Source organism: Rhodamnia argentea, chromosome 8, assembly GCF_020921035.1.
Source record: "Rhodamnia argentea isolate NSW1041297 chromosome 8, ASM2092103v1, whole genome shotgun sequence".
Classification (NCBI taxonomy): domain Eukaryota; kingdom Viridiplantae; phylum Streptophyta; class Magnoliopsida; order Myrtales; family Myrtaceae; genus Rhodamnia; species Rhodamnia argentea.
Genome location: NC_063157.1, coordinates 29753077 through 29825165, shown reverse-complemented (window position 1 = coordinate 29825165; position 72089 = coordinate 29753077). Strand labels below are relative to the sequence as shown.

Here is a 72089-nt window from a genome sequence, read left to right as displayed (position 1 = left end):
TTAGCATACAATGATTGTTTCCTCGGGGTCATGCTTCTCGTGACTCCTTAAACGAGTCCGATCATCGTCTCTAAAGACGGTAACAATTAATTTAATTATTCTTTGGATACACAATCCGACTATTGTTAACTCTTGCTACCAGGTGTCGATTCGTTTAAATTGTCATTCGTACCATCCACTTGAGAGCTTATACTTTGGCTTTCTGTCTTTATAGATTTCCAGTTAGACCATGCCGCATTTTATTCATTTTTGTCACTCTTTCCTCAGGAAGCATCGTTGCCTCAATCTCTTGGTTCCACAACCAGCTAATGCGATCTTATCCCCATTTCATTCATTTAACTGAACATCGACATTTCCTGGAATTCAACATTGTCTACAAGACAGCTCCTTAGAATAATTTTACGGAAATCATTTGAGTTCTGCGTCTTCTTTCTCGCTCTAGATGTTCAATCTTAATGCCATGACAATTAGAACTTTCTCTTCCTTCCACATTAGGGTCTCTTACCCTATGAAGGAAACAATACACTTCAGTGGCATTTTTTTCTACTTCGAATCCATTTTGTCCTTGGAGTCCACGCCAAAAGCGGTGTTCTTACTCCAAGATTCAAATGCCCCCATACTTGACATTATTTTCTAGTAACCCAGTCATCTTTAGTGACAAGGTTCAAAGGAGTCGAGGTTTTTCCTCGGTCTCCGCACATCCACACCTTGTATATCTTAATTGATTAAATCAATTCACCTTGCGGTTACAATCCCAGTACCCCTTTTTGCTTACTCCTCCATCCATAAGCACTGTGGGTAATCGGGATTATCAAGTCCATTTCCTTTCCTTTCCATTAACGACCATCTCATGATCCAATCGCCCTTTAAAAACGACGCCCTATCCTTTAGGATGATAATTCGCAATACCACTTCTAGTGGTCCCGATTCAACCTCACTCAATCGCATATAAATCAATAAAGTCGGACTATTGACATAACTTTTTCCATAATTTTTCCCCGTGACAGGGAAGAAACGTCAATCTTTCATTACGGGCTATATGCCAAGGTAATAGCCATTCCTCCCCGGCATATTTTGTGCTCCATAAGTGAAATTCCCTTACTCGCAATCCATGAACGAAAATTCTCTTGCTTATTCCTCTTCCGATCATCCACTTCATTCATGATGACCCATTATCATTCCTCAGAATTAGGGTAACAACTAGTCATAAGACTTTCGAATTTCAATCCCCTCACGAACTTCACGTTTCATTCAAAGGGTCCTTGACCACCCTTAGTACACGTAGACAGCTTCGAGAACTTTGTCTCGTATTGGTGGATCGCCTTCGAATCTTTGCAAAGCTATTAAAGTTCAGACAATCCTTGTTCTCGAGTAACCTTAGAAAGGTACTTTCTATTGGACAACTTGGCGAAGACAATCCAGGCATATATCATGCCTTCAAGGAAAAACCCTTCCTTTAGCGATCTTTCACTAATCATCGACGGCCTCTTAAGGCTAGTAACTGCCAGGGTCACTTTCTTTCTTTAGCGCACCCAAAACTTCTAAGGTTTTCTCACGAAACCCTCAATCCGGAGGGAGGCAATTTCAAATTCACTTTCTCTATCGAACCTTAGTTGACCTTAGTCTTATGGTCCACCTCACAAGCTATTCAAAGCCCTTGTGGTTCTTCCCACACCTTCAATTTAGAAATGAGTAACTCATAGTCACCTTTCTCGTGACTTCCATCACTTAACTCATCAGCACTAATATCTGTCACCATAGTGACTTAGGCACAATAGCAGCTCCTCCTCAAGTTTGTCCACTCATTAATTTTTCTCATTTCCATTTAGAATTCTCGCGATCCCTTATTCCACTTGGGTCTCGCATAATTAACAAATCGAGCCATATTCTCCTCCAGTACTTATACTCCAATCGCTCATCTCTACTCAATTCTTGGATCTTCTCATATCTTGCATATACGAGCCAAGTGCTCCTCTAGCAACCGTACTTTGGTCGATCAACCTTATTAGGTTCTCATATCACTTGAGCCACTATGATTCCCTTCAGGAATCAAAAGCTTGAGTCATCTACTCAAGCCTAGCAATTTCAGGCTGCTCATCTCATCATTCATCACCAGTAAGCAACCATTTAGTGGTTCTCAAACAACTCTCAGCTAGTTGTCCATTATCCAAGGTTTCCAAATCATCCTTAAGCAACAATCACACATTAAGCAAGCCTCAACGATGAAACTTCTCAATTAACAACCTATTACTATGCAAACCTTAACTAGGCCAAAACGCAACTAGGTCATCACCAAGCAAATACTCAAAGTGCCATTTCAATCGTTCATGCTACAAATCTAGAGGTATCTACCACTCTAGCATAATCACAATAGGCTATCTCAATCTCAACAGGCATCAGATCATTGGAGTATAAACTCCTCACACTGTCTAATCTCTCGGTTAGACCTTAACCATAACAATCACACGATACCAATTACAAAATATGCCCAATAGGCCAATTGCAAACATCACTTTTCCTTTCAAACGGCATCCACTGCTAAGCATGAAGCTTTCAACCATGCCAATCACAAGCGTCATTACAAATGTCATGCCACTGCAAAATTCAATATGAGGATCAACTCCGTACACTACATCTCTTAACCAAAATCAGACTCAACCCGATACCTAGACTCTCACTTTCAAATTATGACTTGGGTCATTCCTGCCTCCTTGCTATCTTAGAAGCCCGCCAGGAGCCGCTCTTTGTTCGGACCTCTTTGTCCCGGCGATCACTCCCCGCCCTCATCAGACCCGGTCGTTGCGGGTTGTCCTAAGCCATATTTCTACGGAGAGAGTCCCATTCCACATGACCTATATCATGCTTCATTATGGTTTATAGGTATCCCGTCACTTGTCCCATACCAAGCGACCGTTTATTAAGTCCAATCGTGATAAGCTCATGCATGCACATTCATCAACTTTCATTTTTATGCCACAAACACCTGCACTGCATGATTGTCCTCGTTACTCGACGTATCATAGTCGCTCCCAGATCAATTCTTATCCACAAAAGATCTCTAATTCCACCAATGACTGTCACGTCTCATAGATCAATTGCCTATGTTCTAGCATATTCTTCAAGTTGAGTCATTGACAAACCATAATCATAGTCATATAATCCAACCGACCCTTCACTCAAAAGCAATCCTCTATTAGCCTCAACCATATGTACAACCTCAAAATCCATACTTATGGCTCCTCAATTTCCTGTTTGCTCACTTATAAACCTCAATAATATCATCACCCAAGTTTACCAATAAAACAAAACGATACTAGAACCATTAGAATACAATACAAGTTTAAGCCTATAATCCTCAAGATTCAGAAATCAATGCCTTATCCTAAGGGTCCCAGTATCTAATCGTCCCCAAGTTATCACTCCTTATTACTCCAAGTCTCAATCTCATTCGATCGAGCAGACCTTGCTCTAATACCACTCCAAACGGGGATGTCACGACCCGAACCCTGCGAGCTCGTCGACATCCCACCTGGCCACGCTTATGTACAGTTCTCCAGGATCCAAAGGCCAACAAATTCATGCGGAAGCAAAAACAAATCCCCGTACAGAAACAATTAACATCACGATGACTTGGGACGGTAAAAACATACTTATATACATATCCACACGTTCTATACAATTTTCCAAACCTACGGCTTCGGAGGCCACTGTACAATCCTATGACCACTAGAACAAAAAAGATTACGTGATCGAAACCTACTATACATCCAAAATAAAACAGCCAGCAAAAGTCAAGAGGCCAACTACCCTAGGCCTCGTCCTCGCTATCCGGTACTATATCATCTCTCGCCTCCAACTCATCCTCGTCAAGCTCGGGTGGCTGTTCCGCATCCGATGGCTCTACAACCTCCCCATCTTCTCCCGGTACCATGACCTCGGGGAATACCGAACCTTTGAGGCGGGTCATTCATACTTGAGGCAAAAGGTCCGAAAGACAACGAACCCACGACGGGGTGAGATAAAATCTCAGTAGGAAAATCTCTAACCCTAGATCAAGTCGCTAGTGCCTCCAAACACAAACTAGGCGAGCAACAATTTCCAACAACTCTTTCTTGCGCTACCCAAAAACTCCCCAATTAAATTCCAGAAAATTCCACTCTTTCTCCAAAAATTCTCATACCTTCCCAAATATTCTACGTTACTCCCCTCTCGGCGTTTCACGCCTCGGTCTGACAATAAAATATTCTACGTGCTCCAGGGCACGTTTTTAACACATCGGGCCATAATATAAATATCCACATTACTCCGAAAATTTCTACGTTACTCTGAGAAATATTCCACGTCACTCCAGAATATTCCACGTCACTTCAAAATATTCCACGTTACTCCAGAATATTCCACGTTACTCCAAAAATATTCCACGTTCCTCCAGAATATTCCACGTTACTCCAAAAAATATTCCACGTTCCTCCGTAGAATATTCCACGTTACTCCACCGCCATCGAATAAGTTCATGAAATTGAGCCTCGGACCTTTATGGAACATGGCTCTATATATATATCGGGGTCTCGGACACATAGGAATACGACCCACGGATCTCGGTCTCGGACACATAGGAACACGACCGGATCAAGTCTCGGACAATTAGTCGAACACGACTCACTTTGGTCTCGGACGACTTAATTGAATACGACTTTCTTACTTTCTCGGTCTCGGACAATCAGACGAATACGGCTCACTTTGACCTCCGACGACTTGATTGAATACGACCATCATACTTTCTCGGTCTCGGACAATCAGACGAATACGGCTCACTTTGGTCTCGGACGACTTGATTGAATACGACCTTCTTATTTCCTCGGTCTCAGACAATCGACGAATACGGCTCACTTTGGCCTCGAGCGACTTGATTGAATACGACCCTTCTCATTTTCTCGAATATATCGGGACCACGTGATTCACTCACGTTAGAGAATTAATAATTCGGGATCACCCGATTAATTCACACTAATCCAAATATTAATTCAGACTACCCGATCAATTAATACTACCATAGTATCCAATCCACGTCATGCGACCATATTACGCTAACGTAGCAATATATAAATCACGCGCCACTAAAATTATACTAACGTGGAAATTTATCACGGCCGAACAATAATAATTTTCTAACATATAATTAATTCACGACCACAGTACTATACTATAATAATGTCACATTTAATTAGCACCGTGGTATAACGACTTTATGTCACATAAAAATAAACCTAGTTAATATTTAAACTAACCATGGTTCAAAAACTAACTAGAGTCAAATACTAACCTAACCATGATTAATAAATAGCATAAAGCAACCATAGTTGAACAAAAAGTAACTAGGGTTGGTAGAGTAACCATGGTCAAACTTTGACCAAACAAATATCCTCTTGAAATTACTATTCATTGTAAGAACAAGCATATCTCACCTCCATTTCTGCAATTTTCGTCCAGCAGCTATACCACCCTCAAATTCACCAATTTCTTCATCAAAACTTCACAATTTCATAGTCTTTTAGCAGCCTAGTCACCTACTATAGGTTTAGAAACAATCCTACCTCAAAAACTCGCAAAAACGTCCGTTGAACGGTTGAGGAAAAGCCCGAACTAATCGGCGATTCCGGCGATCCTTGCACGGCCGGCGACTCGGCGACGATCTAGCGACTCCAAGCGCTCCAAAGCGATACCAAAGAATGCTTGAAGAATTTTCGGCAATGGAGGGTGAGAGAGAGGGTGTTCGGCCAAGTGAGGGAAAGGGAGAGGGAGAGTGAGGTAGAGAGCAAGTGAGCTAGAGAGAGAGAGAGAGAGTTCTTGGATAATGAAGAAGAAGAGGCCAATATAATAATTAATATAGGTTAATAATAATTAATTATGCCCACAAAATCAAGAGAAAAAAAAATAAAATAATTATCTCCCCTCATTGACTAGTCAATCTCGGCCAAAAGGGGAAATGGCCAAAATACCCTTCGTTCCAAGTGAAAAATAGGGTATTTTTCGAGGGCAAATGGGTCCTTTCCCATACCCAGTCCAAATCTACTTTTCCCGAACCTCTTTGGGGCGAACCGCGAAGGAATTTCACATAAGATGAGGAAACGTCCAAAATTTTTATTTATTGAAACCCCCCGAAGGTTCGACGTCAAATTACGAAGCTCGATTCGTGACCAATCTCGATCAATAGAATTTTCAGCGTATCTCAAACTAACGGGCGGCTTTTAGGAGTTACGCGTATCGACCCGTGATTAAAATCACGTTTAAGAATTACTCGAGCCATGGCGACCTTGATTGTCATTCAATTGCGAGGGTCAATCACTAGTCCCGATGGACACGATCGTTAGAAAATAATTTAGGGACGTTCGGAACCCATACGAGGTCAAACGGAATCACCCGTGATCCAAGCGTAGGGTATTATCCAAATCGTTCCTTAATCATTCTAGGATCGGCCTATATTGGTCCAGAATATTCCCTCGACAATTTTCATGGCCAAAGAGTCAATCCAGGATTAAGTTCTTAGGTCCACGTACTTGATTTTCCTAGCTAGCCATTCCCATTTGGTTAGTCCGCTCGAGAGGGATCAACTCCGAGTGAGATTAAACTGAAATACATCAATGAGACCTTTCATTTATTCAAAGCTTCGAAAGTGGGTCGGAATTCGGGATGTCACAATATTGGTCTCATATTGTGGTGAAATGTCTCCTGTTCTAATGCGTGGTCATACTCCCAAAGGAGGTGATTGTGTATTGATTGTGAAGGAGTACATGTACAGCATATGGTTGGGGAGTGACTAATCCTAGTGGTTCATACACCCAAAGGTGATGATTCTCGAAGGTTGAAATATATTCCGATGACCGCTATTATGTGGAGAGTTTACAACTGCATGTTATATATTCTACCCAAAGGCGATTGTATGATGGTGCATGTAACTCTCCGGATATGTACTTTCAAGGTTTTCAAGTTACACGGTAATCACTAGATGCTAATTATATACATTGCTTATTTTTTAGTCACCTTCTATGTGATCGGCAACTCCATTACAATTGAAGTTCTTAATGATTCAAATTTTAAGAAATGGAGAGAGGATGAAACTTAGTCTATCAATGATTTGATAGCCAAGGTGGTAGCAAAGAAAGAAAAGCTGAAAAAGGATGGAGGGCACTTTGCCCCGGTTACCTCCATTTTTGGCACTAAGAAAGTAAGGGATTTAAACTTCATACTCGTTGAGGAACTTATGTAACCACTAGTCCTTCCGATAATTCAAGTCATAAGAAAGCATCTTTCAAGAAGGATGGTAACCGCTGCTTCTTTTGTAAGAAAAGAGGTCACATAAAGAAGGACTGGGTCAAATATAATAATTAGTTGTCTAAACGTGAACATGCATGTTCTTTGGCATTTATTTATGAATCTAACTTATCAGAAACTCCATCTAGCTTATGATAGCTAGATAGCGATGCAACTAATTATGTTGCGTTCACCATACAAGGGTTTATAAATCGAAGGAAGCTAAATCATGATAAATCAAAGCTGTAGTGGGAGATAACAATAAAGTCGACGTTGAGTTTGTGGGAGATGCCATTTTGATTTTAGAATTTGGTTTTAATTTGATGTTAAGAAACACTTTTTATGTACATTCTTTTAGATGAAATTTTGTTTTCATACCATGTCTGGACATGCGTGGTTACTATTTTGAAATAAAGAAGAGTGTGATTTTTATTTTTTTTAATTCAAATAAGATTGGGTGCTGCAATAAGTCCAATAGATCGTACGGATTGTGTTTAACTCCCAACGATATATACGTCATTTATACAGCTGAAAAGACTATCTCCAAAAGAACTCTACTTAAGAAACAGTTTTATGTATTATGGCAAAAACATTTTGGTCACATTTCTGGGGAAATAGTGGAAAGGCTAATAAAGGCCGATAAAATAAAGAACAAATTTGCAGTCCGTACTTCCGACCGGTTGGAGGTCATTTACACCGATATCAGTGGGCCCTATACTGCAACCTTGTATAGAAATTTTTATGTTATCGCTTTTATGGATGACTATTCCCGATATGGTTATCTGTTCTTGATTAAAGAGAAGTCTGAGTCTCCCGACATGTTCAAGATATTTCAGACTCAAGTGGAGAAACAACTGGGAAAAGTCATAAAGGTTGTCAGATCGGACCGATATAGTGAGTATTTTGGCGGACATGGCGATGCTGGACGGTTTAAAGGGCTAATTACTAAATACTTAGATGATTCCGGAATAGTAGCTCAATTTACTATGTCTAGGAGTCCCGAACAGAATTGTGTAGTCAAAAGGTGTAATTGCACCCTCATGGATATAATGAGGAGTATGATTCGTAGAATCAACTTACCTATTTTTCTATGAGGTGAGGCATTGAAAATAATGATTTATGTTTTGAATCGGGTTCCTACCAAAACTATTTCATTAACTCCTTTTGAGTTATGAACTGGACGTAAACCTAGCTTAAATGATGTGAAAGTTTGGAGTTGTCCCGCAGAAATGAAGTTATATGATCCAACATTAAGTAAGTTAGACTCTAGAACCACTCGGTGTTACTTCGCATCTTGTCCGGATCATTCGAAGGGATATCGATTTTTTAACCATAATGGAGGCATAAGAATTGCTGAATCACATACAGTGAAGTTTTTGAAATTTGATATGGCAAAAAAGGATGGCTGCTCAAAGACTAAAGAAGATAACAATACGGTGGGGATTACTAAATCATTTTCTCTACCAATATAGACGATTATGGAACCTCCCATTCTACGTATTAAGCCTAGTGGGCTTCAAGATCCCATTGTTGAGACAATTCATGATGAAGTTACTCAAGCCCCACAATTACAAGATTAAGCTGAAGTTGCTCCACTTAGGAGGTTTATTAGGCAGAGATGATAAGCTATTTTACCGAACTATGTAGTATATCTAGGGGAACAGGACTACGATATCGCTTGTGTGGTTGATCCAGTTATTTATACAAATGTCATTTCTTGTCCTCAATCGGATCTGTGGTTAGATGCGATAAAAAATGAGATGCAGTCTATGTGACATAATGGTGTTTAGAAGCTTGTTGAATTCCCTAGAGGTCACAATGTCTAATAAGATAAGATATAAGGATTCTTAGAGTGTGCGTGGTAACACTCCTGGGAGTGAATTTCTGCTCTAAAAGTGCTTCTAGAGCAGAAATCCATTTGGTAACATAACTTTTAAAGTAGAAATCCGTTTGGCAAAATTTTTTACTTTTGAAAGAAATTTCTACTTCTGAAGTGAATTTTCACTTATGAAGTTGTTTTTTTTTTTTTCCAATTTGAGAATTTAAAAAAAATATCTTCTTAACTCAAGAAGTACTTCTCGCTTAACCAAGAAAAAAAAACTCAAGAAGTACTTCTTGCCCCGCCCTATTTTAATTACGGTTTCAACTTCTTTTCAATCGCGCCCGCTTACGCCACTGTCAACCTCAGCCGCCACCCACCACCGCCCGTCGCTGCCCGCAACCACCGCTACCCCCCACCGACCACCGTCGGCCGCCGTCCATCACCGCCCGCGACTACCACCAACTGCCGACTATCGCCCGCCATTACTTGCTACGGCTACCCCCTGTCGCCAACCACCGCTACCCACTGCCGCCAACCACCGGCGACCACCACTGCTCCCTAACGGCAACTATTGACCATTACCCACCCGCTGCCCTAATCTACCACAAACCTCTGTTGGCCGTCGTTGTCGTCGCCCGCGCTAACCACCACCGTTGCCCTCCGTCAAGTCGTCGTCTTCAGCCACTAGAGTAGAAGATAATTAATAATTTCTTTTTATTTTTAAAATGTAAATAATATCTTTAATAATAAATTTTTTTAAAATAAATTTAAAAAGTTCAAAAATGAAGTACAAATTTTTCGACAGCCAATAATAATTTTTCAGAGAAGATTTTGTGATAATAATGTTTTAGAAATAGAAATTTTCAACCGTTACCAAATGAATTTCTTTGATCCGAAATAAACATTTGGAGCAGTAGTAGAAAAATTAACTTCTGATCAGAAATTAATTTCCGAAGCAAAAATGTTATCATGCATGCCCTTAACTAATCCAATATGAGCTGGCTAATGTGGTCGAGTTTGACCCAGCCCGTGATGAGAGGGGCCTGCTAAAAACTCTATAAATAGCGCTCCAGCCCTTCCTCTAGCTCTAATGATTAGTAAATCACTTCACATAAGGATTTGAGAGAAAGTAAGGGGCAACTTATCAAGCCGATCATATGGAGGGTAATAGAGGAGAATATCTTGTGTTCGAACCATCTTGATTTCGCTTGAAGTAACATGGAATCGAAATCAAGTGCACAAACTCTTTTCTTTCTCCATACATCATTCTATTTCTATCGTTGATGATTCAGAGATTGCCATCATAATGTTTTTAGTGGCTTACAAAGGAGTCTTCGACGACCTAGATGCCAATGCTATGGCGAAGAATCAATTGTAGGTGGAGTTGCGAAGCTTGATCAGGTCATTGAAGCGGAGAGATCGGACGTCACAATGCGATTGCAAGGCATGAATGCCAACAAGTTGATAGAAGATAGAGACGGAGGTGGAGGTGGAGGTGGAGGTGGAGAGGAGAGGCTCACATAGATGAACAAAGCTTTGGCGTTGGCGAATGGGAGTGAAAGTTTCAATGGTTTCCATTCTTTATCGCCTAACGGCCTTCACAATATCACTGTTCTCGTTCTCCATGAATCTGGAATATTTACAAAATTTTTTGTTTTGTTTTATGCGCCTCTCCTTTTTTTTTTCTTGATTTCTCAAGCAATGGATCAAATCCTCAACAAAATTTCAAGTGAGGGCACGAAGTGCTCTCATTTTCTCAAATAAATGCTTGAAATAAACTTTATTTCAAAAAATGACCTGAAGTGCCCTCTTTATTTCAAAGAAGGGCCCGATCGAAGGGCATTCTTGTCTTTTATAGTTTTAAATTTTTTCCTTTGCTTTCTTTCTTTTTTTTCCTTTCTTTTTCCCTTTTTCTTTTTCCTTTTCCTTTTTCTTTCCCTTCCCCAGCCCCACACCACGATGGGGCAGGGGTGTGCGCATTTACCTTCCCCATCTCTTGGAACACCCCATTGTTGATCATCAAGTAGTTTCTGAGGGTTGCGTAGTTGCCTCCCAGCACTTCCATCGGCGTCCGCATGTACGTGCCTAGGCCCGGGCCGATGCCACAAGTGCCTTAGCTTCTCCCTTTATGGTGTAGAACTCTACATTGGCGAGCCGCCGCCTTACGTAGAAGCCGGTCTTGACCGTGGCCTTCTGGGCCTCCCCCTCCTTATCCTTCTAGTACAACACCGCCTCCGCCACTTTTTGCTTCCTATAGAGCTCCCAGTTTGCTTTACAATTTTTCCATAAGAAGTTAGTCATCTTCTCCAAGTTGCAAATGTATGGTGCTTGTTTGTCTTCTCCAAGATGATAATGCAGACGCGCTGATAGTTTGCAAGATAGTTGTTGGTCAAGCTCCGACGTTGCAAATCCCCACTAGAAAATTCCTTAAAATGACCCCACCATTACAAATTGGATTCACGGTATAGCCTTGCCGAGGTTACACGACCCCGGGGGTTGCCTTACCTAGAGTCGGGCGACCCCGGCACGTGCAATCCTAAGGGTTACCTCACCCGTGCAAAACCATAAAATATACCTTGGTTTCGTAATCCACGCTGGCTTTACCCAGTAACTCGGCCTTGGGCTTCTTTCCATGGCAGCGCGTTTATTCTCTCAACCTCCCTTAGTGTCACCGACTTAGCAACATCCACCTGCGTGGCCGAGGCCTCTTTGGTCCAACCTGCCTTCTTCTTCGAGAGCTCGGCGTTGGCCTCCGCCAGCTCGGCTTCCCTCTTATTGTCGTACACCTTCACCTATGTCCTCATCCTAATCTCCTCCTCCTTCCCCTCCTTTGCCTCTGCGTCGATCTTCGCCGGGTTCCGCAACATCCGCCTTCACCTGAGCTTAGCCCCAACCTCGGCCTTCATCTTGGCCTCCAACACGTCTACTTTCACTTGGTTCGCTGCCTCCATCTACATCTTCTAGCCCAAGTAGGAAAAATACTCGTGCCCCGGCCAGCTCTCGCCTGACACCGGCCCAACGACGGCATGGGCAGCCCTCGCCCGAGGCGGGTGTTGGGTGGGAAAAGGGAAAGAAAAAGAAAATTAAAAAAAAATGGGAAAAGGGAAAGAAAAAAGAAAAAAATTAAAATAGTAAAAGACGAAAATGCACTTCAATCGGGCTCTTCTTTGGAATAAAAAGGGCCCTTCAGGATTATTTTTTTTTAAACAAGGTCCACTTCAGGTCCTTATTGAGAAAACGAGAGCACTTCGTGCTCTTATTTGAAATTTTCCCTCGGATCCTCCGTATTTCGGATCCAAGTCATATTTTTGATTTGCAAACCTTCCTTCCTAAATTTTGACCCAACATATGATGTGTATCTAAATGTTTAAACAATTATTTGTAAATTTTTAATTTAATTATTAAATTTAAAAATGTACGTCGTCCTTTTGTTGATTTAATTTAACAAAATTTGCTAATGTAACTTCTAATCTCTTAAGTAGGACTTTCAATATGTTATGTTTGCACGATGGACACCAAAAAACAAAGTTATAAGTGAATTATCATCATCTCAAAATAGGATAAAAGAATCCACGTTATCAAATAATAATGTACATGTTGACGCTCCAATTTTATTTTATTTTTCCGATAGTTGATAGATAAAAAGATAGACATGTAACTCTTTTTGTTTTTTCTGACCCCAAAAAACAAGTATTGTTTTTAAAAGTCTCATCAAATAACTTCTAATTTGACGTTCAAGTAAACATAATGACTACATTAAACATTTCTCAATAATTCAATGATCAGATTAAGTAAATTATAACTTTAAGAACGATATTGCATATCAAATTAAAAATTTCAAAAACCCCCATTTTCTGTCTTTTTTCTCCTAAACGAGTGTTTTAACATTGCAACTAAGCATCAAAGCAATAATAGTTTTACACTTGTCTTCACTATTACATAACACAAGTATAGAGTCTCTTGCTTTGAAAATATTTCAGTCACTTCTTCTACTTTCTAAAATGTTCTCAGCTAGTTACTTTACGAATATGACATCGAGGACAATAGCGTGAATTGGTAATTTCATCTTATCTCTCACTTATTTTGATTTTAAAATGTGAATCTTACCCAATAAACCGTCTTAACTCTTGAAAAATTTATCAATTTCCACACACATATATATATATATATATATGTGCAATTTCTTTGTCTACTATGTCAATTTTTTCTTTCTATTAACTAATAATACAAATAATTCATCGTAAAGAGATTTTATAATAAAAAAACTACAAAATGCAAATTTATCATGGACAAGAATTATTTGTGCATTTTTACTAAGTAAATATAAGAGAAAACACATCCAAGGGCCTGTTTGACAACGATTCCGATTTTGTTCCCAGAAACAGAAAAGATGATAAATCTGTTTGATAATGTAAATGATTCTGATGCTCAAATTATTTGATTCTTATCTCGGAAATAGATTTGGAGCAGAAACAAGAATAAAAAAAATTGATTTTTTGTTTGAGAATCACTTTTGAGAAACAAAACCAACAAAGTGAGAAGGCTCGGGAAGACTCTCACTTTGTTGTCGCGACCAAAAAGAAAAAAAGAATGAAGACTCGGGGAAGAATTCTCGATCCATCAGCTCCCCTTGCTTGTCCGTCGCTCGATCAACCAACTCCCACCACTGCCGTCTGCTGCCCACGTCGCACAACTTCGGTGAGTTTCGTTTCATCATTCGGTTCCCATGTCACCTTATCGTCTCTTTCCCATGGATCTCGCTTGAGGTGGCCCTCGCTAATTTGGGCGAGGGCCGGCCTCATTGGTCTCAAGCAAGGGTTGCCCTCATTGATATGGGGGAAGGCCGCCCCGGTCGGCCTCGGGTGAGGAAAAACATCCTACGAGGAGGAAGGTCGTTGATGCCCAAACCGTCGAGAAGGTCGAGCCTCCAAGTATCACTCCGAGTGGGAAAACGATGACGAATGGCAAGATAGATCTCAATATCACCATTTATTCACCCAGTGTCCCTTGAGAAGGAATAGGATAGCCGGATTCACCACATTCCATCCATCATATAGGAAGCCCAACCTATTCGAGTTGCTGGCCACGAAGGAGTGATAGTTGCAAGTTAAGAGACTATAGTGATGGTATTGAAACTCTTTCTCGGTGCTTCAAGTCAAATTGTGGCAAAAATTTAAGTGCAAATTGCTTATTGAGTTTATGTTCTTTCTTAAGGATCTTGCATATATATATATATATATATATATATATATATCCAGGCTTCGCCGAAATAAACAAACTAATTATTGGTTATTGTCGCAACTTGTCTTAACTCTTTCCCGAGGTCCAACAGGTTTAGAGGTATTATCATAGGTCAATGGTGTAGACTCTCTCAAGTCCTACCTCGCATAACATTGGATTTCTTTGTACCGATTAGCAAACTAAAATGCTACTAGGAGTTGCCACTAGCCTATTGGGGTCGGCTAGAAACCAATCGAGATACGAAAGTGTTATCTCGATTCATACGCAACCGTAGTTTCTAGGTTCGAGGACTTATTTACGCTAACTAGATAATTAGCGCCATTTCGTTACCTAACCGGTCAATATTCCCCGAGGTGACAACACATTTTGCATATCATGTTAAGCTTACCAGGCATCTAACCAACACTAAATGATCATGCATAATATTTTTATATTATTTCGTGCAATTACTTATTTATTCTTAACCTAGCAATATAGGAAGAGCGATGAACATGCAATTTTTCAAAAGACAGCGTTGTAATAAACACTCAATCATGTAAATATGCCAAATAAAGAAGTCAATGACCACATGCAAACCAAATCTATGATTGCAATATTTAAACGAACAACTATGACACGAAGGTCAAAGTACATCAGTCTCAGATTGGACTGGACATCGATCTTCGATCAACGCCAATCGAAGGCCTAGAACTCACATGAGGGGTAAAATGGTCAAGAAAACCATTTTTGTAATTTTTTGAAATTTTTTATTTTTTTGGAAATTTTTTTTTATTAATTAAAGGGAACCGGGTCCGGGTTGGGGTCAGGTCGTTGGACTTGATCCGACCCCCGGCCCGGTTTGTGCAAAGGGAGGTCACGTATCTTGACCGGAATGGGTCTAACTCTTCCTCCAGCCCAGCTCCCAACACCCAAGCCGATACAGCCCAACAGCTCCTCTCTTCATTCTCAAAACAACCCATCCTATCAGCCCAAAAATCTTTCTTCGCTCTTAATTCGGGCCTAACCTTAGCCATGTAAACCGAACATGCCCAAATAACAAGAGAAAATATTAGGTAGATTAGATTTGCCAACTAGATGGTGCATTAAACCATTGAGAGGTCGACACGTGGCTTGTCGGGCCCCACCAGTCAAATTTTGAAAAAAGCACAGATCCAACCATCTCCGTTATCTCTCTCCTCTCCTCCGTTATCCTCTGGTCAAATTTTTAAAAAAGAGAGCAGCAAGTCTCATTAACTCTCTCTCTCTCTCCAAGTGAGGTCGACGAACGCTTACTCTCCCCAAGTTCACTCTCTGTCTTCTTTGACCGGATCTCGACTCCACCACGAGACCAGGTCGGTCCCTCGACCGAAACCACGCCATAGCCGCTGCCGCCGCCGCTTCCACCTCCGCCATCCCGGAGCCCCTCCGTGTCACCTTCTCTCTCTCTCTCTCTCTCTGAGTCCGCGGCTTGCTCTGTTCTCTCCAAGTTCACTTTCTCTCCCTCGACCAAAACTACGCCGCCCCTGGGTCGTCGCCTCCCCGACCCCCATTAGTGGCTTCGGTTTGTCCTTTGCGTTCGACGACCTCGGGTAAGGGTTTTCAACCCAAAAACTGAACTCCTCTTTGCAATTCCTCGACCAAAACCACGCCTCTACCATCGTCGCAGCCGTTTCCACCTCCGCCAACCCGAAGCCCCTCTGTATCGCCTCCTCTTTCTCTCTCTGAGTCCACGTCTTGCTCTGTTCTCTCCAAGTTCACTTTCTCTCCCTCGACCAAAACCATGCCGTCCTTGTGCCGTCGCCTCCCCGACCCCCATTGGCGGCTCTGATTTGTCCTTTGTGTCCGACGGCCTCAAGTTAGTGTTTCCCCTCTTTGAAATCCAAAAGCTAAAGCTTTGCTTTGATCGAGGGTTTTGCAGAGTGTGGTAATTTGAACAATGCTAAACCGTTGTATAGTGAAATAGGATAGAGTAATTTCAAGCTGTGCGAACATATTATCAATATCCATTGGTTCGTCAATTAGGCATTGCAACTTGTTGTTGATGGGCTGGTGAAGGAGTGAAGGATTGACGAAGTGCAAGAGCTTGTGCAGCTTAGGAAGGTAAATAACATCATTTTTTCCCTTCACTTTAATTTGAAAGAAAAATATGAGATTGTAGAGCATACTTTCATTTTTTATTTTCCCTCATTTTGAGGATCATCTCTCATTTTCTGGATTTGGTCCCGTACCTCTATCTCATTTTGTATTGTAACATCATAGTCTTGCTCGGCTTCATCCTCAAGCTCTCCGCTCTCTTCTTGGTAAGGGTTTTCAACCCAAAACCTGAACTCCTCTTTGTAGTCCCACGACCAAAACCACGCCTCTGCCATCTCGTAGCCCCCCGCTGCCTCCTCATCTCTCTCCGAGTTCACGGCTTGCTCTACTCTCGTCCATTAAAGCTCTATCTTTGTGGAAATTGTGGGTGCTCTCTTTTCCAAGTGTCTTCCATTCAATTGATTCCACATCGGCTATTTTCTTTTTCAACTCATAAGTAGGAATTCTTGGTTAGTCACTTCAATTTGCTTGTTAGGACTTCTTGGATCGTGTGTTTGTAGACTTTGCTTGTGGTAGGTCGATGGTAATCCGAGCATCTTTGATGCTTCTTGGGACTTCAATTCTAGGAGGGAAGTAGTCGATAGGCTCTTGTTGCAGCAATTTCGAGCTCTGTATATAGTTATTTTGATGGAAATTTGCTAGATTTTTATTATTGCTGAGAAGCCAATCTTGAAAAATATACCCGAGGAACGAACTCACTTCATAGTTTGAGTGGGCACAATTTGCGTGTCTTCCCCCATTTCGAGCTATAATTTTGTGGAAGGATTGGTTTTGGGCATTTGCTATCAAGTTTCCTGCCCTCTCTTCACCTCCGCTTGAGGTCTAATTCCACGTGTTGCATCCGTTTTACAATATTTTCCGTCTCTGGTGAAAAGGCTATATAAGATTTGGGATATTTTTTAGATTATACTCCCACGCTACTTTGGAATTTCTTCAACTTGTCATAATTTTTGCGTCCTTTTTTTTTTTTTTGTCTTTTTCATTGCTGTGATGTTTCTCATTTGGTTTATACACAATAGTTTTGATTTGTTTATTTCCAATGTAGAGTTTTTTCGTCACCTAGTCCTTGCTTGTCTTATATGCGGTTCATTTCTCATGAAATGGAAAATATTACATATTGATAACTTATCTTGTTTGAGTACTCTTGGTTAAAGGAGGATGTAGGTCATTTTTGTCACTGATATTAGGTAGAGTACATCAAAATCATGAAGTTTCTTCCGACGTTTGCATGTATTCTTTGCATTGTTGTTGCACATGACTCATGATGGTGTCGGTTCATGCTGCTTCCTCAATGTGCTCCCCGACCGAGAATTTGCTTGTAGCATCCTATAATAAGCTGCAGTTGACTAACATTGAAGATATGTGACAAAAACATTTGTCCAACCATCAGCAATTAGTTATTCGATGCGAGAATTTGGAATGAATCTAACTAAAGTCAAGCGCCAAGTGGGCAAATATGAAGTGTGATGGACCATTAGCAAGGGAACATTTGCAAAAGTCAAATTTACAATAAACTCTGAGACAGGGGAATTGGTGGCTCTTGAGATCCTAGACGAGGAGAATGTTCTAAAACGCAAAATGGCTGAACGAGTTTCTTTCTATTGTCCGTCATGGTTATTCAATTGCCTCGTGCGCGTCTTATTCTTTTATTAGATGAGAGTGGATTTCTTATGTGGTAAGAGACAACTTTGGTTCGAGTGCATTGTCCCAACAAGTGTGGGTAATTACGTGCCTTCAATCTCTATTTGAACATGCTTTATTTTCATTAATGCTCTTATTTTAATCAATTACTAGTGTAAGATGATTGGTATCAAATGGATCTACTTGCATCTATGGATATCAATGTCATGATCAACTTGCACTTTATAGTCACAGTCACAACTCCTCGGATTGATATGGCTTGCCACGGCACTAACCAAGTCCGGCAAGTGGTCTTCACAACATATGTCTTAAATTGCACTTAGCGGAAAGTTGTCCGTCAAGTTATGCCACATCTTCTCAAATTGTCCTGAATTGGAAAATTAGCTTATCCAAATGCTTCTTAGTATGAAGATTTTGCCTAGACATGCCTCTATCCTTTTGGAGTTCTCATGGTGTCACTTATTGTTGTGAGACCATTTCCTGTCTTCGATCCGTTACTTGATATGAAAATATAGTTTAGACAATGTCTAATCAACCCAAGCACTCATCTCACATCTTTTTTTCCATCTCTTCTTTGACCACTCTGTGTGCAAGCTGGCTATGCATTTCCTTGCTATGTCGTGGAGTAATTTGTCCCTTTGATTGATTTGGCAGGATGATGGTTTTCTTCATACTACATTTGGAACTCTATTATGTTGCTCCCGAGGTTTGTATGTTCTTCGATTCTTGTTACCTTGATGACACTTTGAATAACTCTATGTTTATTGCTTTGGCTTGTAACCTGAATTTATCAACTCTCTTGTCTCTTCTTGTCTAGGTCCTTTACGATAGAGGCAATGATGGGAAACGACAGATCCGTGGTCTTGTGGAGTAATACTCCTCGTATTGCTTGCGGGTTCCTTGCCTTTTGATGATTCCAATCTTATGAACCTGGATAAAAAGGTCAGCATTTTTTTTAATTTCATTAAGTGTACTTCGAGTATTTTCTTCATGACAATCTAAGCTAAAAAAAAAAAAAAATCTAAACGATGTGCCTTATTCTATCAAAAAGGTTCCGCTTGCAATACAAGAAGACGACATGAGAATGAAGAACACCGATGGGAAGGCAGAGGGACCGAGGAATAAGCTCAAGGATTGACGCATTATATGCACCATTTTAATGTCTTACTAATTAGAGGTGCTCTTTTTGTTTGTCTATTATTTGTTATTTTACTAGGTCTAGTATTCTTCAAAAAGTAGATGGCTAGAACTTTACTGTTATGTTCCCACAGCTTTACCAAGAGAGAGTTGCAATGATCATTTCTTTGTAACAAACCGTTTTTTTGTAACATTCAATTTTTTTTTTCCTGCAGATCCTGTACTCTATTTAGTTCTCAGGCTAACATTACTCGAAAACTCAAAGACATCTAACGTGACAAGGCATTTTGTTTTGTTTTTTGTTTTGTTTTTTTTGTCATTTTCATGTACTTATCTATTTAGTTCTCAAGCTAACATTCAGGAAAGAAAAAAAAGAAAAGAAAAGAAAAGTTTTACGGAAAAAAGTTTCCTCAAGCAATTAAATGAGATAAAGTGATAACCAAACAGTCAAATATTTAAAACAGCTATTTGCCGGAAAAAAATAAACACATGCGCCAATCAAAATGGATTGCGAACTTGGATAATCGAACATGAAGCATGGTAAGATACATGATGAATGTGGACCAAAATGGACATTGGTCGCCCTCCTATGCGAAATAACGACTACGAAAAGAAAAAAAAGATTAAAACGCAAATGATTGTTCCGTTTTTCCGAAATCTTTGCTCTTTTTTTTTCTTTTTATAAAAAAAATGCATTATTACTTCTACATTATTTTTCTTAGTGGAATAGGAACATAAAACGAAGGTCGGTTATGAATCATAAAGAAATGTTAGATTACACAAAGTGGATTACCCTTTTTTGTGCTTTTCTTCTTCACGTTGTTTTGGTTTTTTTTTTTTTAAATTACAAAAAAGAAGGGGTTTCTAATTCTAGTTATTTTTTCTAAAAAATTTTGGGGCTCTATATATATACATATATATATAGGGATTGAAAATAAAATAAAAATCAAAACCTCATAATCAGACGTAAATCCCCTCAAAACAACACTGGATTACTATCAAAGGAGGGTCCTTTTTTTTAGGCATTTCCTAAAACACTCATGTTACAGTGAATCAATTAAAACCGACTCATGGAGTGTTTTCATGACCGCATATTTTGAATCTCGAGAACCGCAAACAGCAAACTTGTTCCTATCATATATTGTGTGAATATTATCTTCTGCCGTATCCAAAATTCTCTTCTACGGATGTTATCTCATGGTATAGATAATATTCTCTCCCGCAGATATTATTTCTTAGTGTAGATATTATCTCCAGGTGTAGATATTATCTCCTACGACATCCTTTCATCCAATGGAATTCCACGGCTCGGATTACATTGAGCCAATTGTTAATGAAAGTCATATTTTTCAGAGAAATTTTGAGCTAATTGGTGTTACTCTGTGCACAAGACAATCACGTCACTTTGTAGAGGAAACTAAACCATTTCGAGGCTTTCAATCAAAAGCAAAAAAAATGGCTTGCATTAATCGATCACATGAACAAATAACATTGTATTTTCTAGCCAAACCAAGGGTTTGCCTCTAATCAATTGGACAGTTCAAAGGAGATGGGAATGTGTAGTCGGATTGCGGTCATTCCCCCAGAAATGTAGCTTGAAACTCATTACAAACAAAAAAGATGCAACCAAAAAACGAAACAACAAAAATACAAACTCTTTAAACCTCCGAACAAGGGAAAGAAAAGATCTTAGGGTCTAGCTTCAAGGTCTACTCCCTAGGCTTCCATCTAGTCGGGCAAAGCTCATTGGGATCCTACACATACCGCAAGGCCTGCAGAAACAAAATTTCACAGAGGTGAAGATGATATATTTTGATCCAATTATGTAAGAGTGCCCCTTATTGCATATCATAATGAAGTTGAACTCAGCAGGGTGTAGAGGCACAAAAGATACAACAATCCTTCAAACTATTATCTGCAGTTGTTAGTTGACAAACAACCATAATATATAAAAGACAACGCTCGATTTATATAGTAGCCTTCCTTGCCTTCCCCAATATGCTCCATAAGTTACTAAAGCGGTTAGAACATCGTCCGTGGCATAATCGAACATAGGAAGCTAGTATTACAGAGGAAAACTTTAGAGTGAACACCAAAAGACAACAAAAAGCAGGTAACAATCCCCATTCTCATGCAAAAACTGTCTTCATCCTAAACATCATATGAAAACCCCCGCAAATTTGCCTTTTAAGAAATAATTAGGCTGCGTTTGGTTGTCGGGATTTCTGGTTATGATAGGATTGGATAGGATAGGATAAGAAATCTAGGGATTTGGCCATATCCTATCCATTGTTTGGTGAACTACGGATTTAAAGTCGGATATTCTCATATCCTATCCTATCCCGCATTTGGTAGAAACCGTATATCAATATAAAGGACATATATTCTCCTACGTGATGCTCATGAAATATTCCGATCTTTTTACTATAAAAATAACGTTCTCATACACAAAAAAACTTGAAAATATACACATTTTATTAGATTTTCAAACCTCTTTGCAAAAATAAATAAATAAAATGAAAATATAAACAAATGAGACAAGAAAGTTGTCATCATTCTAAAAGTTAGCTTTTATACGACGGATAAGAGAAATCCTATCCGACCTTATCCTACCCCCTCCTCTCGGATTTTTTTATCCGAGTTATATCCCCTCTATATCCGACATTATACTATCCGAGACACCTATCAAACACGGGATATGATAAAACATATCCTATCCCGAGTTTTATACAGACGACCAAACGAAGTCTTAGTGTTATCTATCAAATCTTCCCATGCTTATACATGCTTAAGTTAAAAACCAAATTTAGGTAGCAGGAAGACTCCCTCCAACAAACTAAACTAATTTTTATGGAGGTCGTGCTTCTAAAGCTGCATCAAATGCAAGTTAGTATCTACAAATATTAAACTCAATTATAGAATACTAACAAGTTTTCATCCGAGCAATTAGTTTTTGAAATTTTAAACTAACTTCACATGTTGAGAGCAATAGTAAAGCCACTCCAAGCCCTTGATGAGTGCACACATTCATCTAAACAAGGGATTCAATGCTTTTGGTAGGGTGGGGGAGGGAGAGACCTCGGTTTTTCTTTAAAGTGGTATGCACATTCCCGACTATTTAGGCTGCGACTGTGCATTGTCTATGCCTTCGTAATTGTTTGATTCATTCATCCCAAGATGCTAAGAGTTTGATGACCCCTATACAAAGGAATAACAAATTTGCTCATATTTTAATAATCAACATGCCTAAATAAATATGTCTCAAACAATCTCACATCAATAAAAGGCAAGTTGTACATGACTCAAAATGGTTCCATGAGATCTATTATGGTACTCCAACATCTATCCAAAAGAAACCATTAACAATAAATATTACCATAGTAACAAGAAGATGAGACAACATTGGGTCCGAAATGATTTTCATAATAAGCACTCGACTCGTGAACGGGGAAAATCCATTCATAATCCTTGGTGGCATGACGTATGGTGATTGCATCTGCAGTTGTAAAGAGGCACAATTAGTTGAAGAACATTCAGAAAAAATGATTGATTACCGGTTAATGCTTTCCTTGCGTCGATAGAAGCAATGTCGACGAAACATAAGTTAACACACCAAACTATTAAATACCTGGCTAGGGAATGGGCAAAATCCATTCAAAATCCCCGACGGCATGAAGTATGGTGGTTGCATCTATATAAAAGATACCACATTAGTAACATGTAAATACCCATTAAGGACTAAGAGGGATATACCTAATTATGAAAATTTAGATTTACTGTAGGACCACCAATATTGCTTGGATAAAAAGCACTTTGAATCTGACTTGAATTATTCAAATAATCCGGGAAATGGCTTTCATCATGCGTCGGTTGGACAACCAACTCAACATTACAAAATAATAAATATGATAATTGGCATCATGTAGCATAACTGAGAAATTTAACTATTCATATTAACTAGAACAATGTCACTTACCTCAATTTTCTATACGCATTGGGGCTGTTCCCTTAGATTTTTTCTTTGTTTTCTCACTTGAGCTTTTAAGCCTTCCATAAGTTGCTCCCTTTCCTCTCCTCCGAAGGGGGTCCAACACCAAAATGTCACACAAGGATGCCTCATTATCATCATCGTCATCACTAGCATCAGCATTCACAACCACACATGATTTGTAAGATGAAATTTCAACCTTCATTTTTCCCAAGTTCTTCCTCGCTATTCTCATAGTATTTACATCTTCCGCTCCCAAACTCATCACTTCAAAAGATTCTTACATTAACGTGGAAAATCGATTAAATTTAGATTCACCAGGTGACATTTCATTACATTCATCATTCACAATCCCTTGTTTGGCACCTTTAGTCCATCTTTTCAAAATATAGGAAGATGGAATATCCTTGACCGATATGTTCATATTCAACACGTGCAAGGCATGGCGACACAACCATCCTTTTGATTCAAATAATTTGCATTCACAAGAAACTGAAAAGTTTGCAGCATTAAATTTGACAACATGTTCACGATGAATCCCTCCACGCTTGAGAGTATAAACATAATCCGATCCATCAAATGTAGCACTTGAAATATGTTTGGAGAGACTTTGCAAAAATTCTTCATTGAACCTTTTAAAAATGGTACGGGTATACAATGAAGCAGCATGCATCAAGATCCCATTATCCAAAACCTGCAATTTGGGCTTCCCATGAGAACTGTAATCATCTTGACTTTCAATTTCTCTCATGTGTTTTAGTTGCTCTTCATAGTGGTGGACAAATTCTACAAGGGTCAATGTCTTGGTTGACATAAGTTGAAAGACATTATTGGTACTCTCACTCCTTTGGCTTGATGTTATACCACATGTAAAAGTATCGCGACCAAAAGCTAAACTCCATTTATGTCTAATGTCGTATAATCTCCGAAGTCAATTTGTATTCTCGGTGCCCCACTCCTCTTCCATTTCTCTCAGTGTAGATTCAAATTCATCCTCTAATCTGCATCTATACATAAGCATATAGAAATATTTATCCTTAAAATTCAGCTCCTTGTAAAGATGTGGAATGTTTTGATTGGCATTTTTCCCAATGTGCCAAGTGCATAAACGATGTTGTGTATTCGGAAATACTATTCTAATAGCTTTTGCCATAGCTTGATCTTGATCAATTAACATGGTTTTCGGAGCCCTATTTCCCATAGACTTCAAAAACGCCTCAAATAACCGGATAAATGAATCTGCAGTCTCATCCATAAAAAATGCGCAGCCGAACAAGGTATTCTTCCAATGGTGATTAACCCCAACAAAAGGTGCACATATCATGTTATATTTGTTGGTACGATACGTGATATCAAACACCAACACATCACCAAAACAATCGTAATCAAATTTGGACAAACTATCTCTCCAAAATAAATTTGTCATTCTACTATCTTGATCCACCTATACAACGTAGGAAAACATTGGGTTTTTCATTTGCATACAATGAAAATGATTCAAAAGACTTTCACAATCTCCCCCACTTATACCATCAGATTTTTCCCTTTGTAATAAATTTTGAGAATCACGCAAGATGAAACCCAAGTTTTTGCTTCCTCCAACTTTATTTGCTAAGTATTTATGTGCCATGGTCCCCCCAATTCCCGCTTTAGCCATATTCACTAAAGTATCCTTTTCATAATCAGATATCAACCTTCCACATCTAATGAAATGCCTTTGATTTTTCGGCACAAATGCATGATTATGCTCGGGAACGTACTCTATCACTTCATAGACACCATTATCAACCTTAAATTTGATACAAGCAAGACACCCACATCTAACTTCAAACCTCTCATATTTCTTTTCTTGATCAGATGAGCTAACGTAATGCCCTTCACAATTACACACAAAAGTCCGTCGAGTTATTTCTCCTTTCCTATTTCTAACCATAAGACCCTTCCTCACACCAAATCCTTTATTAATTGCATAGGCCACGTACTTGTGATATGCTTCAACATCATTTGAAAAAACCATCCCTACTGCAAATTCAAATTCTTTTTTCATATCACGCATTACATATGCAAGATGGGAAGTTTCATGCTGCAACCAAATGGACAAAATGTATTTGAGTAGTGCTTTTATTAAAAATATAATATCCCGTTTGTTACTTAAGAAAGCAAAATATGTTTCACATAATATGAGTGAAGAATTACCTCTGATTCAGCCATCCAAGAATTTTTACATGTGCGAATTAACCGATGTGATGACTTTAAAATAGAGATAGTTCTTCCAAGTTCCTTCCTAATAAAACAACAGAACAAACTTTTTTAGAACACAGGCCCAAAGAAATTTAAGGATTAAAATTTGCAGCTAAGTTATTATAGGCAAGAGGCTCTTACCAACAAAAGGTAGACAAGATAGCTCCAATCACCAAAGATGAAGAAGTAACGCCGAAATAATTACAATGACATGGGCAACGCTGTGGTCATACCTGAAGATGTGAAAAAAAAAAAAATAGACGAGCGAAGAATTGTATAGAAAATAATTGACAATGACATATGCATACGTAATAACTCAAAAGGCATGCAGCTAATCATCAAAAAGGTATCTCATGTAGAACTATCTATATGTAATTGACTAGGAACCAAAGATTATCGAAAGCTTTCAGTCTTGGTTTTCCCATTCAGGCATGCTACATTATAAATTATGTGTGCCAAAAGCCTTTTCCTAATGAAATACATAACATGCATTTTTAGAATGCAATCACTCGCACAATAACACTTTATGAGCGGTATTACCTTTATGTTAGAACACAATCACTTGCGCAGAACATACTTATGCTACACCATAACAAACTCGAGATTCCTTTTAAGTCTTAAAATTCGCACCGAGGTTATGCTACACAATTACTAAGTGACCTATGTCTACTTAGTGGCCGAAAGTTGCAAGCTAATTTGCGATGAAATAATTTCGCGGCCAATTTCGTCGTTAATTATGGTATTTGCCACAAAAACAGCAACGAAAACATTTTCGTCGCCAAGTTGGAGTCCAAAAATTTAGTGACGAAAATTCAAAATTCATCGCTAATTTACCGCAAATCCTGTCATGGAAAAAGTCATCGCTAACCAACACCAATATATTTTTTGGACAACATCAATATAAGGTTGAAATCGATAGGAAGCCTCTGTTGAGAACTTACATTTGAATCTGCTGTAAAATTGAAATACTGGAACACAATTGACAAGACCAAGTATACAATCCCAACAACAATACTTAGCGACTCACGCCTGCATAATTAGAAGACATCAAATTTATTGACTGATCCAACTACATAAGGAAACCCGAGTTTATGCTTTCCATAATCACATGCCAGGTGAACAATATATGAATCCAGTGATCCCAAATAAGCAATGAACAACTCGCCTCTATCACAAGCAAACACAAAATTCCATTACCTACTGTCTAGGACATAACTTAAATCTACAGCCTAATGAGAAAGACCACATCATTTGCAGCTGTAGTGTCCCAATTCCAAACCGCAGCTTCTAATTCAAGCCACTGGAGCTGTAGAGATGTCGTAATACGTCATTCCAGAATGTGAGAAACGAAAATAAGAATGCAAATCACGTTACTAAAAACCCCAGATAGCTACATCATAAATGTAACAGGTCCCAAACTTACTATAAGCGACTTCGTCTCATGAAGCCAATTGGAGGAAAGAGAATTCCACTCCTATCCAGCTCAATGTCACATATATAATGCGACTGTTGAGCAAATTCTAGTACAAGCATCCAAACGCGGTACAAAACCAGCTAATTCTATTTACAAACTCGACAAAGATCAAAATTTGCAGCTAAAATCATGCAGTTCGTGCAAAATACTCACACTTTTACGGTTCCCTGAGGAGTCTCCTTCTTGTTGATGTCGTATCCGAACAGGTTACGCCTCAGAACGCATGTAGAGGCAACCGGGATCAACTTCACCGTGGTAAAGAACCCTGCGAGGCTGAGGCAAGCGTTGATGAGGATTGACCTCTTGAGCTCTCCATCGATGTTGAAGTGGCACGCGATCAGATAGAGGTACGGGACCAAGAAGAGAGCGGACAGCTTGAGGATGAAGACGAGCAAGACTATAATGTTATAATACAAAATGAGACAAAGGTACGGGACCAAATCCAGAAAATGAGAGATGATCCTCAAAATGAGGGAAAATAAAAAATGAAAGTATGCTCTACAATCTCATCTTTTTCTTTCAAATTAAAGTGAAGGGAAAAATGATGTTCAGTTTTTGTGGAAACTGCGGCGGCGACGATAGAGGCGTGGTTTTGGTCGAGAGACTGCAAAGAGGAGTTCAGTTTTTGGGTTGAAAACCCTTACCCGAGGTCGCCGGACGCAAAGGACAAATCAGAGCCACCAATGGGGGTCGAGGAGGCGACGACGCAGGCGGCGGCGTGGTTTTGGTCGAGGGAGAGAGAGTGAACTTGGAGAGAACAGAGCAAGCCGCGAACTCAGAGAGAGAGAGAGAAAGGAGGCGACATAGAGGGGCTCTGGGACGGTGGCGGTGGCTATGGCGTGGTTTTGGTTGAGGGACCGGCATGGTCTCGTGGTGGAGTCGAGATCCGGTCAAAGAAGACAGAGAGTGAACTTGGGGAGAGTGAGCGTTCATCGACCTCACTTGGAGAGAGAGAGATAATGGAGAGAGAGAGAGAGAGAGAGAGAGAGAGAGAGAGAGAGTTAATGAGACTTGCCGCTCTCTTTTTGAAAAATTTGACCAGAGGATAACGGAGGAGAGGAGAGAGATAACGGAGATGGTTGGATTTGTGCTTTTTTCAAAATCTAACCGGTAGGGCCCGACAAGCCATGTGTCGACCTCTCAATGGTTTAATGCACCATCTAGTTGGCAAATCTAATCTACCCAATATTTTCTCAAACAACAAATAGACCAAGACCAACCCCAGCCTAGGATCACGGCTACCTTGTTCACCATCTTCTTCGTGCAGCAGCCTCTGCAACAATCAACGGCGATAGTGCACTCCCGATACCTCCAACCTCCGCTCGCATCATCGCTGCACTACCTAGGTTCACTCTGCCGCACCACCGCCAAGATTCGCTCCAACGAAGCTTCTTGCCACAAATGCCTAGTTAGCTTATCCAATACCGAAGCAATGACGCCGAGATTTGCCCAACACGCCACCGCCTCCGGTCAGGCCCGGACTCGCTTACCTCGCCCGCCCAGCCGGCCTCACTCCCGCCCCTCACGAGTCTTCTTTTCCATGGAGCAAAATCCTGGTAGCCTTTGCAATGTGATTCCCGAACCAATCCAACCTCGCGGGAACCTCTTGAGGGTTGGAGACCTCCACTAGAGATCTCCCAAACACCAGCTCGACGCCTGGCTGGCGACCCTCACGCCCAACACAAAACGCCGGACCGACATCGTCCAAGCTCCCGCCATACCATCGCCTCCGGTTCAAATATCCTCATGCATGCTACTAGTTCCGAGACTAGCCACCGCCATCGAGATCCGCTCTTGTGTCGCTACTTCGCCACCATGCTGGTAAGACCCGGTGCTGCTCGAGGTCTTCGAGCCGTTGCTCAAACACTATACGAATGGTTTTCGAGTTGACACCGGCCTTGCTCAACCACCACCTTTGCCGTCGTGGGACAGGGCCTCGAATCGGACAGCTACTATGCTTCCACTAAAACTATCCCAATGAGTACGAGACCTGAAGGTTTTGCTCAAGCATTGTTCCAAGATTGAACCGGTTGCGACAGGTCGCTGAGCGAGAACACGGCATTGTCACGCACTTCGTCGAGCTTGTTGGTGGGGATGCTTCCGAGAGAATGAGGCGCGATGGAACTTGTGTAGCTCAACTTCTCCTCGTTGGCCAGCTCGCACTCCTCTTCTTTCGAAAACGATTGCTCCGCTCGGCCGCCATCCGCCATGATGTCAATCTCACAGCCGGTTCGTGGTGGTTGGTAGCACAAGGCCGCTGTCAACTTGGGTCACGACGATGGCGGCCAGCTTTTTCAACCTCGAACTCTCGCTCCGGCCTCCGGCTCTTGTTTTCTTTCTTCTTGGTTCTCTAAAAATTCGGCTCCGAAGAGCTCCACACCTTCCGCTTCCACAAGCTCCCCTTCCTTTTGGGCTTTTTTCCAAAATAAGATTAAAAGAATTACCAAAGTACGTTAAAAAAGTTTACCATTTTAGGAGAGGCTTAGCGCTTCTTACTACCAAGCGAGACCCGCTTGGGCAAGACAATTACCAGTGAGGGATCCCCCAACCCACACGGGTGTTGCAGCTGCTCGATTAAAGGTGCTGGCAAGCACCTACGGAGCTCAATTAAAGGCAATGTAGCGCCTTCACGGGCGCTACGGAGCCGAAGGCTCTCCCTCCCTCACTCAAAAATCATCTCCCTCACCTCGCACTCTCCCTTGCCTTAGAAGCTCTTCATCAAAGACCCTCAAACCCTCACTCGAAACTCTCTCCCTTGCCCGAGAAGCTCCTTGCCGAAGGCTCTCTCGCCTCACTCGAAATCCTCTCCCTCACCTCGCACTCTCCCTTGCCTCAAAAGTAGAGCACTTTCATTGTCTGTCGTTCGCTTTCCTCGCTCGATACTTTCCGTTCGTCGGCCTCATTCGCTCATTGAAGGAGATCCCCTCACCTAAAGCGCGTTTATCGGTATGAAATAATTTTTCAATTAAGTATTACATTTTTATGTAAATTGATGTTATTATAGGTTGTTAGTACTATATTTTTATTTTATTTTTAATATTTTCGTAATGTTTAAATTAATTTGTGAATTTTTTATTTTGCAGAATTTGAGATAAAAGCAAAGCTGGCCTCCTTACTCAAGGCTTTCTCTTGGCGCTTTAAGCTCCTCATTCGGTGCGTGCTCTCCCTCGGTAGTTTGAGGTAAATTTCGTTGTATTATTTTTTGCGCTTTCTTAAGTATAGATTTATTTATTTGGTTATTATTTATACCCGAATCATCTATGTTACTAATAGATTGTTAATAATATCTTTTAATTATTTGTTAATGTTTTGATAATAGTTATAATGTTTACGAATTTAGGTATTCTTTAAAAATATTTACTGTTTTAGGAACGAAAAAAATCATTACGTGTCACGATCCGGCAATTTTGAAAATATTAAAAGTATTTATGGTTACGTATTCGTTAAAATAATTACAAATTTAGGTATTCTTTAAAAATATTTATGTTTACGTGTCGCGATATATCAATTTTTCAAAATATTAAAAATAATTTTAGGAGTTTAAAATGAATTTTTGGGAAAATAAAAAAAAAACAAGGTGATCGATGGCCCGACAAGCGTGGGCCGGGTTTGACCTGGTTCAAAAAATATTTTTTTAATAATTTCAAAATTCGAATAATAAAAAAATCAAAAAATAGAAAATTGATTAAAAAATGTAGAAAAATCATAGAAAATTTCAAAAAAAAAATTCAAGAAAATTCTTTAAAATTTTGAAAAAATAGGAAATGACCACAATCAAATGGCCATGGACTATTGTGGGTATTTGGCCATAGATTGTTTAAAAAAATGATGAGTTTGCCCTTATGGTAAATTGTCTCCCAAAAAAATTGAAAAAATTCCGAGAAATAGTAAAAAAATCCCAAAGAAAAGGAAATGCCTACAATCAACTGGCCAAATCCTAATTTGGGTAATTTGACTTCCCATTACTTTGAAAATGACAATTTTACCCTTCTGAAAAATTATCTCCCAAAAAAATAGAAAATATTCTAAGAAATTCCCAAACCGGCTAAATCCTAATTTGGGTATTTTGGCCCCCGATTTTTCAAAAAAATGACAATTTTATCATTCCGGCAAATTGTCTAAAAAAAATTGAAAAAATTTTGAAAAATTCTATAAAAATCCCAAAAAATAGGAAATGGTCACAATCAACTGGCCATGGATTATTTTGGGTATTTTGACTAGAGAATTTTTTTAAAAAAATGACGATTTTTCTCTTCCGGCAAATTGTCTCCCCAAAAAATTGAAAAAAATTTAAAAAATCCCGAAAAATAGGAAATGACCACAATCAACTGGCCAAATCCTAATTTGGGTGATTTGACTTCTCATGCCTTTAAAAATGATGATTTTGCCCTTCTAATGAATTGTCTCCCAAATTTTCTCGATTTGCCCTCGGACCTTGATCACACATTCTCTAAGCCCTTAGGGCTATACTATGACATTTATTTCATTTGATATATTGGTAGTTATAATGTTGATTTGTTAATGTGTACGGGACAATATTTACTAAATTGTTGGTACAAAATAATTTGTAATTTTTTTATTTAGTTGAATGTCGTCTACATCTTTTGCGATTGTGAATTGGGAAGGTAAAATAATACGAAATGAATATGGACATGATTACGAAGGTGGATAATCTACCATGTTTGATTTTGCAAACATATCGACATTTGTTGAGTTACGTGCTACGATTTAGAGCGCGTTGATGGTACTTTTTTGTACAGGAAATACCAAGGAACGTTCTTTTATGCGGCCTCACTTGATGAAAACAAATATATTTTTCCATAGGCATTTGCTATGATTGATCGGAAAGATATTGCGAATTGGACTTAGTTTATGAATTTGTTGCGTAGATATGTCACTAGCAAGGATGATATTTATGTCATATCGGATAGACATATTGGGATTCAACGAGCAATGGAGACAGCAGGGTGGCGTTCTCCATATGGCCACCATAGATTTTGCATTCAGCACGTTGTCAACAACTAAAATAAACACTTCAAAAATGCCGAAGGCAAACAACTCATTGAGATGGCAAGTAAATTTTGGAATTTGTAAATTTGAGGAAAATATTTGTTCATAAATTTGAGTGCGAAGTACTAATTATTGTTGTAATGTACAACTTATGAGAATCAACAGCGGAAGTTTGATCAAATCATGAGCCAAATTAGGGAGTTTAATCCACCCATAGCTACATGGTGTGACCAGATTATAAGAGAGAAATGGACAAAGGCATATGATGAAAGGAGGAGATATGGATCGATGATGACAAATTTAGTTGAATTGGTCAACAGGATGCTGAAGAGTTTTCGTGGTCTGCTAATAACAGTCATGATGGAGAAGATATTCTACTTGTTGATCCACTATTTTGACACGAGATGAACAATATACAGGATGCGAAAAGACCACGGGTAGGTATAAATGCAATTTACGAGTGCGACGCTCAAGCAAAACAAATCAAGAGCAAATAGGCATTAAATGACATGTTTCGACTTTGATAGAGGAGTTTTTGAAGTGAAAACTAGACATGACAGATCTAAAGGATCGTGGGCCACAAATACATAGTGCGCCTAGACGTGCGAACGTGCACATGTGAAAAATTTGAAGAGCTGAAAATCTCATGTTCCCAAGTAATTGCAGCATGTCAAACACATACAATTTGTAACTGCCATTCCCAAAAACCTTCGAACTTCGGTAGCCGACGTCTGCCTTGGCCAATTTGTAACTGCGTCGATCTTCGAGGGGTCTACTGAGATTCCATTCTCAGAGATAATATGTCCAAGAAGCGCTACCTTATTGAGCCAAAACTCACACTTACTAAACTTAGCGTGTAGCGTGTGTTCTCTTAACATCCGTAAAACTACACTTAGATATTGCTCATGTTCCTTAGAGTTCCTCGAGTAAATCAAGATATCGTCGATGAACACAATGACGAACCGATCCAGAAACTCTTTAAATACCCGATGCATTAGATCCATAAAAGCAGTTGGGACATTAGTCAATCCAAATGGCATGACTGTAAACTCATAATGTCTATATCTTGTCCGAAAAGCCGACTTTGGTATGTCCTCCTTCTTGATCCTTAATTGATGATAACCCGTCCTCAAATTGATCTTAGAAAACACGGACGCTCCTTGCAACTGATCAAACAAGTCGTCTATCCTTGACAACGGATACTTGTTCTTCATGGTCACTTGATTCAATTGTCCGTAATCAATGCACAGACGCAATGATCCATCCTTCTTCCTTACAAACAGTACCGGCGCTCCCCATGGAGACGCACTAGGACGAATAAACCCTTTGTCCAATAGTTCTTGCATTTGGACCTTCAATTCGACAACGACATTCTATAGGGCACCTTCGAGATCGGCTTCGTTCTAGGAGTTAACTCGATCACGAACTCCACTTCCCTTTCAAGTGGCAATCCTAGCAATTCTTGAGGAAAGACATCGGCAAAATCGTGCACCACGGCTATATCCTCTAGCCTTGGTTTCTTAATTGTCGGGTCAACTACGGCAGCCAGATTACGCTTGGCATCCTTCGTCTAACAACTTAGTCACATCAAGTGACGAAATCAAAGGAATCGAGGTTCCTCCTCGACTCCCCACAAATTCATATCTAGGGTGACCAATCGGATGGAATTGGATCACCCCGCTACCACAGTCTAAAATAGCCCTTAGTTTACACAACCAATCTATCCCAATAATAACATCAAAGTCGTACATGGTCAAAACAGCCAAGTCTATGCTTCCTTCACTACCGCCAATTACTACCTTACAATCTAAACATCCTAAGGAAACCAGTACCTTATCCTTTAAAGGGGTAGTAACATGCAACATCACTTCTAACGGTTTCAAAGTAATTCCAAACAAATCAGCAACCTGTGCGCATACGAAAGAATGCAATGCTCCAAGATCAAACAAAGCATAGGCAACATGATCGTATAAAATAACAGTACTTGTGCCCACGCTAGGTGCATTCTCTACCTCTTTACGTGCCACAACATACACCTTTCCTTAAGCCGGCGGCCTATTCAGATTGGCCCGTAGAGCAACTCCAACTTGCGATCTTGGTTGGGGTCGTGGCAGCCGATACCGAGATCCTACTTTCTGCTGCCCGTACTACTTCGCACGATGACCCATCTGGCCACATTTGAAGCACGCTCTTGTCTGACTTGGATATGGTCTATTTCCATGCCTCCATCTACGGTAGCGACAATTTCAGTTAGGTTGATAAGCGGGCTTCCCAATATTCTTCCTAATCGGAAGGATAAAGTGTCAATTGTTCGCCATTGGCCTCTTGCGAAACCGGCGATTGTCTTTGGCAAGAGTAAATCGCGATCCAAAAACCGCTGCTCTTTCTTTCATACCCCTTTCAATCATCCGACCTCGCTCATACAGCTCATCATAATTCCTCAAGTTCAAGAATATTAATTGACTACGAAGTTCTGGCCTCAATCCATCTCGGAATCTCCGTGCTTTATCTAAAGGGTTCTCAACCATCCTCTGTGCATACTTAGACAACCTTGAGAACGCAGCCTCATAACGGGTCGATTTTCAAGTGGTTCCGCAAAGTTGCTGAAACTCGACTAATTTCTGTCCATGAGCAATCTCTGAGAAAAATTTTCCATTGAATGCTTCAGCAAAAGCAGTCCAGTTCGGCCCTGTCCCTTCCGGGAAAACTCTTCCTTTGGTGGCCTTCCACCAGTCATTTGCAGTACCTTGAAGTTGGTACACTGCCAGGATCACTTTTTCAGCCTCGGTACACCCTAAGGCCTCGAAAGCTTTTTCTAATTCTTAGATCCAACGAGGGACAGCCTTAGGATCCCCTTTTCCATCATACTTGGTTGGCTTCAACTTCAGAAACCGCTCCACAAGCTGACCCATTTGGCAATTCGCATGTCCATTCCCATGACCACCTCCATTACCATTTTCATTATTTCCATTTGCTATATTAGCAAGAACAACGGCAACCTCAGCCGCTGGGGCAATAGTGACAGCCCTTTCTTGAGCCTGTCTGCCCATCAGGTTTCCTATCTTTTGCAAGGCTTTAATGACCCCATCGATCCTTAGGTCTTCCACAACTGGTGGTCTCGAGCTAGACGCTCCTCTACTACCCATATTCTCGTTGCTCATCCTCGCTAAGGGTCTCACAACACCCGAATCACTATAATTCCATCTAGGAGTTAGAGACCTAAGTTATCTACTCAAGTCTAGCAGTCTATGCTACACATCAAGGCAAGAGCCACAAACAAGGCAAATAATTTACCAAGCAAGCAACCAAGAGTGCCACACTCAGAGATTCACATTCATACCTTAAGTCCGGATGCATCCGCAACTTAGTATAACCATAACAAGCTTTCCACTCAACGGGTGGATTTCCGCCAAACAACAACCGGTGCTAAGTATGAAGCTCTACAGTCTAGTAATCATCCAAGGTGATGCCAAACTAGTGTGCCAATCACAAGCACCAATTCACATAACATACGTATCGTGCCCAACTCTAGTGAAATCCTAAGGTCTCGCTATCTTTCGGGCTTGATAACATCCCACCATAGCCGTTTCCTTAATGTTTCCCAAGATCAACGGCGGACATCTTACGCGCAATATGATATGCACAAGCGAAAGCGTAAAATCAAAACTCCATACACAGAAATTAAAACAAGATGACTTAGGATAAACACAAACATAGCATAGCATTAAAACAGTTTTACATCACGGACTCAAAACAGAAAATACATCAACGTGCTGGGCTCGGGGATAGGCGATACATAACAACAAAAGGGCAAGGTGTGACAGCTACACCTAAAGGTCGGGTTTGTTACCACTAAACATATCCTCTTTAGCCATTGAGTCTAAATCCGCAGAAGCATCCGACTTAGAGTCTACTAGGACATCAACCTCTTCAGGCTCTGATTCCGAATCTAATGGTGCATCAAACTCATCCTCCATCTCCAGTTCAGACTCCGATTCCAAAGGGGCATTAAACTCATTCTCTAATTCCAGCTCAAACTCAAAAGGTTCTCCAAGCTTGACATCAGCATTAGAGGGTTCTACGACCTTGCTATCTTCGATAGGGTTAGGGGGATCCGATTGGTTTCCTTCAAAATTGGCGCCAGTGTTACACATCTTGCCATCGTGGGGAGTAGGGTTACACCAGCCAGGGATCACATTTCACGGTACGTCAAAGCTCCTCAAGGATCCAAAAGTCGCTTCGCCATCTCGATAAAACCATGCCTCAAAATAGTGGGACTTCCAATCGTCATCTCCTTCATCTACCCGCACAATACTTCCCTTCCTAATGTAAGCCTTATCTCCGCCTACAATGTATTCGGTAACTAATGTCATGATGTCCATCGGTATCGCAAAACGTCTCAACTGCATAGTCAAGGTCTAGGGTCCGAAAAAGGTAATCCTACGATGGGGTAAGAATAAATCTCAGTAAGTCGAATCTAAACCTAAACTAGGTCAATAGTACCTCAGGACACTTTGAAAGACATGCGCTTCTTTACAAAAGTAAACACATGGCAAACGATACATAAGATCAAGTCATGGTATAATGGTACGACACATTTTCACAAGTCATATCACAAACAAAGGCTAAATCACCAATAAGACTAAGCTTCGTACTAAGGAAATTCACAAATCACATACCCCTCATGGTATTCCATAATTTAATTCTCAATGCCAAGGCCCGCGTAACACGCATCAAGCTAATAATTTTCCCGACCCCCGTAATATTGCCTCAAGTCTCAATCCTACTTTTAACGCTTCAGGATAAGTTCTAACCCCGCGTAACACGCATCAAGGTCAAATGTGCACATATACTCATAACTTAATCAATCAATGGCCAAACAATTGAAATCCAAAATTCCACCATCCAATATACTCAATTCAACTTCCAAGCCTCAAATCTCAATCATTGGATCACATGCTACAACTCAGTCATTTATTGCTTTATTAAACTTCATGATCGAGCACCAATCATCACGATTTAGCCGTAGATTTCACACTTTAAGCTCTAAAACAAACAAGCACACATTGACCTCCAAATGGTTTCCACGTCCAGACCTATTCCCAACAAAATTGACATAATTCTATTCATTTTTTTAGCAAACCAACCTTCGATTCATGTTCCTCATGATCTTATGGTCACTTGGGAGAAAACAGAGCTCAATTCGGCCTCCGGACAACTTCGAACGAGCCATTTTACTTTCGATGCATGCTAAAAAACGAAAATAAGGGTTCTTAGGTCTTAGGACGCTTTTTATGTAATAACAGCCCCAAAAACTTTCCAAATCTGATTCTATACCATCAATTAGTAACCTAGAGTCCTAGGCTAAGTTTAGGAGCAACTTACCAAGTATTTCAAGCTATCACAGGTCCACAAGGGGCGGCTAAGCTCACGGTTCAACGGCAGCACCGGTGGGGGTGATTCGGTTTCAACAAAAGCACACAACGATCAACCACTAATACTACCTTTAAAACCATAGTTAAACCTAACCATTTGCTCCCCATCAAGCTAAGCTAGGCTCAAGATATCATTTACCTCAAGTCAAGCCAAGGAACTCCCAAGAACAGCCCCCCTACAAGTTACGAATCGGGTTAGGGGGCCGGCGGTTTGCTTGACCTCTTGGGGTCTCACAATGTTGACGGCTTGCGGTGGTTCACGGTGGGGTAGATCCGGTGATGGTGGTGGTGAGGTGGAGCTCTCGCCAAGAAGGGAGGAGAAGATGAAAATGGCGTGAGAGGGAGAGAGATTAGTGTGCTTGGGTGATGGGAAAATGGGAGAGGAAAAGGGAGTTGAGTGTTCTCAAGTTTGTCCAAAGCTTCGTGAACAAGCTTGGGTGCAAGTTGTGAGAGATTTAGAATGACAAGGTGATGGAAGTATACTTGAGTGACATGATGGAGTGACTAGATGATAGGTGAGTGGTTGACTGGTGGACCCCTCTAGATTTTCCCTCCTTTGATTCAAAATCTCAAGAAGCCTTTGGACAATAATGCCCCTCAATCTTTGGTCATATGGGGATTAACTAAAGACCATCTTGCCCTTACTAAAAACTAGAGAAATGAGCATTTAACAGGGGTAAAAAGTAAACTCCAATCTAACATCTTAATCTCGAATTTTTTGATTTCTAAGGAACGATCCTGGAATTTAATTAACTTCGATGAGACAACGTCCAAGATATCATTGTTGAAATCCTTGAATACTCGACATCCAAATTTTGAAGTCCAACTCATGCTCAAAATTCATGAATAGTAACTTCAGTGCATCTCAAACTAACGGGCGGCCCTTAGGAGTTACGCTTATTGACCTGTGGTTAGTGTCACGTTTAAGAGTTATTCGAGTCATGGCGACCTTGGTTGTCATGTAATTGCAGAGACTAATCACTAGTTCCAAAGGACGCGATCGTTAAGAATCAGTTTAGGGAAATTTGCAAATTATATTATGGTCAAGCGGAATCACCCGTGATTCAATTGTATGATGCTAGCAAATCGTTCTAAAACCAATCTTAGATCGGCCTATGATGGCCCAAAATATTCCCTCGGCAATCCTTATGGTCAAAGTGCCAATCCATAGTCGAGTTCTATGGTCCACGTACTTAAATCCTTGTTAGCCATTCTCCTTTGTTAGTCAACTCGAGAGTGATCAAGTCCGAGCGAGATTTAGCTGAAATACATCGTGAACATTTCATTCATTCATAAGTTTCGAAAAGGGTCAAAATTCAGAATGTCACAAAAAACATGCAATGCCTAAATGATAAATTAAAACATGCACTCTAAACTATATAACATGCGAACATGAGATATGCAAATACGCAGACACGAGAAAATGTGATATGTGAAAATATAATGACCGGAAAACATGAGATTTTCGGAAAAAATATGGACATGGGAAAAGATGATATGCATACAAGATAACATGAGATAATGCAAACATGGCATGAGACATGCGAAATATGCATGAGACACGCAAACGTGGGATGATGAATTTTGTCTATTTTTCATATGAATTTTCAGAAATTTGAGAGATAAAACTAATAAGATAATGTTTCTAAGAAATTTCTAAGAAACCGCATCTTACTAAATATTTTAGGAATCTTAATATGTATGAAATTCAATTAAGATAAAGATAACAACCATAATATCCACAAATTCCAAATAAGATAGAGAGCAATCCGTTATAAATATATTAATTATAGGTGGATGCTTCACCTTTCACCATTTCATCTTCCAATGTATGTTACAAATACATTGATATGGATTGATGTACATTGATATGGATTGATGTTGCACCTTTCACATTCCATGAGCGGTTTTTCTCTCCCAATGTAATGTACCCTCTAGCCTATAAATAGAGGCTTTTGTAAACTTGTTGAGGCAATGAAAAAGAGTTAACATTTGCTCCCTACTTCTCTCATATTTCAAGTTGGTGTTATGTTTATGAGTTGATTCCAAAGATCGCCGTTTACTTTTACAACACGTTATCAGCACGAGCCTGTTAGAATCTTGGATATCACTCAAGGTAACACATCTTTACCTCTTCGTTATCTAACATCTCTACATTTTCTTTTTAAGTATGTCAAACATTACCAAGAGAGAGTTTGCAACGTTAGATATTACCGGAAGTAATTATCTAACATGGGTTTTTGATGTCAAGATACACTTAACATCATTAGATCTTAGTCGATCTATTCTCCCAGAATCTAATTATACCCCGGCCCAGAAGGCTAAGGCTCTTATCTTCATTCGCCACCATTTACATGAAGATTTGAAGGCCGAGTATCTCGATCGAGGAGGACCCCGCAATTCTATGGCAATCCCTGAAGGATCGTTTTGATCATCAACAAGAAGTGGTCCTTCCTCATGCCAGGTTTCAATGGATCAATTTACGCTTTCAGGACTTTAAGTCCGTAGCGTAATATAATTCTGCTATTCACCGAATTGTATCACAATTAAGACTACGTGGCCAGCAGATCACGCAGATTGAAATGTTGGAAAAAACATTATCTACCTTCCATGCCAATAACCTTGTACTCCAGCAGCGAAAGATAGGGCAAAGAATTATTCAAAGCATTCGTAATTAATTTCTGCACTACTTGTAGCAGAAAAGCACAACCAATTGTTGATGCAAAATCATAATTCCCGTCTTATCGGATCTGCACCCGTGCCTGAAGCACATGTCGCACGTCATAAAAACAAGAGTCACCGGCATTGGAAGGGCAAAGGGCGTAACTTGAAAAATCAGCCTTATAAGAGCCGAGATAGAGGTTTACAAGGACCTAAACGTGGTCCACAAAGAAAAGAAGGTCCAGAATTACCTAACCAGGTTGGTGCCAATGTTTGTCATAGATGTGGTTCTACAGGCCATTGGTCTCGCACTTGTCGCACCCCAAAGCACCCGGTTGACCTCTATCAAAGGGAACAAGATGAGAGAAAAAGGGAAGCCAATGTTGCAACCAAGCCCTTTATGGAGGATAAAGAATCATCTCTTGACAATACATCTTTTGATATTGATCATTTTTTGGATTTAGATTAAGCCATATATATAAGTTTATGTTTATTCACATGTATTCTCTTAGTTTTTGAATAATATTCACGTTTAATATTATAATTTCATTTCTTACTCTTTTATGTTAGTCATCAATGATGCTGAGCAATTATCTCGAGGAGAACAATGGTATTCTTTGTCTTGTAGACAGTGGTACTACACATACTATCCTCCAACAGAGGAAGTTCTTTGAGGCATTAAAAAAATGCGAAGGGAATATTACCATTATTTCAGGCGATAGTAATATAATTACAGGCTCCGGAAGAGCTCGTGTAATATTACCAATGGGCACAGAAATTTTTAGTAATGATGCTTTATTTTGCCCACGGTCTAAAAGGAACCTACTTAGCTTTAAAGATATTCGTTCCAATGGGTTTCACGTTGAAACCGAGACCGAAGGTGGTAAAGAATACTTGTATCTAACTCAGATGAGTGGATACAGAAAACAAATTATAGAAAAGTTACCATCATTCTCCTCCGGGTTATATTATACTTACATAAATGTGAGTAATAAACATGTTGCGATGAACCCGAAGTTCATAAACCCGAAAGGTTTTCAATCATGGCATGACCGTTTGGGTCACCCAGGGTCGAATATGATGCGCCGAATATTAACACATTCAGTTGGACATTCATTAACAAATCGTGGGCTCCCTTCACCCACCGATTATGTATGCGATGCGTGCGCTGAGGGTAAATTAATTATACGGCCGTCTCTTACTAAAGTAAGGGTGGAATCTCCTATATTTTTGCATAGAATTCAAGGAGATATCTCTGGGCCTATCCACCTCGCATGTGGACCTTTCAGGTATTTCATAGTCTTGATTGATGCTTCAACGCGATGGACATACGTTGACCTGTTGTCAACACGTAATATGGCTTTCGCAAAATTACTCACTCAGCTAATTAAATTACGTGCACAATTCCCCGATTACCCGATCCGGAAGATCCGGTTAGATAATGCTGGTGAATTTACGTCTAAAGCCTTTGATGACTATTGTATGGCTATTGGGATAGACGTGGAGCATCCTGTGCCACATACTCATACACAGAACGGCTTAGCAGAATCTTTAATCAAACGCTTGAGAATGATTGCTAGACCGTTGTTGTTGAGGGCTAAATTACCCTTTAGTTTATGGGGACATGCGATATTGCACGCTGCAACGTTGATTAGAATTCGACCCACTGCATATCATGAATACTCCCCGATTCAACTTGTACGTGGATGTGAACCCGATGTTTCCCATCTGCGAATATTTGGTTGTGCCGTATATGTTCCTATACCACCTCCACAGCGTTCCAAAATGGGGCCTCAATGTCGACTTAGTATTTATGTGGGATATGAATCTCCATCTATTATAAAATACTTGGAGCCCCCGACGAGCGACTTGTTTACTGCCCTGTTCGCTGATTGTATATTTGATGAGGCACATTTCCCGACATTAGGGGGAGAAAGCCTGAAGCTTAAAGAATGCCGTGAAATTTCCTGGAAGGAAGATCAATTGAATTATCTTGATCCACGTACAAGCATGACTGAACTTGAAGTTCAAAAGATTATTAACTTGCAACATTTAGCAAGTAAACCGCGAGATGCATTTATCGATCATAAAGGGGTGACTAAGTCCCATATTCCCGCAGAAAACGCACCACCTAGAGTAGAGATCCCCTTAGGACCAAAAATGTCTGATGAGCCTAGTCAACGCTGGAAGCATGGACGACCCACAGGGGCTAAAGACATAAATCCGCGGAAAAAAAAAAACATTCAATCACCTAATACGCCTCCTGCAGAGGAAAGCAATCCCGGTGAAATTAGTGCAACTGCCCCAAATAACAATTCGGGAATACGGAACGGCCAAATCCTATTGATTTGGGAAACGATGAGGATTTGGTTGATGTTAATATAGAGGTTGCAGTAAATTATATAAACACGGGAGTGAGATATGATAGAATTACAACTGTCGCCGACAACCGCTTTGCCTCCTCAGCAGCGCTAACTGTCTCAAAAGATAATCTGGATCCAGAACCAAAATCCATTCTTGAATGCCAGAAGCGTTCAGATTGGAATACATGGAAGGAGGCAATTAAGGCGAAACTAGACTCGCTTAATAAACGTTGTGTTTTTGGACTCATTGTCCGAACACCCAAAGATGTTATCCCTGTTGGATATAAATGGGTGTTTGTGAGAAAATACAACGAAAAGAATGAAGTGGTAAGATATAAAGCGAGACTAGTTGCCCAAGGGTTTTCGCAGAAACCCGGTATAGACTTTGATGTCACTTATTCTCCCATAATGGATAATATTACGTTCCGTTATTTGATCGGTATGGCAATAAGTATGAATCTAGATATGCATTTAATGGATGTTGTGACTGCATATTTATATGGGTCACTTGACACCGATATATATATATGAAAGTCCCCGAAGGATTTTCGATTCCCAGGATGGGAAAGAATGAAAATCGTAACATGTACAGTATCAAATTGCAAAGATCATTATATGGTCTTAAACAATCAGGTCGTATGTGGTACAATCGGCTAAGTGATTACCTCCTGAAGGTGGATATGTAAATAATGTAATATATCCGTGTGTGTTCATAAAAAGGTCATCAAATGGCTTTGCCATCATATCCGTTTATGTGGATGACCCGAATATAATTGGAACCCCAAAAGAGCTCGAAGAAGCTCGTTCTTGCCTAAAGAAGGAATTTGAAATGAAAGACTTGGGTCAAACCAAGTATTGTCTTGGCCTGCATAGACGAGCACCTCCCAGAAGGAATTTTATTGCACCAGTCTAATTATACAAAGAGGATATTGGAGACATTTTACATGGATAGATCTCATCCTCTTAGCACACCAATGGTGGTACGTTCACTTGAAGTGGACAAAGACCCATTTAGACCAAAAGAGGAAAGCGAGGATAGGTTAGGACCTGAAGTTCCTTACATTAGCGCTATAGGAGCACTGTTATATCTTGCAAATTGCACCGCACCTGATATTGCATTTGCAGTAAATGTCCTAGCTAGACACAGTGCCAATCCAACCGTAAGACATTGGAATGGCGTTAAACATATCCTACGTTACCTTCAAGGAACTGTTGATCTTGGTTTATTTTACCAAAGAAACAAAGATTTAACATTGGTGGGATATTCAGATGCTGGATATATGTCTGATCCTCATAATGCCAAGTCACAGACTGGTTATGTTTTTCTCTGTGGAGGTACGGCAGTTTCATGGAAGTCAATAAAACAAAGTGTAGTTGCTACTTCCTCAAATCATTCTGAGATTATTGCATTATTTGAAACCGCCAAAGAATGTGTTTGGTTAAGAACTTTGATACACCACATTCAAGATTCATGTGGCTTATCCTCGCCTCATGATGCCCCCACTATACTTTTTGAGGATAATGCGGCTTGTATTGCACAAGTACGTGATGGATTTGTCAAAAGTGATAGAACTAAACATATTTCACCTAAGTTATTTTATCCACATGAGCTTCAAGAAAAAGGTGAAATAGATATTCATCAAATTCGCTCTAGTGACAATCTTGCAGATTTGTTCACTAAATCCCTACCTACTTCCACATTTGAAAAACTTGTATATGGAATAGGAATGCGTCGACTTAGGCGACTACTTCAATCAGGGGGAGCGAATTAACCATCCTCGAAGGATGGAACCCGGAAGGTTTATGGATGTACTCTTTTTCCCTTTGTAAGTTTTTTTCCCATAGGGTTTTTACTTGCCAAAGGTTTTTAATGAGGCAGCCTACGTGCAATGATCATATACAATGAGGGGGAGTATTATACACACTCGTTACTCTTTTTTCCCTTCGCCGAGTTTTTTGTCCCACTCGGGTTTTTCTTGGCAAGGTTTTTAATGAGGCAGCTTTAAACAAGTATATATAAAAATGGTGAACATCCAAGGGGGAGTGTTATAAATATATTAATTATAGGTGGATGCTTCACCTTTCACCATTTCATCTTCCAATGTATGTTACAAATACATTGATATGGATTGATGTACATTGATATGGATTGATGTTGCACCTTTCACATTCCATGAGCGGTTTTTCTCTCCCAATGTAATGTACCCTCTAGCCTATAAATAGAGGCTTTTGTAAACTTGTTGAGGCAATGAAAAAGAGTTAACATTTGCTCCCTACTTCTCTCTTATTTCTTCTCTCATATTTCAAGTTGGTGTTATGTTTATGAGTTGATTCCAAAGATCGCCGTTTACTTTTACAACACAATCAACCAAGATCATGAACATCCATCTTATTTTTTCGAAAACTACATTCGCCTAATCCAAAATCGGCTTGTTGAAAATAAAAGATCGAGTCTAAGTGGTCATAGATCGGATCGCCTAAATTCCTATTTTTCGCTAAACCGGAGGATCGTGCCTGAGTAGTCACGGATAGTAATTGTCCAATTTAGGAAACCCGTTGGGTTTTTTTTTTTTTAATTCAAAAAGTATGCAAAAGATATATTGAAAATTCAAATTAAGAAACAACACATCAAGCAAATCTTGGATAAGAGAAATTTTACTTTGCCGAAGATCACGCTTGATTAGCTTGTTTCCCAAGTTTGAACTTTCGACCCAGATCAGTTCGGGAAGGACACCTATGCACGGTTCTACGAACTTGACTCGTATTGGTCCTCGATCAGCGGGGACTACAAGGGCAGGAGCACGCTTGGACCGTCTCTTTGGCTCGGTGGGAAATCAACAAAGGCTTGGAGAACAACCCGTTGGTCTTTTGCCTGGATGGGCTGTATGTGGACTGGGCACGTTAGGCGAGATAACACACCGAAGGAAGACCTGCGAAGTCAATTATGGTAGCTAAACTGAAGGATGATTGGTCAGTGTTGTGTTGAATCCCACGAGATTACTGTGCTTCGTGTGAACTTCAAAGGATTGCTCGCAGGATTATACCGAACAATCCTTGTAAAGGATTCGCTCCCAAGATACGCCAAGAACAGAGAAAGTAAATGTCATAACCCAAAGGCATCAAAGTCATAACCAATAAAAGATTAACATACTAAAAATTTTCCGCAATCAAAGTAAGGTTTAAGAAAAAATAAGGGGAGATAGAAGCTAAGTTAACTAGGGAGACTTCGGGAACCAGCTTCGGGGTCGTCGGCATGGATCAACACCATCACTGTGCAGCAGCTTCGTGGTTACCCAAGGCGCGGTGTCATTGAAGCAAACAGCATCAGGGGATGAACTTGTAGTGGTGCTGTGGATCCACCTGAGTAAAAACCGCAACAAGAGTTCAATGAGTGCAAGCCATTGTGAGAGAAAACTTCATGTTTAACGCTCGTATTCTCTGCTTCGCTTGTGTCTCTTTGTCTTGGGTCTCTCTTGCACACGGAGCCAGACAAAGAGAATGGAGACCTCTAAGCTGTGACCATCCATTGTCGCTTCTTCTCCCTCTTTTACGAAGCTCCTATTTGACAAATTGTGTGACCTCCTCTAAACCCTAAAGCTAAGCTTGTTTACATAGGCAAAGACGTTGCAAGCTTGGGCTTATAACTTTTAATGTTCGCAAAATAGGCCCCGAGACCAAAATATAATGCCGATTAAGTCCCGAAGGTCCAATTGCACTCATTTGAATGAAATTTTCGGTAAATAGGACTTTGAGTTTAGGGGGTGCCGAAGTTTCACTATTAAAAGGGCTTAGTACCTATTTTTGGGCTCGCCTTAGGCTTTTTTCCGATTAATAGACAATAACTAAAAGCCTTTTGTTAATTAATTTAACAATGAATGTGCTGAATTAAACTCCAGATCAGCCTTATAAATTTCGGCACTTTCCTCCCAATTATTACCGAAAATCTTATATGGGCTCAAGTCCAGCGCTTGCTGATTTTCCTTTCAATTTTCCCGCCGTCGGTCCAAAATGCAATGCATGACTAACAAAAATTAAATTTGAATGATGAACTATTGTTTTTTTAAGAACTAGAATTAGTTCTAATTTTCTATGCAAGAATGACTAAAAGGGTTAGCAGGTATCAACATTCTCCCAATTGCAGATATATCATCTGCTTGAGAGGATTCCTACCTACGGCAGTGTTAGCTCTATCTAACAAATGCGTGTTCCCCAACGAAGGACGAAATGGCTTAAACAGAAAAGAACGGTAGTTAACCTTCAACCTAATCTGCCGCCTATTTTGGAAGGCTTCCCGAGACATTTGATCAAACGAGTTCTGGTCTCTCCAACTGCAGCGTGCACTATCAAACTTTCCCCATCACGAAGGGTCATGGGCTCCGCGGAGCCAGAGCAACAGCTTTTGCTGCCCAGACTAGACCCCCGCGGTCGAGTCTCCGACTGGCCGTCTGCCACCATCGAGGAGCTCCTTGAGCATTCGGTCCCACTCCGATGGTGGCCGCGTCTAGTGGCCTGGGAGTCGAGGCTGCTCTGGCTCTTATCTGGCTCATCCATTGTCGTGTCCATCTTTAACTACATGCTCTGTTTCGTGTCGCTCATGTTTACCGGGCATTTGGGCACGGTGGAACTTGCAGGAGCCTCCATGGCTACCGTGTGCATCCAAGGTCTTGCTTATGGAATTATGGTATTTGCCCACCACTCTTAAAGCTCATTGAATTTATGGCTTCCAGTTCAATGATCACAGTTTAATGCTCATTATTTGGTTACGCTAATAGTTGCATTCACTTATCTCAACTTTCTAAGATCACAATCATCTTGTCCCGTCTTATTGCTGGAAATTTTACTAATGTATCAAGCCATAATGCCGGTGCTATATTCCGTTGATTCACGAAGCATGTGAAACAAAACAAGTCATGAACTTTCCTTGTGCTCCGATATCACTCAGCTGGGCATGGCCAGCGCGGTGCAAACTGTATGTGGCCAGGCTTATGGGGCAAAGAGGTACTCAGAAATGGGCATCATTTGCCAAAGAGCTGTAGTTCTGCACTTGGGAGCAGCTGTCCTTCTCAGCTTCGTATACTGGTTCTCCGGCGACATACTCCTTGCGATCGGACAATCTGAGACCATCACTGAGCCAGGCCAGTTATTCACGCGGGGATTGATCCCTCAGCTATACACATTTGCCCTCACCTGCCCGATGCAGAGGTTCCTTCAGGCACAGAACATAGTGAACCCTCTGGCTTACATGTCCGTGGGGGTCTTCCTCTTGCACACCCTCCTCACATAGCTTGTGGTCTATGTCTTGGACTACGGCCTTCTAGGGGCGGCCCTGACTTTGAGCCTCTCGTGGTGGATTCTTGTCCTCCTCAACGCGCTTTACATCGTCCTGAGCCCCTCTTGCAAGGAAACTTGGACCGGCCTGTCTATTAGAGCTTTAATGGGAGTTTGGCCTTACTTCAAGCTTACGGTTGCTTCTGCGGTGATGCTTTGGTACTTGTTAGTTGCAGAACTGCTTTACCACACTCATTCTGTCTTTAACATTGCCATGGTAAGGCCAGGTGGGCAGGTCTCAAGACAAAAATTTGCAGCCTACCCCCAAGGAACCATTTCCAAAGCTCGAACGTCGTTTCATACACTTCCAGTCCGGGGTCAGTTGTAGGTTCTATCAAGAAACCCATTGTTCTTCTAAAGGAAGTAGTTGTCAATGTTTTCTGCTCCTTGTACGACTTTTGGAAAGGAACTCACCCTAAAGAATGAAAAAGTAAGACCTTTAGATAGTTTAGGACTGATTAGAAACTCTAAGGTCATGCGTGCTAGAGAGCATGGTTTACCATCCCCCTCAACTCTCTGTTCAATTTGGAAAAAAGTTCTGTTTTTTCATGGAAAAAGTACTATTTGAAAGTGAGTTCTTTGAAAAACAGCCTAAAGGACATCTTTTGGAAAGTGGAAGATTAAAAAATGATATCTTCTTGAAATAGAAACAAATGGTAGTCCTACCTCACAGCTGGTAAAGCAAAAACAGATTCAGTTGTACTCTATCGCCATTCTTGAAGGTTTAATTCAGGGAAGTTATGCACAGCCAGGAACCAACTCTGTTATGTTATAGTCAGTTCCACTTTCAAAAACTTCTTTCGAACATGAAACCAACCGATCATGTTGGAACGGACACTTCAATGTGCCCAAATGCCTAACTGTCACAAGTGACCTTAGTTCAATCTGAATGCAGCTTGGAAATATGGTACTTCAATGGACTGGTGCTCCTAGCTGGTTTCCTCTCCAATCCTACAATAGAATTGGACACGATGTCCGTCTGGTATGTCAGCTAATCATCCTTCTTCTACCGAAACATGCTAGCTTCATCCTCCTAACTCTATGTTGACACTCATTTTCAGCATGAATTACTGGAATTGGGATATGCAGTTTATGCTGGGGCTAAGTGCAGCAGCCAGGTCTGTCACTGCAAAAGTTACAGATTGTCAAATGAGATTTTACATAGTTGAATAGTGCTCCTTTGTTATTTTGGTTATCAATCTCCAATCGGCTAGTATCATTGCCTACTTTTTTTTTCTGGTCACACAAACTGCAACTAAAATGCTGATAACTACTGTTATATGCTTTTCATCCAGTCGGGGGTTTAATATGATCCCTGATGTACCTTTGTTGGCTTAAAGATGATTTGGTGATTGATTGCAGTGTCCGGGTTGGTAACGAGTTAGGGGCAGGTCATCCAAGAGTTGCGAAATTTTCAGTTGTGGTAGTGAATGCGACCAGTATTTTCATTAGTATAGTGTTCACTGCAATTGTTCTCATATTCCGGGTTGGTTTAAGCAAACTCTTCACAAGTGATGAAGAAGTCATCGATGCCGTTTCTAATATTACTCCCCTGCTGGCCATCTCCGTCTTCCTGAATGGCATTCAACCCATACTGTCAGGTAACTGATGTTGCATCGGGCATGATATATAATTGTAATTGCTAGCGTGCCTTGTCAATTCATTTCCACTGGTTCCAATTCATGTAAATAATAAAAGAGTGCATTCTTTCCAATTCTTCGACTACTCAAGCATGTCATCTCAAAATTTTCTCTGTCCTAAGGTTTTTCTGCACTGTTTCATGTTTGTGCCGTGTAATGCGATCGTGGGCAACATTGTGAGGCCTGCCACTTGACATGTTAACTACTCGAATCCACGCCAAATTACAATTCGTGCTTCATGAATCTGCAGGTGTGGCAATTGGAAGCGGGTGGCAAGCAGTGGTGGCATATGTAAATCTGACCGCTTACTACATTATCAGTCTCCCCATAGGATGTGTTCTCGGTTTCAAAACTAGTTTAGAAGTGGCGGTAAATCAACAATCTCTCTCTCTCTCTCTCTCTCGCTCTCTCTCTCTCTCTCTCTCAAACGCTTTCTGATCTTCAGGGAATCTGGTGGGGAATGATCATTGGGGTCATTCTGCAAACAGCAACCTTGATCATATTGACTGCAAGAACAAATTGGAGCACGGAGGTAATAACAGCTTCGCATCATCTCACACTTCTGTCATTTCCCAAATATGGCAAATAATTACTGAATATGCTTTCTCAGGTTGACAAAGCTGTGGCTCGGGTGAACCAATCGGCAGAGTGAGACAGACAAGACCTTGTTGGCAACCAGAGAGGAGCATTTGTTAGGATACACGTAACATACTTAAGCAAATAAAATATGAAACGCAATGAAAATAAATAAAAGACCCATATATGTATCTCCAGAGAAGTAGTTCGTGCTTTTCAATCAAAAATCATATTAACGAAGGGGGTTAAACGAATTGCCTCTCAAAGTGTACTTGAAACGAAATGATTTAGATGTTCTTCTATTCGAGCCTCACAAGTGTTGGATCTCTAGTTCAGACACACTACTAGTCGCAACGTCGAACGGCAGAACGAACTCGCAAGAATCATCATTTTAATTGTGCTAGCAATATTATGGAACTAATTCCCCAAAATCTCTCATATTTTGATCACCGTAAAAATGAAATTGAGAGAAACCTTTTCTGTGTTTCCCTCACACTTCCTCGCACACTTGAGAGAGAGAGATATTTATTTTCTCACGAACTCATGCTAAAATGGCACACCGCTTGGCTCTCTTCAAATCTGCAACTATTGCAGATTATCAAGCTGTGCAAGTTGCACAACAATGCACGATCAACAACGGTTACTGATCGGGCACATTGGGCAAAGCGCACCATCAGTAGCCACTGATCGTGCGTGCACATGGTCAGCAATGCTAACCGTGTCATGCACATGGTCAGTAACTATTGCTGACCAACTGCACTATTTTTTTTTGTTTTTTTTTTATTTTAGTTTTTTTTATACATACATATATCATATACACATACACACATATATATACATATTAAAACTAAACAAAAAAATAATCAACAGGTGTGCAATCTCACGTGTGCAATTGGGCACATCAAATATGTCCACTTCGAGCATACGTGTTCATCATATGCACGTACGTCCACGACAAAAAAAAAATAAGAGTTTAATTTTTCAATTAATTCGATAGTCGTGATTGCAAACATATTTGCAATATCGTCTTTCACGTTAAACGTCGTCATTTATTGGTTAAGATGTATGACATCTTTAGATTCATTACTGAGCTAACAGTAAGACGTGGGGCAATTGACCCTGTAAAGGAATCTATTTTCGCGAGACCGGGACGTGCCCGGGTTCCCATGTTCGATAGAGTAATCGTTGCGCGGCCCGGCTTGCCAACATGGCTTGCCACCGGCCACAGACCGGATTTCATCTGTTTCCGGGAACCAGCTCTAGGAGTTACGACCATTTTTACTGCGAGAGAGATGGTGTTAACGTGATCTTGAATCGAGTAATTCTTAATCTGATATTGAATCTGAATCTATTATTCCCCTTTTCCACTTTTTTCTCCCTCCAAAATGAATCAAGTCTTCCGTCGAAACGGATCCACTGAGAGCGGGAGCAAGTTGGGAGTTCAAGTTTCAACCTTTTGAACAACCACGGGGCAAGAGAATTAAATGCTCCCAGGCTGTCACGTCGTGTTTCTTGTTGGCAAGCAATCCCTTCCTTCCTTTTCTATACGTTCGCAGGCTTTCAGTTTCGGCATCAGCGGTTTCCGCCATTTTTTTTTTTTTTTTAACCTCCATGGTCGGTTCAACCTTGGACTCTGTCTGTCTGTCTCTCTCTCTGAAAAATTTTCACTGTCAGTCAACAATCTATTTCACAGGAGGTTTTATTAAGGAAGGTGGTCTCGCTTTTATTGCGTCACGGATATTTAGCGGGATTCAGAGATATTTCTCATGGGCCACGCCAACAACGCCGTCTGAAGCCGACGTTCTCCTCCTCCTCCTTCGCGCTTCGCCTCAGCCAAAAGCCCATCGGAGGAAAGATAAAAAAAGGAAGGAGCTTTCATCGAATTGCGCAAGCGTCCAATTTTCCGAATTTCGGAGCAAATCCCTATGATTTCAGCAGATTCAGCCGGGAATTCAGAAATTCCTCTCGCCTAGCTAATTGGGATTCTTTGTTCTTGCTGAAAGGAAAGGAAAAAAATCGGTTTTTGTCTGCCCTCGCTTGTCTTCTTCTTCTCTTCCTGCCCATAATTTTCGCAGCATCACTGCCACTTGCAGTCGCAGCGATAATTGGGCATTAGCGGATACGAATCCCGAGGAGGTTTCAGGATAAATGCGCTGTCCAGAGTTGACACCGGGGAGTCAATTGGTTCGATAGCTCCGTGGATCTGTCGGCGAGTTTCATTTGACACGCGGCTGAGTAGTGAAGTGGTTCGGATTTGCATAAGTGTGGGTTTTTTTGAGTCAGGGTTTTGCTTTGATGACTGTCAATGAAGCAGTGAGCCCCAGTTGTTCCTCGTGGAGTAGGGAACAGGACAAGGCGTTCGAGAATGCCCTGGCTACTCACTTCGAGGACTCCTCGGATTGGTGGGAGAAGGTAGCCTCCGACGTACCGGGCAAAACCCTAGAGGAAATTAAGCTTGATTACGAGATTCTGGTTGAAGATGTCGATAAGATAGAGTCTGGCCGCGTGCCTCTGCCTTCCTACAATTCTTCTTCCTCGGATGGCTCCACGAGTAACTTAGGGGAGGAGGAGAACGGGAAGAAGGGCGACCGGTCGGGGAACGCGAACGGCGAGTCAAACCAGGGAGGCACTAACACATTAGAATATCTAAGAGAATTATTATCCCGATCAATCTCTAGGTCCTACAAGCCATGAGTGACATTTAACAATATGTCATGGCTACCCAGACATTGCGAATGCCATAAGAACATAATGAATCCGTTAGTTTTAGCTACAATGTAATTCAATCCATCTGTCTTACTATATCCCGATCGAACAAAAACCATGGAATATTTGTCAAGTCACCAATTTGATCATTTGTACAAATCTAAATCGACATGCATTTATACGAGATATGAACATTTCATTCTCGATTACAACCCCTACTGAAGATTTCAATTCATTGTCATTATTAGATCACATAGGATAGTAACAAGGAGGCAGACTCCATTTTGCACACAAATGTGACTTCGTATGTGCATGAACTTTGACCATCTAGTACATAGACGGATCGACGAACCGCCAATATGCACCCTTATGAACCATAACCATCCAACACACAAGTCAACACTGTACCTCGGGTGTAAGGATTATTTACATGAGACCAAAGCATGAACGATTAAACATTGACCACGCTAAAAGCTTTCATGTTGCTAACCATTCAAAGCGTGTCACGTTCAGTGAACTTGTCCGGTACAAGCATTGGGCATCGCAATATCCAATGACTTATGACTTGCCATTCCCTTAAGTATCAAATACTTAATAGTGAAGTTAAGAACACACCGATTTCAACAGGATCATTGATATATATTCAATTATCCATCGACCGAGAACAGTTTAAAGATTCGGCCTAACTGTGAACCCATCACACATATTCTCAACGTCTTAAGAATAGGTCCAGTCACAACCGATCTTATAAAATTTATTCATATATTTAAATAATTAGACAAATGAATAAATACGTATTGTCCATTAATTAAATAAGAAATTGAAAAGACAACCGAAATTAGGGGTGTGCAATCGGACCGGGTTTACCCGGAACCCGAATCGGCCCACCCGAAAAATAGGGTCGGGAATCGGTTCTTGTTCAAACCGGTTCTGATTTCGGTTCCAATTTTTGGGAACCGGTTGAAACCGGTCCGGTTCCCGGTTCTAGGTGAAGACCCACCCGGTCCGATTTTAGAACCAATTTTTAGTTACTTAAAAAAAAAAAAGGAAACCCTAATGTAGTGTCCAAATAACTATGATTTTGGTTTTATGCTCGTGGTGTTTGAGTTTTTCTAGTGCTGGTTCATGCGTGCTTAATGTGGTGTCTTTTAGCATGTTATTTGGATCCTACAATTTCAGTTCTTTTTTAATGGGTACAACGAAAATTAAAGTGTGATAGAAAGACTTGCACTATGTTAATTCAACGTTCTGGAGAATCATTGTTGCTTTTAGTGGACTGTAACTTTTATTTTTTATACGAGCCGGACATTGGACGAAGCTCGATGGGGCTAGTGGATCCTAGACTATAAAAAAAAACTTTTATTTTTTATATCGGGGTTTGTTGCTTTTGGTGGATCATACTATTATTTATTATTATTTTTTGGATTGTTGCTTTCGGTGTATTATAATTTTTGTTATGCATTTCATCGATGCTCATATTATTTTGATGAAAAAAAAGGAAAATAGGTTATTGGGTAGACCCCGAAACCGGACCGAAAAACAGGGTCGGTTTCAAAACAAGTTCCAAGATAAATAAGGTCGGTTCTTGGTTCCAAAAACTGGAAACCGGTTATAACAGGGTCGGTTTCAGGGTCTAGGTCTTGACCCGGCCCACCCGGCCCATGGTCACCCCTAGTCCCTAACATGTAACAATTACATAGTTGCTTTGGGGCATATCTCTAACAATCTCCCACTTGCACTAAAGCTAACTTGTCCGATACCTCAAACCCATTTTATCAAGGTGTCTTTCAAAATAAAACCGAGGTAAGGCTTTAGTAAAGGGATCCGCCACGCTTTTCGCCGAGGCAATTTTCTGCAAGACACCGTCACCTCTCCCAACTATTTCTCTAATGAGATGGAAACGTCTCTTAATGTGCTTGGACTTCTGGTAAGACATCGGTTCCCTAGCTTGAGCTATTACCTCATTGTTGTCACAAAACAAAGTAATCGGCTGCTCAATGAAAGGAACTAATCCAAATTCAGAAATGAACTTCTTCATCCAAACGGCTTCCTTCGCTACTTCAAAAGCGGCTACATATTCTACCTCGGTGCTGGAATCAACAGCTATGCTTTGTTTGGAACTCTTCCAACTAACTACACCACCATTGAGTAGAAAAACAAACCCAAATGTAGACTTATAGTCATTCAAATCCGATAAAAAATCGGAATCGGTATAAGCTTCAATTTTAAACTCTCATTCTCCATATATCAACAATAAATCCTTAGTCCTTCGCAAGTACTTAAGAATATTCTTGATTGCTATCCAGTGCTCTTCACCTGGATCGGTCTGACATTTGCTAGTAATACTTACAGCATGCGCAACATCGAGTCGCATATATAGCATAGCATACATTATGCTTCCAATTGCGGATGCATAGGGTATCTTTGCCATCCGCTCTCTTTCTTCAGGAGTGTTGGGACACATCTCCTTGGAAATACGGATTCCATGCCTAAAAGGAAATAATCCTCTTTGGGAACATTGCATGTTAAATCGTGTTAACACTTTGTCTATGTTCGTAGACCGAGAGAGGCCAATCAATCTTCTCGATCTATCTCTACAGATCTTGATACCTAAAATATATGTTGCCTCTTCTAAATCTTTCATGGAGAAATTTCGTGACAAAAATAGTTTGATCGATGATATCATTAGAATATCATTCCCGATTAAAGATATATCATCGACATACAAAACTAGAAATGCAATTGCACTCCCACCGACCTTCTTGTATACACACGGTTCATCTGGATTCTTGATGAAACCAAACGATTTGACTACTTCATCAAAACGGATTTCCAATTTATAGAGGCTTGTTTGAGTCCATAAATGGATCTCTTATGCCTACACACCTTCCGACTTACACCACTAGATTCAAATCCTTGTGGTTGTTCCATATAAATATACTTCTTGAGGAAATCATTTAGAAAAGTCTTTTTGACATCCATCTAGAATATCTCATAATCAAGGTGTGTAGCTATAGCCAACATAATCCGAATGGATTTTAGGATGGCTACAGGTGAGAAAGTTTTGTCGTAATTGATCTCTTTTTTTTTTTTTTTTTACAATATCCTTTCGCCACCGGCCGTGCTTTGTAAATTCCAACTTGGCCATTAGCATTCATCTTCCTCTTGAAGATCCATTTATAGCTAATTGGTACAATACCATCAGGTAGACTAAAGTCTAAACATCGATGGAACACATTGAATCCATTTTCGGATTTCATGGCTTCTAGCCATTTACTAGAATTGATGTCCAACATCGCCTCCTCAAAGGTGTTAGGATCACTCAACTGATCAATATCATTCACAATGAATAGTGGTTCAATATCTTCAATCGAGTGTCTATAAAGAATAGGTAGACGAGACGTTCTCATACTCCTCCTAAGAGGTTGTGTATCAGAAGCTCCCACCGAATTAGAGATCGGCGTCCGAACTTGGTTATTTAGTACTTCATCATTTTCTTCTTGTAAGACTATTTTCCTCCCATCACCACCTTCTTGGACGAACCGATTCTCTAGAAAAGAAGCATGCCTACCGATCGAAACTCTTTGGTCAGATTGAAAATAGAAATAATATCGAAGAGTCTTTTTTGGATATCCAATAAAGCGACCTTGTTCAAATCTGGCCTCTAATTTCTCTATTCTCAACTTCTTGACGAAAGCTGGATAACCTCAAATCTTGATATGATTAAGACTTGGTTTCTTACTATACCATATCTCATAAGGCGTAATTGAAACAAATTTGAATGGCACTCTATTCAACAAATATACTATTGTTTCAAGGATATATCCCCAAAGGGATACAGGCAAATCTGTGTAACTCATCATAGATTGCACCATATCTAATAAGGTGTAATTACTTTTTTCAAATACACCATTATGTTCTAGAGTTGCAGGAGGTGTCCACTGCGATAAAATGCCATTATCTTTAAGATAGTCCAAGAATTCAAGATTAGGGTATTCACCTCTTTGATCAGATCGAAGAGCTTTAATACTCTTTCCTGTTTGTTTATCAACTTCAGACCTAAATTCCTTGAACTTTTCAAAGGATTTAGCTTTATACTTCATTAAGTACAAATAGTCATACTGTGAATGATCGTCGGTAAAGGTAATGAAGTAAGAATAACCACCCCTAGCGGTTTCGTCCACATACATCTATATGTATCAATCCCGGTACGTCACTGGCTCCGCATTAATTCTTACAAAGGGTGCTTTGGTCATTTTTCCTAGAAGACATGCATCACAAGTCGAGTATGGTTCAAAATCGATTAGACCAATATATCCATCATTACTCAATTTGTTAATCCTGTCTTCTCCAATATGGCCTAATTGGAGATGACAAACATACTTTGAATTTGGACTATCTCTAGAGCGTTTATTGGCTACGACATTTACATCATGACTATTTTTTTTATTGACATTGGTAATTGCATTACTGGACATTGTAATGGTATAGAGATTATTGTTTAATAAACCAAAACCAACACATGTTCTATTACAATAAATAGAACATATATCATCAGCAAAAGAAAAAGTAAGATTCTCTTTACCTAAATGAGGTATAGAGATGATGTTCCCAAAGAGACTCTCATAATGCAAATAATTCTTTAAAATCAAAACATGTCCGGAAGGCAAACATAAACGAAAAGTCCCTATAGCTAATACAGCAACTCTTGCTCCATTTGCAAATGTCGGGACAATCTCATTTCACCCCAAAGATCCCGCTTATTTTCGTATTCTCGCAAAGACATACAAATATGCGAGGTTGCAAAGGAAATCCGTAATCCATAAGTTGGATTCAGCACTAGCCATAAGATTAGTTTCAATAAGCATAGATACCATACCTTCGCAAGATTGGTCCTTGAGCTTGACCTTCAAGCTTGCAAGATACTTCTTACAGTTCCTCCTCCAAGGGCCCATGACACCACAAGAATGACATTTTCCTTTTTTAACATTGGGCTTTGGTTGCACAACAGTTTTCAAAGGCTTCTTCTATTTCTTTTTCTTCAAAATAGTCTTACTCTTTGAAGAAGAAGCCTTAGCCATAGCTAATATATTTGGCCTTGTGTTGTGTATTTCCTTCTCATAAACTACCAGCATGCTATATAACTCGACAAGAGTTTTCTCCATCTTATGCATGTGGAAGTTTTGAACAAAACCAGAGAAGAAATCGGGTAAAGATTGAAGGATCAAATCCACAGCTAATTTGTTGTCCATAATAAGATCCAGCTTAGCCAATTCTTCTATGTGCCAGATCATTTTCAAAACATGATCATTAACAGATGATCCCTCAACCATCCTTATATGGTACAATGCCTTAGATATCTCATACCTAGAAGTTCGACCATTCTCATCAAAGAATTCTTTTAAGTGCAATATGATCGACCTAACATCTTCCATTACTTCATACTTCTTCTGAAATTCATTATTCATCAAAGCAAGCATATATGACCTAACTTTTAAGTCATCAACATGCCACTTATCATAAGTGATGGTTCCTCTTGGGTTCCACCCTCAGGAAAGGAGGTTGGCATTTTTTCATCAAGCACATAACTGAGTTTTCTTTTTGAATTGAGAACAATTCTCAAATTTCTCACCCAATCGGTGAAATTGGGTCCAATCAAATAATTCTTATCAAGTATCGAAGCAAGAGGGTTTGTGATCACCATTTTCAAAATAATAAAAATCTATGCAGAAAATAAATTGTTAGCCGTTATCTTTAAAAGTAACTATTTCATTTTGGCTTTTAAATGAAATAGAGCCTCCCACTAAATTTATATTCGGATGCCATACTCCTTAAAATGGGAAATGGCAATCTTTGTTAGGCAAAGATTAGTAGTAGGGATCGGAGTCCCACCAGCCCATAGTCCACATCACCTAACAGTTATTAGTGTTCTATAAACTTAATGAGTGAATCAACTTATTCAACGCATCGTATACGAGTCCCAATCATAACTTTGGCCTCTAGACCATGAAAGTCTCACTTGATAATTATTGACTTCATGATCATAGTTAAGTCTAACTTGTCGTCTCATGCAAGTATTGAAAATGCAAACGATCCCCTCACCTAACAGTTATTGGAAATCATTCGGCTCCAACCCCACAACATCATATGCTTAATGTCGTGACCTAAAAATCAAATTTCTAGGCTAATAGATTGTCAAGCTAATTATCTAATTAACTTAACTCGGACTCTCCCAAGTCCATACCAAATCGCAACTTATGATTCACTATTTAACACGCAAATGATTTAACTTGGAGTTGCCACTAATCAATTCACGGTAGGTTAATTAGACACCTAAATAAAGTATCGGGAGAAATACTTTATTTTACGAACCAGAGATTCATTGAGTTCTGGAACTTGGTTACACTAATATTTCTATTAACGCCCTTTCGATACCTTTCATTTCAATGAAAATTATTTGAGTCGGCAACTTTCGAGGATTGTGATTTAAAGTTCCAAAGGAGTAATTTTTTTTATTTTTTTATTTAAGTGAATGATGCAATGCATGAATGTAAGTATATTATGCGAATATAATTAGTCTCATGACAAGGTAAGTGACAAATATGACATGAGTGCATGACGAAATTTTTTTAAGTTTTGAATCTTAAAGACATGCAAAACAACATGAATTCTAACCTACATGTTATGCAAAAAAAAAATGACATGAATTTAATCTAAATGACATGTTATATTAGACTAGACTAATATGCTAAATTAAAATGAACGAGCCTTATTCTAAATGATGTATGAATGCGACATGGCATCAATGACTTAACAAGTTTATGACATGATGAATAATACGACGTGTAATAAAATAATATGAGAAAATGACATGCCGGACTACAAGATATGACAGATTTTAATAACATAGCAAAACTATATGGCTAATCAATGCAGCAGGAAAATGACATAACGGTTATTCGACTAGGTCTATATGAAATGCATATATGAAATAAAATATTCAGCCTTCATGAATGGAATGTTCTAAACTATATGCAATCTACATGAATGAGATATTTTTGGTATTTTGAATAAATTTTTTTACGTAACAAATCAAATCACTAAACAGATAATGCATGATCTTTTTCGAAAATATCTTCCGACTCAAATCAGATAACGAATTGGATCGAGGAATCAAATCCGATGGTTAAGATTAGATATCTCGATCCCCGTGCCATCGAGACAAATCTCGGGGCCGAGATTAGTTCGAATTTGCACGTTGTCGGTGGGGAATCACCCCATCATTTGAATTGGTTTTCTAATCTAAAAATATGCCGAAGATATCGAAAAATTCGAATAGGCAACTATCATATATTGCGATATCAACAGATAAAATCTTGCCTAATCGAAATATCATCCAAAAATTCACGACAACAATAAAAAAAAAAATCTGAGCAAATTGAAATTTTACCTAATCTGAAATATTTCAGATTTGTTTTTTTTTTTTTTTTGTCGTTTGAATGAGTGGATCGGCACAGCTCGGGATGGGCGCATAGATGGAAATTGAAGGGTCCGGTGGGATCGAGAGAAGACCACTTGGGGACTTGCAATGGCGGAACTAGATCAGCCGCAGGGCTGCAGCTAGTTTGGCGATGTCGACGCGGCTGAGTGGTGTTTGACGACGCTCAAAGGAACGACGCTACATTGGCATCGAAGGACACATGGTGGATGAACGTGAAGATGGGAGGCATGACTACCACTAAGTCACAATGACGTGGTTTACCCTTGAAGTTGGTAAATAACCTCCCCAATCACACAACTCATGATTCTCTACTCTCTAGATGTATGGACCTTGTGTGTGCCAAGCAAAAGAAAAATGGAAGGCCTTTTTGTCTCTTTGTGCTTGCAGTAATACCTAACCCTCTCACTTTTTAGCCATGTATCAGAACCTATGGCTTTCCCTCGAATGTCTTTGCGATGGGGACATATGCACCGAGAGGAGAAAAAAAATAAAACCTTCCTTTCTCACTATTGCTTAGAGCATCAATTGTGTGCTAAAAGCTATCTCTCCCTCTTTTTGCGTCATTTCTCTCTTGTGACCTCATGGACGACCCCCCTTTCTTTTTCGATGAAGTCTCCCACTTCTCTCTATGCGAGCATCACCTTATATAGGCTCGCTCACCGACCTCCACTAGAAGCCACCGCATATCCTCCTCCTCTTTTCATGTGATTGTGCAAATAAAATAGTCTCTCAAATCTCTCAATTTTTTTTTTATTTTCCCGCTTTGCTCCCCAAGTAAACGGTCATGCACGAATATCACGGGACTATGCTGATTCCCTCAAATCTTGATCAACAGACTAAAGGCTTCAAAAATTCAACTTCCACGTTTGATTTAGGTCACCTAAATGAATTATGGCTTATTAATCAAATTCTAAACCATTCAATTAAACCCATCAATCATCGACCCGATGAATATGCAAAATGTATGGGGCCATGTCCGCACGACTAGCTAACGTTTGTTTCTTTTTTCGGTTCAATTAAATGCAAAATGCAATGCCTAAATGACAAAATTAAATATGAATAATGACTTAATTATTATATTTTTTTATGGGAACTAAAAAGTAATTCCTGATTTTTTTATGCAAAAGTTAATGATTAAAAAGGATGGCCAAAATTTAGGTGTCATCAACTGCCCTTCTTTGAGTGGAGGCTCGCAGAGATTTCGTTCATAGACAAAATTGAGCCTAAATTTTGACAATGCAAATGATGATTTTTTTTTTGTGTGTGTGGGTTTTTAATCCCAGTTTGCAAATTGAATTATGCATGATATGCAAGAAATAAAGAACATACACTAAGGCTTCTCACTTCATGTGGACCGGTAAGAGAGCCTTACATATGGATCGCACACAAAAGCGCCCCAGTGAGGGAAAGTTTTATAATGTTGTCCACTCCCCTGATCTCCGAACTTCTATTCCACTGGAAGTAAGGTTCGCAAGGTACGTGGTTACTCGTCTATTACATGCGAGTCCCTACGGATGCGAAACAGCTCATGATATGATTTAAAAAACCATTTGAACAAATGAGAAACGTGTTGCTTATACCACTGGGCAATCATGAAAAGGACCATGCCACTTGAACAGGAGGTTGGTTGTGTTGCCTATTCCATTGGGCAGACACAAAAAGATATGTCACCTATTCCACTGGGTGAACATATGAGAGAGATCATGTCGCCTATTCCATTGGACGAACATGAAATGGATTGTGCTACTTGTTCCACTGGGTAGACACAAAAAAATATGTTACCTATTCCACTGGATGAACATATGAGAGAGATTATGTCGCCTATTCCGTTGGGCAAACATGAAATGGATTGTGGTACCTGTTCCACTAGGTAGACTCAAAAAATATGTCACCTATTCCACTGGGTGAACATATGAGAGAGATCATGTTGCCTATTCCGCTAGGCGAACACGAAATGGATTGTGCTACATGTTCCATTGGGTAGACACAAAAAGAGAAATAATGAAGAATAGTTTAGGAGACGTACCTGAATTCTTCTTTTGCTATAAAAAATGACAGAGCTAATTGCCTTACACTTGGTTTTGCCCGAGACAGGGTTAAAACAACACATGTGCACGGGCAAAGAAAATAGACTTCATGAATTTGCCTGCATTATCAAGCTTCAAGAGGGAATTTATCAATAAGAAAATCGATTTCGTCCTTTCGACAATTTGATCACATTAAATGAAGGAACTTCAATCAAAAAGGACTTTCCCCTCGTTCTCAATGAAAGGCTTTTGACCCGACCCTTGATGCGGATTCGACCCTTGATGCGGGTATAAAAATCACTCGAACTCTCTTCATTGTGCTTGACGAGGGTCCGGATATTCTCCAAATCAGTATGATCTAACTAATACGAGAGGTCTTTTGAAGGATTGAAATGCAAGTTTGTTCAAGGGTTTAATAATGGGGACTCATGAGAGTCATGGCTTTGAAAGAATTGATATCATCTATTGCTCCGGGTTTGCAAGCCAAGAACCCTGCAAAAAGAGATAGAAGAATCTTGATTGCACTTCTTCGAGCAACATTTATAAGAATTTAAAACTCTACGTTAACATAAGTGCCCTAATCTGAAGAGACTTTGATAACGGTCGTAATGCAGGTTTGGGTAGGTTTGAAATGAATGGTCTATTTTCATCAAGAGGATATTATTGGAGGAAACTCGGGACCGGTGATCATTTATCATGCCTCCATCACAAATTTTTGTAATCATTCTTGACGATATGAGAGTTGCTAGTGTCCTTTGACAAATGCTCCATGGATTTGTGAATTTTCTAGATGACTTCTTTCGAATAAACATCCTTGCAAATCATTTGTGCCGAGTCTCTCTTCCATTTTCTTTTTCCCCATTTTTCTTTTTGAGAGCTCTCTCTCTCTCTCTCTCTCTCTCTCTCTCTCTCTCTCTCTCTCTCTCTCTCTCTTTAGAGAGAATTTTCTCTTCGAGGAGTTTTTCTTGACTTTCTCTCTTTTCTTTTTTTCAAGAGAATTCAATTTCTCTTCTCTCATTCATTTTTTTTTTTAGATAGAGATCTTCTTTGAGAGAGAACTTTGCTTGATAGAGTCCTTTTGCACCATTTCTTTGACTTCTTCTGAGCTTCTCCCACTTGCCCCAAATTATTTTGAACTTGCTTTGAGCTAATTTCATTTGTTCACCATGGGAATGATCACCAATCGGGTTGAAATGAATCTACCGCTTAAATTGGGTATGCAAAAGGGCATAGTGTGTAGGGAGAAAGAAAGAAATGCTCTTCGTCATATCGAAGACACTCAAACTAACACAGAATTTGCATGCGGTAAATACGCTTGAAGATTGATGCAAGTGAAAGCAAGAAAAATTCTAACCATTTTTGAAATTCTAAGATATTGCCCCAATGTGGGGTTGTTCTTGACAGGGATAATAAATGAATCTCCGCTTAAAGGGTTAAGCAAATGATAACTTGTAGTGTTTAGATAAAGGAAGTGAATGCCTCTCATCATTTTGGTCGTCATACTTTTTTCGAGATCACCCTTTACCTTGTCGGCACAAAAATTTTCACTCAACTTGCATTGGGATTAATTTTCAGGACGTATGTGGAAATGGCTTGCCTGTTATCATTCTGGCGTCTCTCATTTAATATGATCATTTCACAAGAACAAAACAGACTGCCTGATCAAACCTTTTCTTTCAATAAACCATGCATGAAATTTTGCAATATATGAGCATCTTTTAAGTATGCAAAATGTAGCAATTTGAATCAACTTGCCATGTTTCATGAAAAACTTGTGCATTTTCTTAATTTGAACAAATTATACAAGCATATTCAAATTCGTAAGAAAATCCTCTTGGATTGGGAGATCATGGATTGCTCCTGAACTTCTAAACAAATCAAACAAGTCAGTGAGTCTGTTCCTTGAGTCGAGAAGTGGCTTGTTCCTAAATCTGTCCCAAGATAAAGAGAAACATGCACAAAACAAGTCAAGTGAAGACTTCAAGATGCCCTAGCTTGTTTAACAGCGACGGCCATCATGGTCAGTCATACGCCCCTGTAAGAAAAAAGTAAAGTGTCACCTTCAGAGCCAAGTAGGTTGAAGAGAAATGTACTTCCTTTTTAAGGCCAGAGTTCACTATCGATTTGCCCCATTTTCTATTGGGACAAGCTCTATTAGGTACCTATAATCTGGAATTGCCCTCCGCTTATGCCCCACGTTGAAAGTTTGACTTCTGGCCTTTAAAGGAGGCTTCACTTCTATTCCTGATCCTGTGAGAAGAAAACAAAATGTCATCTTCAGAATTTGTCGAACTCTATAGAGATAATCCCTTTGAGGTCGAGTGGCCTTGGTTTTGTCCCGCCTTCCGTCGGCTAATACAGCACGATCGAAAGATCGGTTAAGGACAAGGCATGGATTGCCACAATCGGCCAATGGACTGGGACTAGCACGGGATTTCTAGCTTGCTTTAATGCTCAACATTCATGTGTAGGGTTGTCCTGGGATGATCGTGCTGGTGCATAGTTAGAGTTAAAAATATTCCCTTTTGCCCCTGAACATATAGTAGATGGATCAGCAAAACAAATAGGGTTAAACCATATGCCAACCATTTTTCTCTTGAAAAACGTTTTTTTCGAGCACCTTGGGACAAAAATTCTTAAGAAGCCCAACCTTCAGTGCTTACAATAGATCACAAATTTTTCAATCGTTGGTTGTCATCATCGGGTTAGTTTGAGATACTTCATCAAGATTTCAAAATTTTATGAAAAATTTTTGTAATTATATTGATATCAAATCAATGAATTACATCTTATTGAAACGGAATTCTTAAAATGCAACATGAAATAGAAAGGGAAATTCCAGAAAGGAGTAAAAGTTCCCACGTAAGAGAAATGAAAAGTCTAAAATATGATTGCTATTGAGGGCTAGCGCCATCTCCATCGATGACTCTTCAAATATCGCCCGAATGATCCGGTAGCGGGTTGCTCTGCACATTGGGTTTACCGGTCGGTTGAAATTCAAATGCCCCGGTTTCAAGTAGATCATGGATGGGATGCTTGAGTATAGGATAATCATCGATCGAATGGCCCATTTCGCCGAAATGATAGTCACACTTTTTCGTGGGATCGTACCTAAGATACTTCGGGGGATTGGGACGTCACGGCTCGGAGGACAAATGACCCTTCTTTCGTAAGACAGCCGGGACCTGGGGAAGTGACCTAGGGAGTGGAGTAAACGTTCGATTCTTGTGCTATTAGTCCTCTGATTCTACCGACCATAGCCGGATGTCCGTTGAGGAGCAAACCGCATGTTCAGGACTTGAGCCGGTATCTTCCGCACATAAGTCATGTTGACTTTTGGGATAAGCTCTTTGTCCTTCTTTCCGGAAAATCTCTTGCCATATGAACTTGATTCACCGTACCATCCCTTCATGAGTCTAGATTCAATCTCTTCACCTATGACTATCAGTTGGCTAAATGACTGAACAATTGTTACCAACATTCGAGAATGAATAGGCTTGGGTAGAGTGGACCTAAACAACTTCATCGGGTCTCGCTCCGAGGGTTCGGGCATGATTTGTCCCGCCATATTCCTCCAACGAGTGGCATACTCATTTAAAGTCTCGCCTTTTTTGTCTGCTCAGTCCTCTCTAGATCCTCTCGAGTGATAGTCACAACAAGATTAAACTTAAAATGTTTGATGAAAAGGTTCGTAACTTCTTCCCATAAATCCTTCCGGTTAATCCGGTGGTTAGTGTACCACCTCATTGCAGCATCCTTCAAGCTTGCCTAGAAGGTTTGGATCATTAGAGGTCCATTAGACACATTTCTGCTCATGTGCCCTTGGTACATCTCGATGCGTTGAATTGGGTTCAAGGTGCCATCATATTTCTCGAAAGTTGGCATCTTGAATTTTTCGGGCACTTGGACTCAAGAAAAGATAGATAGATCAATCGACAGAACACTTTGAGTTCCTTCCACTTCTCACAACCTTTGGTCGAACTTTACCAGCAACTTGGCATTCTCATCATTTAAGTGACGATGATGAACATGGGCTGTCGGAGATATACCAAAGTCAGTCAAAATGACATCATCCAAGTGAAAAGTTGGATCAGTATCCACCGTATGAGCCTTGTTGGGGCGACGGCCTTGAAGGGTGGAGATGGAATCTCTAACCGAGAGCCTACATTGACTTGCTGCTGCTTGACCATGTAATCATTCATCATCTTGGACATGGTAGCTGCAACATCTTCATTCATTGCATTCATGTGTTCTTTTAGCTTTTCATCGATCATGACCGCAATCTCAGCCTAGTTAACCATCCTTCTCTTTGTCACTGATCGAGTGTTATAAAAATGTGAAGTATCCATAGTAAATTACCTACAAAAGATAAATACCACAATAAGTATACCAAACACAGATAATGGCTCGGTCCATGATGACATCTAGATGACAGCAATATGTAGACATGCCACCCAAATATCCCGTTTCATCCATATTTTCGGTTCACTACATTTTTCAATTTTCAAGTTTTTTTCAAAAGAGCCCCCTCAATTAGTGACAAAATGTGGAATAAAGTATGTGTGGGGCCTTTTTTGAAATCTTGGTTCATTTGTTCGAGTTATAAATGGAGAATGGCTCAACTTGATCAGAAAATTTCATTAAAATCGTACAATGCTCAAAGGTCAAGTGATACACCCATCATTTTAAAACTCTTGCAAAATCCGACAATACTGGAGATCTTATTTCAAAGTACGATGAAATGAAATTAGAAAACTAAAAATACGACTCCTAAACAAAATGTACTAATGATGAAAAGATAGATTCAAGCCTTCACTTGGCCTAATCTATATACATATGGGTGCCGACGTCATCTTGAAACCGCCTATACTTCTTGGATATCCTCGAACCTCGTTCCGTAGCTCTTTGGGCTTTCTTCTTGAGGCGTTTAATTTCATCACATTATTTAATCTTCACCGGAACCTGGGGAATTTTCGGCTGTATAGCATCTGGAATCACATGATGATCGATGTACTCCCTTGAAACATGATACATCTTTTCTCTACCTTTCAGTGGCCTATCCGGTAGCTTCAATTCTATTGGCTAGCAATCCTTCCACACTGAATGGACAAATACAATAGACTCCTCATGATCGATGCTATGATCGGAAAAATCTATCAAGACCGAGTCTTTTAGTAATGTTGGCGGTAGCTCTTGTAAGACACCATACTGTCAAGCTACTCTAGATGGATAGTACTCAATGGCCCCAGTGAAACCCATCAAAGGAATGAGCCCAAACCCTCGACATGTAATACGAGCTTCTCCAACTTGGAACCAATTAGCATGCCATATGAAACCCCTAAGACTCGAATTTTTCATAAAAACCAGCCATTCCGAATAATGATAATTGGAGCCTTTTCTTGATTTTCTTTAAAACTTAAGATTGGGTTATCCGAAGTATCAATCTCAGCTAATGTGAATAGTCTATCACCTCTTTTTATATGGGAAAGGAACCAGATTTGCAATAATTTAGAAGGATGCATGTAAAACCTTTTCTTTTCCTTGTATAAATCTAGTGAGAGACAAAAAGGTTTCCACAAGCACCGCAGAGACAATATTTTTTCTGGAACAAAACTGTCATACAACAAAGATTGCTTGTGGATGAATAGCATTTTTCCGATAAGGGAAGACAATAAACCCACAAATGTTAGTACAAATATTTTGCCCATATCATATGAAGATTTAGAAGTTTCAAAGCACTGTTTGAGAAATGAAAAAGAACAGCCAGCATGGTTTGCTTTCAAGATTTTTCCAACGGTGTCTTCTTCCTTATTTAAGAAATCAGCTAGGCTTGCAACATGATCAAATTCAATCAAATCCAAATCTAAAGGTTTGCCTATAATCATGACATGTTCTTCCAAAGTCAAAGTGAGCTCATGCTTACCTATGATGAATGTGATAGTCTCGAGGCACCAACAATGCGCCAATGCTCGGATAAGACCCGTTCGGACTCGTACTTCTAGCAAGGGGAGCAAACAGCCAATCCTAGGTCGGACAAAACAACAGCCCATCGCATCAAGTCTGTTGTACCATCGGCTCAACTCTTACTTAGGGGCGCTTATGATTTGGAGGCAAGCCATTCCCTTATTATCTTTTTTAGGGCAAGTTATGATCCGAACGCCAGTTGTTCTCATAGTATATAGACCAAGACCGACAATTGGCCTAATTCATGGACCAACCCGAATGAAAATTAAAATAAGTAAATTATAAAATAAAGCAAGGAGAAATACTTACTTTACACTGATAATAATGCCAACCACATAGACATGCAAATGAAAAGGTGAGAGTTGACATCTATAGGCTTACAAAACGAAACCACGTAAGTGTGTAGATTGAAGCTAAGGGGCTGTAGCTCAATCATCCTACGTAATCCCGGCTAGTCGAGTAGTGACCCGCAATTCGAAGGGTTATGAATCTATTTGCGTGGTTCACAGATGAGTAGCAAATCTCAACTTTGAAAGAAATTTCGGGACATAACAAGTGCGACTCAAGTTACATGGTGGTAACTATTGTTGCATGGACTTGCATAGCAAGATGGGTTTAGCTAGATCATCCCTCCTTAGTACCATCCTAAGTCGTGCATGCCCAGGTCCGGCAGCGGGTTTTCGTGAGTGTGTGCAATGAGAATTTAACTACAACATGCACAACAGTTTATATCAAAACAACGCTTCAATAATATATAGAAATTAAATCCCCATCTCCGAGGCCCGTAAAACAAGGGATTAGCTACAACACTCCCCCCCTTATAATTCCTGTCTACAAAACCATTTAACACCTAAAAAAATTAGAATCCAATCAAAGTTGCCAAACCGAAAAATTCTTCATGAAATTCTTTTCTGGCCTAAGTCCACTTGTATTTAAAATTTTGTTTGAAAATTCTAAACATTTCCCGAATGGAGTCGCCAAGCTATTGCGACCTACAAATCAGAGTTCTAGGCTAATGGATTATCAAGCTAATTATCTAATTAACTTAACTCGGACTCTCCCAAGTCCATACCAAATCACAACTTACGGTTCACTATTTAACACGCAAATGATTTAACTTGAAGTCGCCACTAATCTATTCACGGTAGGCTGATTAGACACCTAAATAAAGTATTGAGAGAAATACTTTATTTTTACGAACCGTATATCCATTGAGTTCGGGAACTTGGTTACGCTAATATTTCTATTAACGCCCTTTCGGTACCTTTCATTTCAATGAAAATTATCTGAGTCGGCAACTTTCGAGGATTGTGATTTAAAGTTCCAAATGTGTAATTATTTTTTATTTTTTTATTTAAGTGAATGATGCAATGCATGAATGTAAGTGTATTACGCGAATATAATTAGTCTAATGACATGGTCAAGGACAAATATGACATGAATGCATGACAAAAATTTTTTAAGTTTTTGAATCTTAAAGACATGCAAAACAACATGAATTCTAATCTACATGCTATGCAAAAATAAATAAAATAAAAAAAAATGTCATGAATTTAATCAAAATGACATGTTATATTAGACTAGACTAATCTGCTAATTTAAAATGAATGAGCCTTATTCTAAATGACGTATGAATGCAACATGGCATCAATGACTTATTAAGTTTATGACATGACGAATAATACGACGTGTAATAAAATAATATGACAAAATGACATGCCAAACTACATGATATGACAGATTTTAATGACATAGCAAAACTATATGGCTAATCAATGCAGCAGGAAAATGACATAACGGTTATTTGACTAGGTCTATATGAAATGCATATATGAAATAAAATATTCAGCCTTCATGAATGGAATGTTCTAAACTATATGCAATCTACATGAATGAGATATTTTGGTATTTTGAATGGATTTTTTTATGTAACAAATCAAATCACTAAACAGATAATGCATGATCTTTTTTGAAAACCTATGGCTTTCCCTCGGATGTGTCAGCGATGGGGACATATGCACCAAGAGGAGAAAAAAATAAAAACCTTCCTTTCTCACTGTTGCTCAGAGCATCAATTGTGTGCTAAAAGCTCTCTCTCCCTCTTTTTGCGTCGGTTCTCTGTTGTGACCTCCCGGACCACCCCCCTTTCTTTTTCGACGAAGTCTCCAACTTCTCTCCGTGCGAGAATCACCTTATATAGGCTCGCTCACCGACCTCCACTAGAAGCCACCGCATATCCTCCTCCTATTTTCATGTAATTGTGCAAATAAAATAGTCCCTCAAATCTCTCAATTTTTTTTTTATTTTCCTGCTTTGCTCCCCAAGTAAATGGTCATGCACGAATATCACGGGACTATGCCGGTTCCCTCAAATCTTGATCAACGGACTAAAGGCTTCAAAAATTCAACTTCCACGTTTGATTTAGGTCACCTAAATGAATTATGGGCTTATTAATTAAATTCTAAACCATTCAATTAAACCCATCAATCATCGACCCGATGAATATGTAAAATGTAGGGAAAAGTATACTAGAAGTACCATAACTTTTGTACGGCGTTCACTTGAGTGCCATAACTTTCAAAACATTCACTTAAGTGCCATAACTTTCAAAAATCGTTCACTTGAGTGCCATGTTGATGTGGACGCCGTAAAGGCTGACGTGGCAAGCCGGAAAAATTGATGTAGCACTCAAGTGAACGATTTTGCTCCGACGTGGCACTCAAGTGAACGATTTTTTAAAGTTATGGCATTTAAGTGAACATTTTGAAAGTTGCGGCACTCAAATGAACGTCGTACGCAAGTCATAGCACTCATGGTGTACTTATCCCGTAAAACATATGGGGCCAAGTCCGCATGACTAGCTCAAGTCTGTTTCTATGTTCGGGTCAATTAAATGCAAAATGCAATGCCTAAATGACAAAATTAAATATGAATAATGACTTAATTATTTATATTTTTTTATGGGAACTAAAATGTAATTCCTAATTTTTTTATTCAAAAGTTAATGACTAAAAAGGATAGCTAAAATTTAGGTGTCAACACTTAATGGACTAATCCATTATTATGAATGACAATTGACCCCATTTATCCATAGCTAGTCAATCAACCACTATAATATAGGATCAAACCATGACGACGGAAGGCTACGAGTCCGACACCCGTTACGACTTAATATTATTTTAAGGAGATTTCGGTCATTATTAAAGGTCTTATTTTGCACATTAACCGGTTTAACATGCTCACAAAAACATAATAAATAAATAGATATCAAACGCATAAACATCTATCCTACGTGGTGATCATGGAATTATGATTTAATGGGTCTCAAGCCAATGAGATCACATTAACCATATTAATATTTTAATATTGGAGACCCGCTCTACACTTCTTCTTGGTTCCTCGAACTCTTTGAAAACCTGGCCCATAGAGCTCTCTGGCTTAACGGTTCCTCCACGTAATCCTTGTACTTGTAGCATTTATATCAACAATTGACCATGCTAAAATAAAATATTACATGAAAAATAAAAGGACGCAGCCTTCATTTAATAATTGTAACCCCAAAAACACCTGTAATCATCACATATTTATTCATAGAACAATCACATTGATTAGGGGTTTTTCCATGATCACCACCCTTCTAAAGCTTCGGAAGGCACGAAAAAAATTTTGCATCGAATCAACTTCATGGTCAAGCAATACAAGCCAAATCAAGAAATTAATGTCGGGGAAACATATTTCACAAGCGTAATTCTAAGCGGTAGTAGCATTCTCACCCCTAGATTTGTAGCCGCGAATCATTTTTACGGAATTCATACATAATATAAAACTAACTATAGATTTTCAATTCAAAATTGATTTAATCTCAATTTTGGCACGTTGATTAATTTATCATATAGAATAATCAACTTCTATTGGCCACGTAAGAACAAACAATTCTATAAAATAAATTG

At 39.8% G+C, this 72089-nt stretch overlaps 3 protein-coding genes, 2 long non-coding RNA genes and 1 pseudogene across 5 annotated transcripts; 4 read left to right on the top strand and 2 right to left on the bottom strand.

Annotated features, from left to right (window-relative positions):
* Nucleotides 1-10530: 10530 nt before the first annotated feature.
* On the bottom strand, nucleotides 10531-16135 carry LOC125316336 (annotated as a pseudogene).
* A 2334-nt stretch (nucleotides 16136-18469) lies between these two features.
* On the top strand, nucleotides 18470-28588 carry LOC125316222. Its single transcript, XR_007199525.1, has 4 exons — nucleotides 18470-18794; nucleotides 18906-19067; nucleotides 22322-22323; nucleotides 28577-28588. It is a non-coding gene; the product is annotated as an uncharacterized LOC125316222 (long non-coding RNA).
* Nucleotides 22580-25777, bottom strand: LOC125316221. Its single transcript, XR_007199524.1, has 4 exons — nucleotides 25596-25777; nucleotides 25410-25497; nucleotides 22854-22916; nucleotides 22580-22721 (listed from the first exon to the last, which is right to left on the bottom strand). It is a non-coding gene; the product is annotated as an uncharacterized LOC125316221 (long non-coding RNA).
* Nucleotides 28589-46685: 18097 nt separating the features above from the next.
* On the top strand, nucleotides 46686-50062 carry LOC115727510 (protein DETOXIFICATION 41-like). The gene is made up of 8 exons (XM_048283830.1): nucleotides 46686-47078; nucleotides 47340-47884; nucleotides 48621-48707; nucleotides 48787-48843; nucleotides 49088-49326; nucleotides 49616-49734; nucleotides 49811-49897; nucleotides 49976-50062. Exons 2-8 carry the CDS (start codon nucleotides 47832-47834, stop codon nucleotides 50015-50017), a joined length of 684 nt encoding a protein of 227 aa, XP_048139787.1. The 5' UTR covers nucleotides 46686-47078; nucleotides 47340-47831; the 3' UTR covers nucleotides 50018-50062.
* LOC125312514 (protein DETOXIFICATION 41-like) lies at nucleotides 46767-47681 on the top strand. Its single transcript, XM_048284369.1, has 2 exons — nucleotides 46767-47078; nucleotides 47340-47681. The coding sequence occupies exons 1-2, from the start codon at nucleotides 46767-46769 to the stop codon at nucleotides 47679-47681; spliced, it is 654 nt and encodes a 217-aa protein (XP_048140326.1).
* A 2174-nt stretch (nucleotides 50063-52236) lies between the features above and the next one.
* On the top strand, nucleotides 52237-52635 carry LOC115727514 (protein RADIALIS-like 4). The gene has a single exon (XM_030657734.1). It carries the CDS (start codon nucleotides 52237-52239, stop codon nucleotides 52633-52635), a length of 399 nt encoding a protein of 132 aa, XP_030513594.1.
* Nucleotides 52636-72089: the final 19454 nt, after the last annotated feature.

Excerpts from the sequence above, each read along its gene's own strand:
- LOC115727510 (XM_048283830.1), top strand. The coding sequence starts at position 47,832 with ATGGGAGTTTGGCCTTACTTCAAGCTTACGGTTGCTTCTGCGGTGATG. Across the intron at positions 47,885-48,620 it reads GCTTCTGCGGTGATGCTTTG|CTTGGAAATATGGTACTTCA; the intron begins GTACTTGTTAGT and ends ATCTGAATGCAG. Across the intron at positions 48,844-49,087 it reads GGGCTAAGTGCAGCAGCCAG|TGTCCGGGTTGGTAACGAGT; the intron begins GTCTGTCACTGC and ends GATTGATTGCAG.
- LOC125312514 (XM_048284369.1), top strand. The coding sequence starts at position 46,767 with ATGGGCTCCGCGGAGCCAGAGCAACAGCTTTTGCTGCCCAGACTAGAC. Across the intron at positions 47,079-47,339 it reads GTCTTGCTTATGGAATTATG|CTGGGCATGGCCAGCGCGGT; the intron begins GTATTTGCCCAC and ends GATATCACTCAG.
- LOC115727514 (XM_030657734.1), top strand. The coding sequence starts at position 52,237 with ATGACTGTCAATGAAGCAGTGAGCCCCAGTTGTTCCTCGTGGAGTAGG.